Below are 72,089 nucleotides of genomic sequence, written 5' to 3' on the forward strand. Positions count from 1 at the left end.
AGAGAGACACAAATATACGTTGTTCACCTAATTTGGGCTACGTCCACGGGGAAAAATCTGGTCCTTCCTTTTATATTATCTAGCAAAATTAGGAGATACAACCTACAACAGATCCGCTGTAATTCCCTCTTTGCTTTCACACAATATCCTCACTCTTTCTCACTCAGAATACTGATCTAAATAGATGTAATACAATTCCCTCATATATAGGGAGGGGTTTCCTTCTAGGGCAAAAAACCCTAAATTAAACATAACTTATACCGTCAGATTTCTACCTAATGAACGACCCAGATTGATTATGAAATTACAACATTTTACAAGGAAATATTACATCTATTTTTAGCTTCGGGGGTGCTTCCCATGATCCCCCGCCGAGGGGGACTCCTAAAGATTGCAGCCACCCACCCTGGACCACCCTTGCAGTGCAAATATTACAGGTGTCGTTGCTACCACATTACGAACTAGGGTCCAATGCGATGATACCTCTGAATAAAGAAGATAATTAGGCTCCACACCCAACACCCCCCAATATATTTAGTATAGCTATATGGGTATGCAGGCCTCATGACATAATTCTATCTCACTAGCCTAAATATCATTGTACATTATTTACATAGGTGCTATGGCATTGTCATGTAATACTCAGCCCATCGACCTAACCATCCAGATACTTTTATAGACACCCCAACCTCAATATCTGCATATACATATACAATATATGGGTTACAAAGGGGTATTACAAAAGGTATGGTCATTAACCAATTTTTTATTTTGATTGACCCAAGTTTTAATTTTAGTTTTGTTAGTTTGAAGGTTGCAGAAAAATGTGCATTGTATGTTGGCATTGATGCTATGATGCAGTGTTGTTGCTGAGCACTAATGTCAACCTACTTATGGAGGCCCTTATGATCTAGATGGATTGTGATCAGAGTGAATATTTATTAGAGATGGGCTACCATTGACTTGATGCAGAAGTGGTTAGCCAACTAGGATCTCATGTTTCTTGCAGAAGTATGGCCATCTAGGCTTTACTAATCTTGATTGTTGCAAAGATGATTAGTGCCTTATGCTAGTGAGTTATAGGTGTTTGGAATAATGTATCAAGGTTGTCATGTTGTCTACTCGTTACATCTGAAGCTGAGTTGAAAATGGAACTGTGGAACAAGGTGATGAAGTACATGTTATGAGGTGTTACAAATGACTAGTTGAGGAAGGCTTAATGAGTTGAACAGTGGTTGAAAAGTTGTTTCTTAGAATTTTCATGGCTTGGATAAGTCCTACAAATGTTGGATAAGTTGATCAAGCACCTAACATAATTTTCTAGCATAGGATCCCTTGTGTTCTCCTATACTTTTCCCTAGCCATTAGGCAAGTGTGTCATGCATGTGATTGAAAGACTTCAACTGAGATTTTCCAATGTTGTTCATGCTACTGTAAGATTTTCAATCGATAGTTTCTAGTGTCATGGGTGTGGTTGAGGCCTAAGCTATAATTTCTCTGCATTCCTCGTGCACATCAGGCGTTTTAAGTGTTTTTACGACTTGTTTCGTTCAAAACTTTCCATGTAAAGGTCAGAAAAGGTCAGGGAGCTTCTAGAAAGTGAATAATATTGAAAATATCCTTCATGAAATGGATTTAGTGGCTTGATCAAGTCAAGGAGTTAGATTTGGGAGAAATCAATGATGTGAAAAGGATTTTTGAGTGCTCCATCACCTGAGGAAATTATTAAGTTAACCATGATAGGAAATTATAAATAAGAGAAGGCTATGAGTCTATTTTGTTGGTTCTAATGTTGTGTGATAGTGAGAGTGTGAATAGAGTTCTAAGAAGAGAATGATCAATCTTCAATAGTTGTAGTAGATAAAAAAAAAATTCAAATCATCTTTTGTGAGCATATAGTAGATGTTTTTGTGTAGGGATTGAAGGAATTTTGAGGATAATTGTTTTATGTGGTATATTATATGTTGACAATGGATTGATGGCTAGCGATGTGTTATTATAGGGGTTATGTTCAATGATATTTCTACATGCATATTGATAGAGTATAGTGTTGTATTGTGATGACCTTTGCAGAGATTGTTGCTGTGGTGTTCGTGTTGAGCAGTTCAATTGTTCCAGTTTGAAACATTTTGAAATGAGAATCACATAGAGGAGAAGGGTTGGGTGACTCTGAAAAAATAAGTATAGGGAGAATTTTTATCCATAGTCCAGTAGTAGTTATGCAAGGTTTGTTGGTTGTAGAGGCTTCCAGTTGGTGGTTGTCCACAAAGTCGTGAGTTGAGGAAGAGACTTCCTTACTGACAGTAGCTAGCTGAATACTCTATGTAGTGTAATTTCTTGATAGATAATGAAATATTTTGAGCAGTGCAACAACAAAAAGGGTGTTTTTTTTTACCCAGAGTGGGTTTTCCACCAGAAATATTTGTGTGCCTATGTGATGTGATGATTTGTGTCTCATTGTGCATATATGTTATGGATCTTATGTGTTGATTTCTGATGAAGTTTCATGTTCATACTTATGGATTATGTTTTGGGTTTTTAATTGTTCAACATATGGGAAAAAAGTTTTAAACTTGTGTAGTTGATATCACTAATGATTCACCCCCTTGTAAAGACTAGTTTCTAACAATTGGTATCACAACACAATTATTTCTAGTGGAACTTCATCATTGAAAGGTAGATCATAAGTAACTAGGGAAGATTTACAGTATATGGTGTTATAAAAGAAATTAATAACTAATAAATTTAGATATCATAGATATATGTAACAACATAGAAATGGCGAAAAAGGCTTCTGAGCATCAATGTATTGTATTTCTCTCATTCACAAAAAATGATAATCATACAATATAAATACATCAAGAATATGTTTTAATATAGTGCATCTATCTTGGACACAATCACTTTAGTTGAGTGAATATCTAAACCACACAATAATCTAGGAGCCTAACTAGTTGGAGAGAATCTCTCAACCAACTAGACTTAAACAAATTCCCAGGTTTGAGGAACTAACTCATTCTAGAATGGATAGGTAGGAATAAATCCAAGTTTTATAATTTTTATTATTTTAATATTTTGGACTTATTATTGTTTTTTTGAGAGTGTGAGGCTAACATTCCCGCCCTCAATCATAAGTCCAAAGTAAGAACCTAGTATGATCTCCAATTCCTCATGTTGAAACATTAGAGCTGATGCTCAATGAAAAACTACATGAAAAAACGCAAAAAAATGGGTGCTGAAAAAACTCCAATATGAAGAGAACAAACCAAGAAACATGAATCGGCGAAAAGTTTGATACATCGCTTCAAATTGCTTAACAACTCCATAAAATGCCAAGATCCAATGCAAAATGATCCATCTGTCCTTTGCCCAGTCCAATGACCATCAAATTGAACAAAATAATGTCCAAAAATTCTCTCAATCAACATCCCAATTGCTTTTCCACTGAAAAAATGTGGATGACACACATTGGAGAATTTGTTCAAATTCAGATTCCCAATCTCTTTCCCACTAGAAAAATTCCCACTGGCTTTTTTAACGATGCCCACTGGCTACTTTGAAGATGCCCACTGGCTACTTTGACGATGCCCACTAACTAATTTGTTGACGCCCACTGACTTCTTAGTTGATGTTGTCGAAACTTTTAGTTTGACAACCAGTTTCAATTCCATTATCATTTCCCCCATTTGTTCGCTGAAAGGAGAGACAATCATCTACAATTGATTTCTTAACTCCCCCTTAAGGTGTAAGAGAGTTTCTCTTTTTAATTCTTTAGGAAACTTTATATTTACCTCTGTCTTAAGTATAAATTAGGACTTATGTAGTTTCTTCATTTCTAAATTCCATCTCCAAGGGTTTATCCAACCATAATTAACTCTCACTTTAGTCTGCATTCAACTTTTCTATGATAGATGATTTTTCTTTCCACAATGGTGACAAGGATGGAGGTCGAAACATTTACGGTCCATATGATGTTGGATTGATGGGGCCTGACCCAGGTTCAAAGTTAATTAGCCAAAAAAATTCCTGTACTACTGGCCCTTTTGGTAATAGCCCGAGGAGCGCGAACTGAGGTCTCACCTGAAGCAATATGGGGGGATGCTGGAACCATGTTTCCTCACCCTTGATATGTCTGAAGGCTCGGTTTAATCCAACTATAAATACCTTCGTGTAGGTCACTTCACACACTATCCTGACCTACGAGGACTTCATGACCTATTATAATCGCCTACACGCAGCCCTAACCAAGGGCTGAGATGATTTCGTGCTACCCTAGCAACGATTTGTGCTACTTCCCCAAGTTACACCATGTAGCTTAGTTATCTTCTTATAACAGCTAGTTATCTTCACGTAAATATATACTTTATCTCATATTCACTTTATCAACACATTCATATAAGTTCGTGCATCACATAAACAATAGAAATGCAATTTATATCTAATACATTCAATGCACAAAACAGGAAAAAGATACAGATAAATGATGTAAAACTTCTCTTTATTACTTCTCCAAAGGTTACAGACTTGACTCGCCCTGCGCACTCAGCTGTAGGGGTCCACGCACTCCGCTGCGGACTACTAGGCCTCTACGTAGTCAGATGCAAAGCCTTCTCCTACTCTATGACCCAAAGACTCGACTCTAAACTTAGATAAGATTCAATTCTTCATCCTTCGTTCATGACTATTGTTGAATTACAACTTAGAGCCTCACTCTATTTATAAAATACCATGGTTTGCGGACCATGGGTAGATTTCTAAAGCCAACATTACATTACAAAAATGAGGGCAGACAACCCTATGACTCATTTACAATCTTCCCGCTCTGTGCCCAAAAAACAAGGATTCTTGACATCAGATTTGGTCAAAATATGGGCTTTAAGCCCCAAAACTTGCCTTGGGGGATCCTACACCCAACAGGTCCCCAACACAAGCATCGTGACTCACCCTCATGTCACTCTGTCGGTGAGGAGATCTTTGTGCGGAGACCTCCCAACTCTCTCTAAACTGTTCTAAGATTCGCAGCGCATTGAGCAACTTCTTGTTGTATCCCCTGCACATGCTGTTTAGAAACTGCTGTATCTGAACTGCTTCCTTGTATCTGCTCCTACATTCCCTGCATTTGTTTATAGTTCCACACCTCCTTTCAGCTACCTGGAGTGCCAAGACTATGCTTCGATGGGCTAGTCAGATAGTCGGGCCACCCCTGTATGGATTCAATCGGCTGCCATTCACTCTTCTTGGGAAAGGTTCTTCGTTTAACTTTACCAACTGCATTGCGCCTCCATCTGTGACTTCCTTAATAACATACGGTCTCACCCAATGCATTCTGACTTTTCTCAGGAATTTATCAAACTTACTATCATACAGTAAAACCAAATCATTCACCTTGAAGGTGCGCAACTTAAAATGTCGATCATGCTAGCCCTTTTCATGCTCTTTTGTACTTGTTGGTGAAAGCCAACCAAATATCATTCTTCCTCGAGTTCCTCCAACTATGCGAGTCTTTCCTCCAGGACTCTGCGGTCTATCATACCTGTGAGCATTGCTATGCGTAGACTAGGCACGATGTATTCCATTGGCATTACGGCTTCCACTCTATAGACCAGCCGAAAAGGTGTTTGCCCTGTTAGTTTCTTGCATGTCATCCTATAAGCCCATAATACTGCAGGTTCATGTAGGTCTCAATCACTTCACTGCGCATTTCATACTTTGGTCAGCACAGTCTCCAGTACTTTGTTAAATGCTTCTACTATCTCATTGGCTTGTGGGTGATACAGTGTGCTTTTCTAATGATACATCTGAAAGTCTTCTATCAGCGCACTGATCGTCTTGTTTAGAAAATGTGTATTGTGATCACTCATCAAGATCTTTGGACATCCAAATTATGTCAATACGTGTTCAAACAGTGGTGGTCATTCAATCTTTTAGTGGCTGCGCTTTTTCCCAATGAGTCAAGTACTCTATCACAGTGATAATATATCTCACGCCCATTTTTACTTGAGGTTTGATAGGTCCTACAAAGCCGATCGCCCACTTTTCAAAGTGTTGCAGGATCATTTGCAAATTCAAAGGCATCTCATGCCTCCATGATGGTTTACTTGTTCTTTGACATACATTATAGGCCTTGCAATGTGCTTTTGAATCTTAATGAAGGGTTGGCCACCACAACCCTGCGCAGAGAATCTTCTGTGTGGTCGATCTCCCTTCATAATTTCCTCCCACAGCACCCCCATGCGCATCTACAAGGGTATGGCTTATTTCAAATTCAGGTACATGCCTTCACAGTATCTCATCATTGCCCATCTTATATAGGTGCCCCACAATGACAGAGAAATCTGCCACACACACCACTAGTTCCTTCTTCTACTGGATGGAGTACTCTTTCGGCGTAGTTCCAGTCATAAGAAAGTGGATTATATCTTCAAAATGTCCATCCACTACGTTCACAAAAAAGAGTTGTGCATCAGGTAATCCTTCCTCCAGACTAGTAGGTTCCTCTCCTGTCTCAATGCGTGACAGGTGATCCGGTCCTACGTTCAATCGTCCAGGTTTCACAACAACTTCAAAATCATATTCTTGGAAGAATAAAATCCATCTGCATATGCACCCCCCCCAACATAGGCTTATTGACCAAGTATTTCAGCACGGAATGATCTGTATACATTTTGAAGTGTCCCCCTAGCAGGTAGTGTCGATATTTCTAGAGTGCATACACTATAGCCAATCCCTCGCGTTCAGTGGTGGAATAGTTCTTTTCTACATTAGAAAATCTGTGACTCACAAATGCGATAGGGTGGTCCAAGCCCTCGCGACCATCCTGTGTTAGTACCGCTCCCAGTGCTATACACGATGTGTCAACAAGGACATGAAACTCCTTGTCCCAGTTTGGGAAGACCAGGCTTAGCACAGTGACCATCTTTTCTTTCAATACATCTAGGATTCTTTTACAGTCATCGTTCCAGTAGAATGTGACATCCTTTTTCAACAGATTTTCCATAGTCACACTGATCTAGGCATAGCTTTTGATGAACTTCCTATAGTACCCATATGTCCCAGGGTAGCGTGCAGCTGTTTCACACTTCTCGGTGCTTCCAAATTCAGAATAACCGCAATCTTCACGGGATCTACCATTAACCTCTGTCTGCAATCCACATGTCCCAACAGGTTCCTGAGAGGAACGAGGAATGTACACTTCTTGAGGTTAAGCTCGATTTTGTATCTTCGGTAGGTATCCATCATCAAGCATGAGCTCATTACATGGTGCTTAACCAACCCAAATACAGTCTAATCATCAAAATAAATTTCCAAGAACCTGTGAATATATTCCTTAAATGCTGCAACAACCACGCGCGAAAGATGGTCGATGCGTTCTTCAACCCAAAAGGCATGATGGTGTATTGAAAGCAGCCCGACTCTGTCATGAAGGTTGTCTTGGTCATATCTTTTGGCGTGATTTTGATCTGATGGTACCCTGAGAACCTGTCAGTGAAAGAATATGCTTCCTGCCCACCGAAATTTTCCAACACCACATCTGTGAACGGAGTTGTGAATGGATCGTGCACACAAGCATCATTCAATTTTCTGAGATCCATGCATATTCTTATCTTGTCCTTCTACTTCTTTTCCTGCACCACCATTGGAGTTACCCAATCGGATTCTTCCACTGGCTCAATGATTCCTGCTGCGAGCATTTTGTTTAGTTCTACGTGGACCTTCTCCTTGTATTTTGAATTTAAGCGGTAAGGCCTCTGCTTAACTGGCTTCATGTCGAGTTTTAACGTGATCCTTATCATTCCTAAATCTCCAATGATTCCATTTAAATACATAAACTTGGTCAGGAATAAGTCCTGGTACACGCGGAGTAACTCAGTGACCTTATCCACCATCGCATCATCCTAGTAGTTGCCAAGCATTGCAAACTTAGGTTCGGCCTCCGTACTAATGTTGACCTGCTTCGTTTTTACTGACACTGTGATGTCAGGGTTCTCAATTTGTGGCCCTTGAAGCTCGTGATGGCATTTTATTTTTGGAATGTTAATTTTTCGTGGATCTTCGTCTTCTTATTCAACACTGACATTATAACATTCTAGTGCGCAGCTCAGCTGAGTAGCCCATTCAGGCTGAATTGATTCTATGGGCTCCTATGGTATTCTAAAGATAGCTGCCTTTACCTCTTGTAGCGCTTCATTAACGTTGTCCCACCATCTATCCTAAAAACTAAAGGTCATCATGAACCCTGCGCGTAGGATATCCCATTCACTTGTCCCATGGTGAAGCTCCGTCTCTATAAACCAATTCATGGGTATAACATCTAGGGTATGACAGAACAGGTGCACCCACTCAAGTTGTGGCTTTTCTCCATAGACCTTCATCCACTTGGCTAGGTGTGCATGTGGATCATCTTGTCCATAATACTTGTCTACTAGTCATATCTTAGGGTTCCCAAACCATGTGTGCATCATTCTCCAGCATTCGCACCAATCCTCAAATCACCCTTTGTGCATAGCCCACCACCTCACAGGCATAGCTCGCAATTCCCAATTCAAGGCCTGGAAACGTTGCTTTTCCGACACCTCTCTTTCAAACTTATCTAGGAAAGTATCTACCTCAGTTAACCCATCATAAGTAGGTAGATCCCTCACTTCTGTCGATACGTAGCACAATGATCTTGTCATCATATTACAGTTTAGTGTGGTTACCTCATGTCACTGATTCTGCCATCGCTCTATCTCCTCATCTAAATTTGAACTGTAGGAGAGTTCGCTCTCACATGAAATTCGTCCATCTGTGGTGGTATTTAACCAGTCCTGCTCTCACATAGTTATCTTGTAGATACAATCCAAATCGTCGTCGCTTTCATAGTCGCACATTGGCTCCGTGTAGCGTGATCCTTTCGCAGGGTCCAAGGGTATAACTACATGGAGAGACTTATTCTCAAAAATCATCTTGCGTTTCTTTAGATTAATCACCCCGTTCATGTCAGTGGCCCAATCAATTCCTAAGAGTGCAGGGTAGGGATTTCTATCATCAACAATCTCTATCACTTCAAAGTCTTCTAGCATGCTCGCTCCCTCAATATCCACGGTGATTCCCTACAATCTCCCCATATGTATTATCTTCTGTTGGTTTGCCATTCACAACTTAATAAGAGACCATTGCAGCGTAGGCCTTCCCATGTGCTCCCATGTCTGCTTCGGCAACATGTTCACATCTGATCCTAAGTCTAGAATTAATTGGTCCATCTCATATTCTCCAATCTGTGTGGTTAGCCTCATTTCTCTCCTTGTCCTAGTCTTGTGTTTTCCAATCTTCTAGACTACGTGTGATTCTCCGGGCACAGTCCCAACATTTGCTAATGAGTTCCTGCAGTCCCTTTATATCCTTACTGTCATGCAGTAGCTTCATGCATGTTTCTAAGAAGTTCGTAAGCATAGATGGGTTCATTTCCAACTCTGATCTATCTTTGCTTCCTGAAGTGGAGGCATCAATGAAGCACTTATTAGATTCCATAAAGGTTTCCTTAGAACGCTCCAAATCAAACTCTGCTTCTTTTTTCGAAGCCTTGCGAACCCAAGTACCATCTTCAGGCTATTTTCCTTTGTCATCTCCCATCGTGATTCCACTTCAGAGCACAATGTTCACATTTAGATCTTCCTCGTGCAGCTCAGACCTCATTATCTACAAGTTTTGAGTCAGGGGAGGTGGTAGCGCTCCGTTGTCGTGTATCCTAGCTATCAACATAGGACAATCCTCCGTAACATTATCAAACAAGGTGCAATAAATACATGATGGACACGTTGGATTTATACAATCGTGAGCATAATTTCCTGGCCCTCTGCAATTGTAGCATATCAACTGTCTGTGACCTCTTCCGGGTCCTCCTCCACCTCGGCCTCGTTTGTGCCCTTGAAATCCTGTTTGTGCCGCTCCTGTATTCGGGTCTAGGGGCCATGTTTAAGCCTAAACTCTATAGGTGGGAGTTATATCCATCATTAGCTCATAGCTTCTACAAGTGCACTCATTTTGTCCAACTGATCACAAAAATTATAGAAAAATTGTTGCAAATTCTGTGTGTACTTCTGTAGCAAATGGCAGTTGTTTGTAGCATGCTTTCCTCCTATTTGACAAATCGCACACCACAAAATAGGTGTTACGCTAGGCCCTGCTTGCACTTTTGGCCTTAACGTCATCGGTCCTACTCTTGCGAGGTAACTTGTGAACATAGGGTAGTGGTCCTTATCATGACCTTGACCCTTGTATTTTATGAACTACACCTCTTCACGCACTTCTGGTCGGGTTGTCCTGTCCTGTTTCAGACTCTACATCTCAAGGAAAACGTTTTTCAACTGTGCGTGGATCTACTCAACTCCCAAGTTAGGATCCTGAATCGGGGTTTCATGTAGCCTCTTCACGATCTCCAAGGCCTCTGCCTGAGTCTTTAACCTCTGTTGCAACAACACATGCCTCAAATGCGGCATTAGCGATGCTACAAACCATTCGTGATGTTGTCTATCTGTCAAAGGCATATTAGCTTCATTAATCATACACTTCAGTCTCTTATCCAACTCCCAAGGAGTCTCGCCTGGTAGCATTGTGATCTCTTTGAATCCAATGATCGACTATGCTTCTCATTTTGGCTTGCTAAATTCTCTATATAGCGCAATTTGGATTCCGAGATTCTTGCATTCAGATTGTCATTAGAATGCTTAATATACCAAGTTAGTGTGCGATCTTGTAGAGCGCTAACCAGTGTCACTTTCTTTATATTATCATTTGTAACTCCCTGTGCTTCCCATACGACTTTTATCACAAACCAAAACTGGTCTGGATCTTTATTTCCTACTCCCTTGAACACAGGAAACTTTATCGCGCTTGCCATATTGACTCACGGTGGTGGCAGAGGTGGTACTATTGAAGATGGAGGTGAAGGGGGTGAAACTGGTGGCAATGTGGGTGGGGATGATATGCACAGAATCCTTTTCCTTATCAAATGGATCATACTTTGTGGTGAGATCGCAAGCTCTTCCTCATCCCCTCGCGGAGGTGAAATCAAAGGGCTATTCTCTAGTCCCTTACTTCCTTCGTTTCTGTAGGTTTTTCCACTTCGCGTAGCTCCAGACATCAAGATAATTGCATAACCCTGTTTTCACACAATAGCATTTAATCCAAGTACTAAGAGAGTTTATGTACTTACCTCGCGGTCCCTTGAGAGAGCATTACTCCACTTAGCTATAGCTAGCTAAAGTATCTACCACGAACTCAATAATGAATCCTCCTATAATCTGATCGAGCCTGTCATCAACAATGTGTGCGATATTATCCTCTGATGCTTCCAATCTGTACACCAACTCTGGGGTCCACACAACAGGATTGTCGAGTTTCCACCTTCCTTGGCTATCTGCTAGCTTCACGATCCACTCATACATCTTAGTAGGGAAAGATGCAAAAAAGATTTTGTGGATCTCTGTATACAAGTAGCAGTCTAACCACTCTTCTTTTGTCAATCGTGGGTTCCTGTTCTCTTGCACTATGAACTCGTGAATTTGTCTGTCCAACCACCCTTCAATTTCCTTCTTAGTTGGATTCCAATGATATGACATTAGAAATCTCGATGTAGATTCTTGTCCCAACAATGGAACCATTTGTTGGCTTGATGGGTCCTGACACAGGTTCAGAGTTAATTAGCCAAACAAATCCCTATACTATTGGCCCTTTTAGAAATAGGCCGTGGAGCATGGATCGAGGTCTCACTCAAAGCAGTATGGGGGGGATACTGGAACCAAGTTTTCGCACCCTTGAGATTCCTGAGGGGTCAGTTTAGTCCAATTGTAAATACTTTCGCACAGGTCACTTCGTGCACTATCGTGACCCATGAGGCCTTCACGACCTGTCATAATCGCCTTCGCGCAACCCTAACCAGGGGTTGAGGTGATTTTGTGCTGCCCTAGCAGCGATCTATGCTACTTCCCCAAGTTACACTGCATAGCTTACTTATCTTCTTATAACATTTAGTTATCTTTGTGTAAACAAATACTTTATCTTATATTCACTTTATGAACACATTCATATATGTTCGCACATCACAAAAACAATATAAATGTAATTTATATCCAATACATTCAATGCAAAAAATAGGAGAAAGATACACAGAAATGATGTAAAACTTCTCTTTATTACTTTTCCAAAGGTTACAAACTCGACTCGCTCTGCTCACTCAGCTGCAGGCGTTCACACACTCATCTGCAGACTACTAGGCCTCTGTGCACTTAGCTGTAGAGCCTTCTCCTACTCCATGTCCCAAAAAATTGACTCTACACTTAGATAAGGCTCGATTATTCATCCTTCGTTCATGACTATCGTTGATTTACAACTTAGAGCCTCACTCTATTTATACAATCCCATGGTCTGCGGACCATGGGTAGATTTCTAAAGCTGACATTACATTACAGAAATGAGGGCGAACAACCCTATGACTCATTTACAATATTTGTGCTCTGCGCCCACAAAATGCGGAGTCTTTACATCGGATTTGGTCAAAATCTGGGCTTTAAGCCCCAAAACGCGCCTTGGGGGATCTTGCATCCACCATATGACCATTTCTCTTACAATGGGTATGCATAATAGGATTCTCGGTATCTTCTAAAAAAACTGCACTTACAAACTAAACTAGTTTTAAGAAATTTGGAACATAAAAAGTGTTTTCTTTGATGTATCCCAAGCCATGTCAATCTTTGTTGAAAGATATTTCTTCCCAAGGTTTGATCACCTTCCTAGAAAGATCATATTTTTGTTGTTATTCACACTTGCTGCTGCTGCTAACATTCATTAAGTCATCTGTATCATACTATGCATCAATCATCTCTATTAACAATAAATTTGTAGCACCTCCTGCATCAAAATTTTCAATTAGGTCTTTAGTACTACTAGTTGCATTATTTAGTAGCACAACTTGTTGGATGAGATCATCTGTGTCACAACTTTCATCAACATGCTGAATGAGGTCATCTTAGTCACAACTTGCATTTGCTATTTGAATGAGGTCTTCTGTATAACACACATCAATCTTCTCCATACATCGTGCATCAAGTAGATCTTGTTTTTCACTTAATTTAATATGGAGTGCATTAATGAGTTTCTCTTTCATATCTAGCTCAGTTTGAAAATATTTTGTTGCTTCTAATTTTTTGGTAATCTTAAACATTACTTTTAAAAGAAATTACACCCTTTTCACACCTTATTTATCCAAAACATTTAATACACCTTATCTCGCCAAAAAATAACCCAAGTCATATTTTTACTTCAAATATTACAAAAGAGACATTTATCTCTCCAAATGATCACGTTAAAAACTTTTGTAGATACCTTATTTAAAACATTTTAATAAAATATTAAAATCACTTTATAAATGTGATTAAAAAAAAGGTGATTCAATGTTTAAATATTTATGAATGTATAGGCATACCATAAATTTGTTGGAGAGATGGTTAAAAAGTCCCGTTGAAAATTTGAATCGCTTCTTCCATGCTTGTTATGCTAGATGGTATGGATCTTCACAAAGCTTGGTCTAGTGTAGGTCTTCTTTACATGAGGTATTTTACGTAGGCTTCACCATATGTAATGGTCTCACAATTTGAGCTCCCATTGTGCCATTTCATGCGGCAGTCAATGGAGTGGTAGATGCATAAACATACTTCTTCGAATTTATATCAAATATTTAGAGGTTTTGTACCAAAAAATCCCAATCCATCAAAAAATTCTGAAGGCATTGCATCACCTGTTTGTTACCACGACTTTGTTATTCTAGAAATTTTATGGACATCTTTTCTACATGAATATGGAGATAAGGATGAACACTCTGCAACAATTGTTTCTGCTCTGTAGAAGCTTAGTTTGCAACTCTCCTTCTCTTATTAGTGCTTAATGGAGATGGTGTCTTTGAGTATCAAACTATGACCATGAGGGGGAGACTGAGACAGGTTACGTTAGCATTCCATATCGTTGCTAATTCCTTTCTTGCACTCCTTTCTAGTGATGATATATTTTCCGTTCATTCTCAAGAAGATCAATTCTGTGTGGAAAGAAGAACTACTAGAGAATCATAAGTAAAGAAAAAAAGGATCGAGGGAGTGGGGAATGCATGACGTTTGGTGAAACTGGATGCAGCCAGACCTTCTTAAGGCTTTCAATTAAAATTCAATATGCAGTTTCTCCAAACGCAATTTGCTAGGAAGCGATCACCATAATAAAAGGCAACTATTTTCTCCTCTAATGTAACAAATGTCACACATATCATTTTCTTACCCCAAGATTTGTTGTGCAACAATTCCTTGGTAGCGACTTATTCTAATAGAGCCTCCACATGGATTTTCTCTCTTAATTGATGCTACAACTCTAACCTAACAACACTCCAACAATGAGACAATGATTTTTCATATTTTTATGATGTGTTTTTGGTCCACACTTACAACACCCTACCATTGATTCACCATAACAAGGTTTTGCATAGGCTATATAAGGACTTCCATAGCTTATTAGTGTTGGGTTATGTTATATTCTTTCCACGACTAGCCCACCTACTTAACTAGGGGTTTAGAGTGGGGGCATGTTACACAAAATTTTGTCACTGTCCCTATACTCCCCATACCTTGATCTTGGAGGACCTCTACAGTGAACCTCGCATGCTTTTCCTTCATGGAGAAACTCCCATTATGTCCCTCTTCATGAGCACATCATTTCCATTTTTCACCATTTCCCCTGAAACTTCTGTTTTTCCTAGTTTACAAGGCCGACGCTAATGACCTTTGTCTCCCCCGCGCCAATGTGTAGAGATTAACACTATTCCCCGCACCAATCGGTGCGATTGAGTTGTGTTCCAGTCACACCGGTCCTATTATGGAAAGTTTTTTAAATTAGAGCCGAAGCTTCCAGCTCTAGAAGCTTCATAACATAAGTCTAGTAAATGGTTTGGCTGGATGGGGTCGAGGATGATAGTTTGGGCTCCTTTCCCATATAATTATGGAACTACCTCAAGGGATAAGTCCTTCTCCCATGAGAAGAGGATTCATCTCCCATACATATTTCCTATATAAACTTCCCTTCTTCCCAAGCATAAGCTAGTTAGAGTGTTGGTTGAGTGTGAGGATACTATTTTGATTAGACAAGCAAGCTATTACTAGTTGTAGCCATCTAGTTGTGGGAGGGAGAAGTGTGTTTGGTTTGGAGTGAATTCTAAAGGGAAGAGCCTTTAAACTATTGTTGTTTGAGGTCATCATGGAATGTTAGCATAAGTGTATGGGAACCCGGTTTTGTGAGAGGAAGATTGCAACATCAAGACGAATGGTTGTAATCTCTCTTTGATATTAATATATGCAACTATCGATTGATTTCCTACATGTTTTGTAATATTACATATTCATGTATTGATGCTTCTTGAATCATTAAGTAGGTTGAATTGCAATTTGTCTATTATTATGTTTGTGTTCTGTTGTTGTTTACTTGTTTCAGGAGCTTGAAGAAGGAAGCGAGAGATTGTTGGACTGAGCAAGCAAGGATATCATCAAACAGGATAAACGACCAACAGGTAGGCCATCTTGATTGATTCTAACCTAAGGAAATATTCCATAGAATGTATTTGTTGTGGCTAGACCCATTATTGGGCTAGAGGAATTCATTCCTGTCTGCACTTATAATTTTACTTCACCACAAATTGGTGACTCCGCTGGGGAGATCCCATCTTTTGTTTGTTTTGGATTTCATGATTTCATGAGAACTTTGCTAGTTTCACATTTTCGCTTTGGTTCTATTTCTTTTCTCCTACTTACTGGCCTAAGTCTAAAATTCATAGTAGCCTAGTCCTTCTTTTGAATTTTTTATTATTTTTCCTTAGCTCCCTCGGAAAACGCATTTAATTGGCTGACAGTCACGCCGACCAGTGCGAATTGCGGAGGAACAGTAACGCCAACCTACCTTTGGCGCTTGTTTTTAGTTAGGCAGTTGCGCCGATCTCTGTAAGTGAAGATTAGGGATAGACCCCAATCTTGGTTAGTGTGTTCTGCTCTTGTGTTTTTGACCTCATGAACCCTTTTGATTTTTTTCTCCCTGATTAGGAAGCCACTTTTCATTTGGTTTTGTTTGCTTGTTGGCTTGTCATCTTGTTGTTTGATTGATCGAGTCATTGAATGACTAGTGACACTAGGACATCTAGCTAGTCATCCATTCAACAACTCATGGACACATCAAGTCTAGTTGTGGGTGTGTTTTCTACTTGCATTTGTTTTTGGTACCTTTTATGACTTTAACCTCTTTTTTCATGAGTTTGAAAAGGTTTTGTTTACTAGTTTGAACGTCTTTTCCCAGCATAGATTACATTGTTGGTCGTGTGTTTAGTAAAGTCAGTGTTTCATTGATCTGAATGAACTTCTCTTTTCATTTTTTCATCTTCTTGAAGATATCATAGTCTCAAAAATTCTTTCATTGAAAGATTGTATGCGAAAAGTTTTTTTCATTGCTTCATGAGAAAATATGAAATTCTAGATTGTTGCATCATTATGATTTGCATCTCTTAAAAAACTAGAATTGCATAAGCATTTGAAAAAGGAAGAGAATTTTTTTCATTTTGAAAGGATTTATAGATAAGTGCTTGTGAGGAAATTAGGAATTGGAATGCATTTTTCATTAGTTTATTTTTTGAAAAATTGAAGTAGTGAAAGATCATTTTCTTTTCAGTTGCTTGATTGTTTTCATTTGATTGAGTAGTTTCTACCCTCTCTAGTGTAGTCATTTCATTGAATTGAAAGGGTCTTGTACCATTTAGTTGCATTTTAGGTTTTTCGAGTAGCATCGCGAAGACCTGAAAACTAAAACTTAACTCAAGATCAACTCTAAAATGAATTCAATTAACCTAAGGCACATTTGACATTAACAATCATATCTACAAGGTCTAGGCTAGAGGTGTGTTCCGGCGTCTGTAAACCTAGCAGCTGCCATTAGCTTCGGCATTAGACAACACTAACATAGATTTGTGCTCCCTGTACCATCGAGTATATAATGGGAGACCCCGCTAGGCTGCAATCCTTTCATCCCTAGGAAGCCGAGTTGACTGCCTTGCAAGCATGATACGCCGAATAAAAAATTTGGGGAGATTTCCATCTCGTACTTCTTGGTTTGCTAGGAGGTATTCTGCAGTTCATAGTTGCTGGTAATCATATTTTCCTAGATCATCCAGAGTAGTCATTTGATCTTTTTGAGTCATTAAACTTAAAATATCATCTGAGCACTTGTCCTTTTGAGCTCATTTCCAGTCGAAAGTGATAGAGTCATCTTTGTTTCTTTCTTGACTCTTTATAAATGAAAGAACATCAGTCTTTTATGCATCTTAATAATTGATTGCCCACAATAGAAAACATCCTGTTAGTATTTTTTACCAAATCGTGAGTGTCATGCGGAAAGAGTCAATTTTGCGGACAAAACCGACCTCCCTAGAAGCTAAGGCTTTCTAGTGAAAAACAAGACAAATAAACACTACCTTTCTCTAAACATGCATTTAGAATACAAGTAATCAGGTGATTATAACATACCTTTAGTCCAATGCTTTGTAGTAGTCCAGCCTCGCCGATCCGGATGAGCTCCTCCTTCTCTTCGAAACCTGCATTCACTAACAAGACAAAAGATTAAATAGCACCTGATAAACTTATAAAATAACACATATCCATCATACAGACCAAGGAGTATATGAAACAAATCATGAATAACAATCTATTGAGAAAAATGAGTCCATTTGCATTAAGTGGAAACAAAAGAAACCATTACAACCTGAGCCTTGGTGTTGTGTAGGTCCCTCCTAGGGTCCAGCAAGAGTTTTCCTTTACTTTGATCAGTTCACCCACTTCCAAATAAGGCTATGAAAGGATGGGAATCTCTCCTCTCAAGCTTTACAAGGGAGTCCTAATTCCAGCAGCATCTACCCTTAGGAATGTTCAGCTTTCAATCTCCCCTCCCTCTGGCCCAATGCCTGTATTTATAGTGCTCTAGAGTAAGTTAATCAAGTCCACCATCAATGGGATAAGCCCCTCTTTGGATGGGATAGCTCCCCTCTTGATGGGATAAGTTCCTCTTTCATAGGGATACATGAACCATCTGGAGGCGCTCCATACATGTCAAACAAGCTTCTAGAATGCTCTAGAAATGACTACAAGTAACTTTTTTAGAGTGAAACTTGCGCCTTTTGACCTTTACAGGAGTACACACCCAACCCTTTACAGACAGAGCGTACAAGTATGCAGGTATTGTAAACTTGGGGTGCATACACGCAGGTAAGGCTAAGAGAAACTGCGTACCCAGAGATATATAGATTTTTAAATACTTTCTCTCTTTCTTGGAGTTTGACATGGAGAGCAGAGGTATGAGACTTTCCAAGGAGGATAGTATGACAGTTGATGGAGCCATACTAACTGCAAATAGTCATGGTGACAAATTTTAGTGTAACAGATTGCCCCCTAAAGTGCGAAGCCTGTAGTAGATTAGGGTTTCATATCATCTAGGAAGGGTGAAGTACTTTATCATTTCAAGGATTATCTTGTGGAGAGCCCAATCGGAACCTGCAAGTATTCAACACAAAATACATATATAAGATCATATCATCGCTGAGGTAGTCATTCCCATACTCAGATTGAAAACTTTATCTAACAAACTAACTACTGCTCTGATACAGGAATGATTTTGCAGTACATCATAATCATAGACTTTGTGTAAACATAGTATGGACGCAGCCATATGTTTATAGTTGGTCTACTATACAATGAATACAAAACTCCTCGCAGCCTGGATGGTGGAAACTAGATCCAGGGTCTTCATTTCTACGTCCCGAACAGGTACGATTCTATCCATGCGAATAAATGAGTTGATGTCGAACATGGTAGAAACCACTTGATTACCAGTCAATGATGTAAACTGTTAACAAGTGTGAGAGAGACCACCAGTGATGTCAATGGTTCTCAAAGTACCCAGTACAATCCATGAGATGTGAATGAATGAGTTGATGTCGAACATTTCATGGAATCCTTCGATCGAAAGTCAATGATGTAAACCGTCGTCAAAGGCAAGAAACCTGCCATTGATGCATGCAGATTTCAAGGTACTGACGATTTCTAGGTCATCTTTCTAGATAATGTGCTGATGTCGATAGAAAGCGACCCATTGCAGGCAAGCCCACAGCACGAAATCATAGATCAAGTTGAAGAAATGTAGCTGTAAGGACTGACTCAGGGATGGTCGAGATGGATGACGGGTATTTTGCAGATGAATGGTTTATTTGCAGTGACCTCTTGAACACATAACGACACAACAGATGGCTTGGTGACATTTGACCCAAAGTTAATACCCGGCTGAAGACTTTCAATGTGGTTTGATCAACTGTGAGGCAAAGGATTTCCCAACCCAGGTGAATGAAAAGTGTCGTGTTCAAGAGTGGTGATAAAGCTTCTTCTGAGACAAAGGATAACAAATAGGCTCATTTTTCTCTCTTTTCCCCCACCATTTCTGGCAAGTACCTCTTTATTTTTTACAAGCTTGAGGAGGATAACATATGCTTGATTATAAGCTCATCCTTCGGATGAGTCCAACTTAGTTTTGATTCGAACCCTAAGAAGGAGTGGTTCGTTCCTGTTTGTAATCGAACAGGTCCTTTACTGTGAAATTTTAACGAGTCTAGTATAGGAGAAACTCAGCGTTTTTCAATTTTAGAGAGTCTGAAAAAACTTAAGAAGGCTCCAGGTTGAACTTTTTCGTAAAGTTGTGTCTCCCAAGCCCGAAAAAGTATAAAATAATACTTGAGAGAACCGCTTGATCTTGTGACCAAGGAGTACTTTCATGATTAGTGTCTTTGACCTGAAAAGTAAAAAGCGATCAAGGACACGTCATTTTATTTCCAGCATCGAATTTGAAACGACAAAAATCCAGCAATCTTTTCTTGTTTTTATGGTCAGAAAAGGGCTATAAGGGGACCGTCTTTTAATTCCGTTTTAACGAGTGTAAAAGAAACACTCGGCAATCTTTTCATATTTTAGGAGTCAGAAAAGGGCTTAAAAGATGACTCTGATATTTTTGTTTGTGAAAAAATGACATTTTCCCTGAAAATCCTTTTATCCTGCGCAAAAACCAACACATTACTCATACCTGTTTAAAGATAGATAAAAATACTTGAAAAATACCTTTTCATGGTGGAAAATAAACAAATTTGACATTCATTTACTCAAAAAACCTATAAAAAGGGCTTTTACCATTTCATTTTTACCATTTTACTGTTGAGGAGAGAAAAAGGGCTTTTGGCAAGAAACTTCCTGTGGACATTGCGAAGAATCCAACCGTCGAAATCGAATGCCGTCTCATCAGGTATTCTACAACATCCTCCCTTGCATTTCCATCCATTTAGAATTTGTTTTTAGGCTTTAGTTTTATTTTTTGGAGGCCTTGGGGGTTTCAAGGTCCGCTTTTCGGGGTACGCAGGTGCCCCATGGGTGACCTGCATACCCCGACATTTTCTTAGTTGGGAAAATGTCGGGCGTACGCAGATTGCCTTAAGAGAACCTGCGTACATACGCCCTGTCTCTAAAGGCGGGCTGCATACACCGCGGAGTGGATTTTTAAACTCCAATTTCTCCAAAATAAACCAAAAACATTCAATTTTATGGACTCTAACAGATGTTTTATGGTGTGTAGATTGCCCACCATGCTTGATTGGCGGGAGAGAGAACACGAAGATATTGATTTGGCCGCGATTAATCATCAACCTTCCATTGATGCTTTGAAGGCATGCGGTCTTTACAAATACTGGGCCATACCTGGCATGAGGGCCCAGGTGCGCTTTCTAGAGTGGCTGGTTGAAAGGTGGAATGTTCAGGATCAGTGTTTCTACATTGGAGGGCACCAGCTCGAGATAGAGCCCTCAGATATTTACTTTCACCCTGGTTTGCCCAAGAGGGGCGAACAATTGACTCTGTCCGGGACTAGGCCGGGTGGCCAGTCCATTGCTAGCCTCCGGCTAGAGTGGTGTAATAACCAAAACCAGGATAAGGGGATAGAAATCAAAAAGATATCCCGACCTGAACTTATGGTAATTGCCTTTACAGATTCTTCCTCAGAAATGCTTGGTTGTTGAACACTTGTAGAAGGTTGATCTAAGATTCTACCTGATCTGAGTTGTACTTCATTGAGAGGAACAACCATATAGGTAGGGAATGGTTGACCTTCCATCATGTAAGCATTTTGAGGGTTCCTATTATTTGGATTTGGTAATGGCTGAGAGGGAAGTTGATTTGATTTCTGCTGGGATTGAAGCGCTAGTTGAGAATTTTGATTTTGTGGAGGAGGTTGTTGTTGTTGAGGATATGGCAATGATAGTTGTTGACCTTGATTTGGAAGTTGTGGAGCTTGCTGATTCTAAAATGATGGAGGATATTGATAGAATTGAGCAAATCTCCCATAAGGATTCTGCATGCTTTGCATCCATGCTTGAAAAGCATTTTGAGGTTGAGGCCAAGGTTGTTGCCAAGGATTCCAATTTGGTTGGGATTGAGAATTCATAGAGTTGTTAAACCCTTGATTCTGTTTTCCTTGCCAAGGTCTCCTTGCAATAAAACAGAGAGATTCAAGTGTATCTGGATCCTCTTGAAAGACTGCTTTGAGGCCAGGAATTGTAGGACAATCCTTGGTCTCATGAGTTTCTGAGCAAATTACACATGTTTCTACAACGTGTGCATCTAAGGGACATTCCCTTAAAGCATGTTTCTTTCTACATTTCGGGCAAAAGATAGCCAAAGCCTCAGCTTCTGCTTTTTGTTTATTGTGAATCTTAAGGGTATCTAGTTGTTCACTAAGACTCCCTAAGATGTCAGTTTTAAATTCATCAAGCATATTGCCGATTTCAGCCCTACTTACTGATCCTGTTGCAGATTTATTTGCTCTTAGGAGAGAAGGATCTCTAGGCCCTTTTTGAGTTTTTGATTTGCCCCTTGAGAGATGGATACAGAGTTCTGCTATATCATTGAGTGAAAGTTGAGAAATATCCCCTTTCCCCATCATGTTTAAGATATCTATCCATTCATCCCTAATGGCTTTTAATAAGAGTGCTTTTAAGGTCTCTTCATCCAAGGTACTCATTTTTGCTCTTTTCAAGTTATATTGAAATCTTTCAAGTAAATCTTCTAAGCTCTCATCTTCTCTTTGTATCATTTTAAAAACCTCGTCCTTATGATTAGTAGGCATACAATAGTCCAAATACCTATCCAAAAATGTCTGTTTCATTTCATCCCAAGTCCTAATGGATTGAGTGAGTAACCCCATGAACCATTTCAAGGCTTGATCCTTCAGTGTTGAAGGGAACAATTTGAGTTTCTGAGAGTCATCCAGGTAGTCATAAGTTCGACACACCACTTCAAACTCGAATAAAAATGTTTCAGGGTCCTCAGTCCGTAACCCATGGAAATTAGGAAGGACAGATGGTGATATGTTTTTCATAGTGGCTCGGGAATCCTCATTAACAATGGGAAACCCAAATGAATTATCCCCATCTCTATTTCCTCCTCCAAGGGACCTCTACCTCCATTATTGTTATTGTTGTTTCCTCCTCCTCCTCTACCTCTACCTCTACCCCTACCACCTCCTTCTTCTTCTGCCATGATGATTCTCCTAGGGATTTCAAAATCTTCTGGTTCCTCTACAAAAGGTGAATGAGAAGAGATTTCTCCTTCCTCTTCAGGTGATTCTACTTCCTCAATTACAATTGGTCTTTCTGTAGGAGAGAGAGAAGAGTCTCTTCCTGGTTCAAACTCAATAGAAGGTGTAGGAGAGTCAACTCTTGGCTCTTGAATTCCAGGAATTCTAGGACTAGGAGTGTCGGTTGGAGATAAGGGAGGTGTCTCTTGTCTATCCCTTGAAGCAGATGGACTTGTAAAAATTGAACTTCGAGCTCTAGCTAAAAACCTTCCTCTAGAATCTCTAGCTCTATGCATGTCATTTTTTTTTTTTTTTTTTCTTCAAGTGAAGTTAATAGTTCTTTTTCTGATCTTCCAGTTCACTCTAGGTGCAAGAAGAGAGCATACTCAAGAAACTACCAAATCAATAACTTTCTCTTTTCTGATCCTCCAGATCACCTTGAAGTGCAAAAGGAGAGCATACTTTGATAGGTTATCAACTTCTTTCCTTGAAAATTTTTATGTGTTTTTTTTTTTCTAAGAATATGGCTACTTAATTTCACTTCCCCGGCAACGGCACCAAAATGTTTAGTCAATTTAGTGTTTCTAAATTGATGTCATTAATTGTAAACCCGGGGCTCGTAAGCTGATGAAGTGAAGGTGTACTATATGTACTTAAGCAACCTCTTAGAGCTTTTTGTCGTTTGGGGTGTTGTTTGTGGTTAACTTATCTTCCTAAGATGGAGTGATGATTTTATAAACAGACAAGTGATAGTGTGTGTAAGGTGAATTCTAGATGAGTGAGGGTGTGTGATTGGTGATTTCTAACTACTTGCTGAAAAGGAAAAGCTTGAAAGAAATAAATAACTTGAAATGAACTGAAAGAAAAGAACCACTTTCTAATGGCACTAGACACCATTCATGCTGCTGCAAATAAAAGGTAAGAAAATCACTTTAAAAACCAATGATAATGTTTATCTCTTCCTAACTCTCTGCTTCCAACACATAGCACTGTGTAAAACACGATTAGGAAGTAGCTAAAGATGAGTTTAAAAAGTGATCAAAAATGAGAAAAATCTACTTTAAAGACTAGTTATAATGTTCAGCTCTTCCTAACTCTCTGCTTCTAACATATGGTACTATGTAAAGCACGATTAGAAAGTAGTTAAAGATTAGTCTAAAAGGTACTCAAAGCCAGCTGAAATTTATTAGTATTCTGATCTCTAAAAGATGAACAATTTGTGATAAAGAGACCATCAATACGTTAACACACAACTTTGAGAAACTAAACTAGAAATCAGCTATGAAAATAAAGTAAAGGCAGCAACTTTGAATCTGTCAACTGAAAATGCCATCAGATATAAAGCAAATACACAAAGACAAAAAACAATCCCGGGTTAAAAACCTGCAAAAGAGCAATACTGATCAGTTTAAAATAAAGGCTGGAAATGAAATGACATGAAATCAAATGGTATGCTATTATACATGATAAAAGAAATAAAGATTGCTGAAAGCATGAAAATGAAACCAAACACTATGTACACGGGCTGTCACAGATGGGGGCCCTCCATCCACGCAGCCAACTTGAAAGATCAGCTACGAAAAGGTGAACAGAACAGTCTTCTTTTATAAAAACAGCATGTCAAAAATACAGTGAAAAGTGCTGTAGGAACAGCCTTCTTAAAACAGAGTTTTTATACAAAATCAGCGCAGCAATTACAATAATCGAAAAGCTAATCTACAAGCATTGGCACACGCTTATTTATAAGCACAGAGGCAACTACTCTCTGCGTGAAGTAAGCAACTACAGCTTAACCTATTAACTACGCAGCAACACGCAGTCATAGCTAATTAACTTGTGCAGCAAACACGTAGGTAACCCCGTGCACTTTTGAGGGAAACGGTCATCATGGGAGACAAATCTATGCTTGGATTCTGTCTTTAGCTGTCCTCGTGGCATGGAAGAGGTGCCAGCTACAGTTCCATGTCCCAACTGCTCACGGCTCCTGGGCCACCCTTCAGAACTTGACCGTTTGACCGAGGGAATACCTGCGTTGACCAAGGGCATACATGACTGGTTTGGCTCAACCAATAGCATACGATCCATGTGTACATCCAACCCAACATGCCCATGTGGCTCGTTCCTTGAGAAGACACGTGGAGCATACCAAACAACAAAAAGGCTGCGGAATCACCAGATGGCTGCGGAATCGCTGAATGGCTGCAGAATTGCCAGACAGCTGCGGAATCTCTGTAAATATGTCAAAATCTAAACAAAATAGTCACACATTAGCAAAGTTCACTTGATCATGCTTAAAGACATCTAATGTAATGATCTGGGTAGGTTTACAAGGAAAATGAGGCAAAAGAGAGAGATAAGTGAGGAAAAACTGTAGGTAATGATGGATAATCAAGTGTAAGTTAGAGGCTCTACATACCCCCACTACGAGGGTGTTGCATGTCCTCATGCAACGAAAACATTTTTCAATCCACCTGCTGAGATGCCTCTGCTAAGACATCTAATCTTCTCTTCTTCCTCTGTGTGGCCACATTGACTCTTGGTCTTTTCATCAAACATCTGAATTTTAGATTGATCAAAGCTCTGTTTAACTTCCTGCATCTCTTCTTGAGCTTTTTGTTTTCCTTTTGCCAAAGGTCCATATGAAGCATGGTATTATCTTGGACCATCTTGTCCACATTGCTCTGTTCCTTCAGTCTTTCATTTTCTTGTTTGATGTGGCGATTTAGTACCTCTAGCTCAAATACTTCTTGCTTCAGTGATTGAACTTGCTGCTCCAAAGGTTGAACAGTGCTTGGACTAGCAGCTGCTTGTTCTAACGTCTCCAGGTAATTATAAACTTTCTGCTGATCTGGGTCAACCTCTGGTGACTTCTTTGGACTAAGCTCATACTCAAATTCGGATCCATGTTCATATTCAGGTTCATGCTCAAAATGACTTTCCTCACGTGGAGGACTGGTCTCAACATACTTAGCGTGTGGAGGGCTTTTCTCCAAGTCAGGTCTTGTAGCAACCTTTTCAGGTGTGCTCAAGTCAATGATGAGTGACTTTTTACCCTTTGTGGCCCCCACTTTGTCTTGTATCCTTCTGCTCCTTCTCACGGTGGTGATGTTCTGCTTTTCTTTTTGTGCTTTTTGCTTTTGTTTTTCCACCTTCTTGGAAAGGGCAGTTTCATGGAGTTGGGCCAACCTTTGTGCTAAGGGCTGAGTATCTTCTTCACTGGAATTTTCAGGAGTAAGGTAAGTTTCTTGGGCTGCAGCTTTGCCTTTATCTTTCTTTTGTTTCTTCCTACTCTCTTTTCTCTTTTGAGCAACTTCTTGGGCAAGTTCTGAAAGGGTTTCTGTGATGATTCTTTGGGTTGTTTGATCAATGTCCACAGCAGGCTCAGGGTCGATTTCATGTTCAGAATGATGTACATCAGTTTCTTCTTCAATCTGTTCTTGGACAGTTTCCTCTTGGACAACAGTTTCAGGGGTAGCCTCTTCTCTTTTTCTTCTACTCTTTCTAGGCACAGAGGTTTCTCCTGCTTCTTCAAAATGGTTTCTCACAAGAAATCTCTCCCAGGTATCTCTTTTTGCTTTCAACTGTTCCTCAACTAGCATTTTAACAAGACCATGATGATACAGATGTGGTTCAATGTTTCTTGGGTTCCTTTGGACAATTGAACACATTTTTCTAAGACTTGAGAGTAGAAAATATGGAAGGTTAATATCATCTCCTAAGAAATGCATCATGACTTTGGCATGGTAAACATATAAAACTCCAAACCTTCCCTCACAAGTAAAGAATTTTTGCACTAATAAAAGTAAAGTTGTCCATTCTTCCTTGACATAAGTAACAGGAATCCCTTTTGTAAAAATGCTGGTATCCATACTTGGATTCTTTAAGATTTGCTTCCACTGTTGGTCTTGTACTGATCTGTTTTTAAACCATCTTTCTCCAGTTTGTGGGAGTGAAGTGGCCTGTGCTATACTGCTCTCAGTGACTGTAAACTTTAGGTCCCCTATCTCCACTTGATTGTCTTTGTCTCTAAAGGAACGTGCAAAGGCCTTCGTAACCTCTTTGTGGTAACCTCTGAATTTCTGGATGCATTGGAGCCAGTTTGCTTTCTGCAAAGCCTCTTTAACTTGAGGATATCCCTCTAGAAATTTTGAACCCTCTGGTTCTGCTCTTAAGAGTTTACCCATTGGCTCTACGGCTCTATTCTAAAACTTTTGGAAAAAAGGTTACACGGCTTCAACAGTGGCCTTAACACAGTAAATTTACGGCTCTAATGTAACAGCCGTAACATACTTTCAATGATAATCAGAATTAGCAGAGAGGAAGAAGTAAAACAGAGTATGGCTAAGGTAGCAGCGTAGTGAGCACAGCGGAATAAGGGAACTGTGGAAATGAAACAGCGTGAATGGAATGATACGAGAGTAGGAGGGTTATGAACTGATGGGTAGAAACGGTTAGGTCCTTAGGCTTCGGTCATAGATTTACACTTGGCTGCAGAATTATGACGTAGAGAGACGTAGTACAGTAGTCTACGTCACTTAGGTACGAAAACCTTAATGGAGGAGCAGCCGCAATTGAATTTCAAAATCGTGATGAACATGACCGATAAGTGTGGGGGATACGTGGATCTTTGGTCGCATAATGGGAAAGACTGGTAATCATTACATTAAATGGCAAGAAACATAACCCGGAAACTTTGCAAAATGAGATAACCGTAAGTTTAGGATTTAGATCATACCTCATATCCGCGCTTGGATTGCCTTTGATCATTTGCCACTAACCCTTCATTGTTTTATTGATGTTGCATGACTCTTTTCCACTTATTGTTGATGACTTCTGAACTGTAAATTTCTTTTCAAATAGACTGTGTTTCTTTTATGCAGGTGCAGAGAGCTGCGGAATTGCTGAATGGCTGCAGAATTGCCAGACAGCTGCGGAAACTGCAGTGGTACCCTCCGGCTGCACAAAACAACTTTAGTTATCTAAAAAATAACTTTATTGATGGAATGAAATGTAATGAATGGATGGATGGATGGAAAGAAATGAGGTGGAGTGAGAGTGATTAAATGAATGAGATGGTGAATGAAATGGTTGTAATGATGAAATGAGATGGAAGCGAGAGAGATATTTTTTTTGGAAAACATGAGGTGTCAGGTGACCCTGATTTTCACCTCAGGTTTTCTGCATAAGACTGCCAATCAAAGATTGGTTTTCAGGCTTATACATTTATTTATTTTTCTCTTTTTTTTTCTTCTTCTTCTTTTTTTTTTTTTTTTCAAAAACCAAAGATTAGGCTGATGGAGGAGAAGAATCCTTCTCCACCAACCTGATTGCAGAATCTTCTTTAAACAACTTTACAAACTCTTCTTTTGAGAATGGCTTTTGGTAGATTTTCAAGCGATGGCCATTCACAATAAGAGGAGTATGAAATTCATCAATAGTTTTCACTCGAACTGCTCCATTGCTAAAGACTTCATCAATCTCATATGGCCCAAGCCAATGAGTTTGAAACTTTCCTTTGAAGTCTTTGAACTTTGAATCAAACAATAGAGCCCAATCTCCTTTCTGAAACTTTCTTTCTTTGATATGACGATCATGCCATTTAGATCTTTGGTGCTGAACTAGATCGGTCCTTAGAATTGCATCTTGCCTTATTTCATCTAGCTCATTTAGCTGGTCCATTCTGTGTCTTTGGGCTTCTGTAAGGCTCATTCCCAATTGGACTGCCATCTTGAAGGTCTTGATTTGGAACTCAATGGGGAGTAGGACTTCCTTCCCATAAACAAGTTCATAGGGAGAATGTCCTGTTGTGTTCTTCCATGTAGTTCTATAGGCCCATAAGGCTTCAGGGAGCCTTTCCGCCCAATCTCTTCTATGAAGATGAACAGTCTTGGTGATAATGCCTTCAAGAACTTTATTGGTAGATTCCACTTGGCCATTGGATTGCGGATGGTATGGAGTAGATGTTCTGTGCTTGATCTTATATTCCTCCATCAGCTTCTCCATCAATTTAGATGTAAACTGGCTGCCCTGATCTGTTACAATTTCCCTTGGGACACCAAAACGAGTGAAAATATCCTCAAAAAGAAATTGAACAACTGAATTTTCAGTGGCAGAAGGCAATGCCTTGGTTTCTACCCACTTAGTAACATAATCAGTACAAACCAGTATATACTTCTTTTGCTTTGATGGTGGATTAATTGGTCCAACGAAATCTAGAGCCCATTTCTCAAAGGGTTCAATGCATACCTGAGGCTGTAGAGGCATTTCATTTGAAGGAGTTGGTTTCCCAACTCTTTGGCAGCTGTCACACCTTTTAACATACTGCTTTGCATCTTTAAAGAGAGAAGGCCAATAATATCCTAGAGAAAGGATTTTATAAGCTGTCCTCTTGTCAGCAAAGTGCCCGCCGCATGGTTCATCATGACATGCCTTAAGGATGTCAGACATTTCATCTTCCCGAACACACCTTCTGATTATACAATCTGGCCCTGTTTTGAACAATTCATTAGAAATCCAAGAATAATGTGAACTCTCCTGAATGATTTTCCTTTTCTCATTAGGAAATAAGTGTAGAGGTAGCTTCCCTGTAACTAGATAATTAGCCATATCTGCATACCAAGGAGTCTTGGTAGTCACTGCAAACAAGTATTCATCTGGAAACTTATCTTCTACTGGAGAATCTTCATTAGTGTTTTGGATTCTAGACAAGAAGTCAGCTACTGTGTTTTGTTTTCCAGGTCTATCTAACACAGTAATGTTGAATTCTTGTAAAAGTAAAAGCCATCTTGTAACTCTACCATTAGTGACAGGTTTGTTCATCAAATATCTTATGGCAGAGTGATCAGTATGGACAAAGGTTTCATAGCCGGTTATGTAGTGTCTAAACTTATTGATCGCATGTACCACAGCTAAGAACTCTTTTTCTGTAACAGTATAATTTAACTCAGTGGGAGTCAAATTCTTACTTGTGTAATAAATGGCATAAGGGATCAAATCCTTTTGTCCCAAAACAGCTCCTAGAGCTGTATCTGAAGCATCAGTGGAAATATGGAAAGGGAGTTTCGAATTTGGCCCCCTTAAGATGGGTGCTTCAGATATTCTAGTCTTTAAAGCTTCAAAGGCAGATTGACACTCAGGATCCCATTTGAACTCACAGTCTTTGGTAAGCAATTTAAAAAGAGGAGATGCTATCTTAGTGAAGTTTTCAATAAATCTTCTGTAATACCCAGTAAACCCAAGAAAACTTCTAACATCCTTCTGGCAATTTGGAATAGGTAACTTAGAGATGACTTCAACTTTGGATCTATCAACCTTAATCCCATCTCCTGAAATATGATGTCCTAAAACAATCCCTTCAGTAAACATCATAAAACACTTTTCATGACTTAAAGAAAGATTTGTTTCCTTACATCTTACCAGTACATTTTCCAAATTTTCCAAAGCTTCTTCAAATGTATTACCATAAACTGTGAAATCGTCCATGTATACCTCTACACAATCATGAATCAGATCTGAAAAGATTCCTAGTACAGCCCTTTGAAATGTAGCGGGTGCATTGCACAATCCAAAAGGGAGTACTCGGTAGGCAAAAGTTCCCCAAGGACAAGTGAATGTGGTTTTGTCTTGATCTTCAGGTGCTACCTGAATTTGATTATACCCACTAAAACCATCCAAGAATGAGAAATACTTTTTACCTGCTAAAGTGTATAGTATCTGATCAATAAAAGGTGGAGGGAAATGATCCTTTAAAGTTGCCTTGTTCAATTCTCGATAATCAATGCAAACTCTCCATTTACCATTCTTTTTGGGCACTATAACCAAGGGAGAAACCCATTGGCTATCTGAAATGGGGTAAATGAAGTTTACCTTGAGCAATTTCTGGAGTTCTTCTTTCACGATTTCCCTAAGGTTTGGATTCATCCTTCTTTGTGGTTGCCTAATAGGTCTGTTATTTTCTTCAATATAGATGTGATGAATACAAGTCTTAGGATCGATTCATTTCATGTCAGTGTATTCCCATGCAAAGGCAGTGGAATGTTTTTGCAACAGTTTAGTTAATTCTTCTTGTTGTGGTCTTTCCAAGTTTTTGTTAATGTTCAATGTTTTTCCTGGAAGGATTTCAACTGTAGAACTACCAAACTCTTCCATTGAGAAGAGAGACATCTGTCTAGAGGAGAGATATTCAATGTCTGCATCTAACTAAAATTGTGTAGAGTCATATTCTAAAGGTATTTCAAAATTTTCTAATGTATTTAGAATTTGACTATTCTCACTGATTTCAGAGATGGTTAGAACAGGTTGAATGGTATCCTCATCATCGACCCACTCATCTTCTCCTATTTCTGTTATTGCCTTTGCTGGAGGATACAAGTTGAATTTCTTGGTGGAATTACCATCTGATATATACATGTCCCCAGACCTACAACTTATGAAAGCATCAGCTGTGGCCAGCCAAGGTCTTCCTAAAATAAGAGGATGTCCTCCTAGATTGTTCTTGGGAGTTAAAATCATAAAATCAACTGGATATTCCCAAGAATCTAGGGAGACTGGAATATCTTCCAATACACCATCAGGTTTAATGATTGATCTATCTGCAAGTTGCAGTAAAATAGGTGTAAAGAGAAGGTTAGGAAGCTTTAACTGATCCATGGTCTGTCTACTCATGATGTTGATAGCGGCTCCTAAGTCAATCAAAGTATTTGGGATTTCAACCCCATTAATATGAGTTTTGACAATAGGGCTACCGGGATCCACATATTTTTGCATGGTAATCTTACCCATCATTATGTCTGCAATTTTTCCAACTAGATGTATCCTTTTGGTATCTCTGGTTCTCTTTCCTGTTTTCTTCAAACTCAACTCCTTTATTGTCTTCGCTAGAATGGGAATTTCCTTAATGGCTTGTAACAAGGGAATCTTGATACAGACATTCTTCAATTCATCTAGGAAACTATAGTCAGGCACCCATATTTGCTTTTCCACTCCTTTGTCAATTTGTAATCTTTCAGGAAAAGGAGGTGTAGCTAAAGGTGTAGGTTGCTCAACTATGGGAGTTGTAGAGGTTGATTCTTTTTCTTTTTCTTTTTGGATATTTTGGTTTTGAAGTGATACGTCAGAACCTTTATTGACTTTGAGAGATTCTTCCTCAGAAATGCTTGGTTGTTGAACACTTGTAGAAGGTTGATCTAAGATTCTACCTGATCTGAGTTGTACTTCATTGAGAGGAACAACCATATAGGTAGGGAATGGTTGACCTTCCATCATGTAAGCATTTTGAGGGTTCCTGTTATTTGGATTTGGTAATGGCTGAGAGGGAAGTTGATTTGATTTCTGCTGGGATTGAAGCGCTAGTTGAGAATTTTGATTTTGTGGAGGAGGTTGTTGTTGTTGAGGATATGGCAATGATAGTTGTTGACCTTGATTTGGAAGTTGTGGAGCCTGCTGATTCTGAAATGATGGAGGATATTGATAGAATTGAGCAAATCTCCCATAAGGATTCTGCATGCTTTGCATCCATGCTTGAAAAGCATTTTGAGGTTGAGGCCAAGGTTGTTGCCAAGGATTCCAATTTGGTTGGGATTGAGAATTCATAGAGTTGTTAAACCCTTGATTCTGTTGTCCTTGCCAAGGTCTCCTTGCAATAAAACAGAGAGATTCAAGTGTATCTGGATCCTCTTGAAAGACTGCTTTGAGGCCAGGAATTGAAGGACAATCCTTGGTCTCATGAGTTTCTGAGCAAATTACACATGTTTCTACAACGTGTGCATCTAAGGGACATTCCCTTAAAGCATGTTTCTTTCTACATTTCGGGCAAAAGATAGCCAAAGCCTCAGCTTCTGCTTTTTGTTTATTGTGAATCTTAAGGGTATCTAGTTGTTCACTAAGTATCCCTAAGATGTCAGTTTTAAATTCATCAAGCATATTGCCGATTTCAGCCCTACTTACTGATCCTGTTGCAGATTTATTTGCACTTAGGAGAGAAGGATCTCTAGGCCCTTTTTGAGTTTTTGATTTGCCCCTTGAGAGATGGATACAGAGTTCTGCTATATCATTGAGTGAAAGTTGAGAAATATCCCCTTTCCCCATCATGTTTAAGATATCTATCCATTCATCCCTAATGGCTTTTAATAAGAGTGCTTTTAAGGTCTCTTCATCCAAGGTACTCATTTTTGCTCTTTTCAAGTTATATTGAAATCTTTCAAGTAAATCTTCTAAGCTCTCATCTTCTCTTTGTATCATTTTAAAAACCTCGTCCTTGTGATTAGTAGGCATACAATAGTCCAAATACCTATCCAAAAATGTCTGTTTCATTTCATCCCAAGTCCTAATGGATTGAGTGAGTAACCCCATGAACCATTTCAAGGCTTGATCCTTCAGTGTTGAAGGGAACAATTTGAGTTTCTGAGAGTCATCCAGGTAGTCATAAGTTCGACACACCACTTCAAACTCGAATAAAAATGTTTCAGGGTCCTCAGTCCGTAACCCATGGAAATTAGGAAGGACAGATGGTGATATGTTTTTCATAGTGGCTCGGGAATCCTCATTAACAATGGGAAACCCAAATGAATTATCCCCATCTCTATTTCCTCCTCCAAGGGACCTCTACCTCCATTATTGTTATTGTTGTTTCCTCCTCCTCCTCTACCTCTACCTCTACCCCTACCACCTCCTTCTTCTTCTGCCATGACGATTCTCCTAGGGATTTCAAAATCTTCTGGTTCCTCTACAAAAGGTGAATGAGAAGAGATTTCTCCTTCCTCTTCAGGTGATTCTACTTCCTCAATTACAATTGGTCTTTCTGTAGGAGAGAGAGAAGAGTCTCTTTCTGGTTCAAACTCAATAGAAGGTGTAGGAGAGTGAACTCTTGGCTCTTGAATTCCAGGAATTCTAGGACTAGGAGTGTCGGTTGGAGATAAGGGAGGTGTCTCTTGTCTATCCCTTGAAGCAGATGGACTTGTAAAAATTGAACTTCGAGCTCTAGCTAAAAACCTTCCTCTAGAATCTCTAGCTCTATGCATGTCATTTTTTTTATTATTATTTTTCTTCAAGTCAAGTTAATAGTTCTTTTTCTGATCTTCCAGTTCACTCTAGGTGCAAGAAGAGAGCATACTCAAGAAACTACCAAATCAATAACTTTCTCTTTTCTGATCCTCCAGATCACCTTGAAGTGCAAGAGGAGAGCATACTTTGATAGGTTATCAACTTCTTTCCTTGAAAATTTTTATGTGTTTTTTTTTTTCTAAGAATATGGCTACTTAATTTCACTTCCCCGGCAACGGCGCCAAAATGTTTAGTCAATTTAGTGTTTCTAAATTGATGTCACTAATTGTCAACCCGGGGCTCGTAAGCTGATGAAGTGAAGGTGTACTATATGTACTTAAGCAACCTCTTAGAGCTTTTTGTCGTTTGGGGTATTGTTTGTGGTTAACTTATCTTCCTAAGATGGAGTGATGATTTTATAAACAGATGAGTGATAGTGTGTGTAAGGTGAATTCTAGATGAGTGAGGGTGTGTGATTGGTGATTTCTAACTACTTGCTGAAAAGGAAAAGCTTGAAAGAAATAAATAACTTGAAATGAACTGAAAGCAAAGAACCACTTTCTAATGGCACTAGACACAATTCATGCTGCTGCAAATAAAAGGTAAGAAAATCACTTTAAAAACCAATGATAATGTTTATCTCTTCCTAACTCTCTGCTTCCAACACATAGTACTGTGTAAAACACGATTAGGAAGTAGCTAAAGATGAGTTTAAAAAGTGATCAAAAATGAGAAAAATCTACTTTAAAGACTAGTTATAATGTTCAGCTCTTCCTAACTCTCTGCTTCTAACATATGGTACTATGTAAAGCACGATTAGAAAGTAGTTAAAGATTAGTCTAAAAAGTACTCAAAGCCAGCTGAAATTTATTAGTATTCTGATATCTAAAAGATGAACAATTTGTGATAAAGAGACCATCAATATGTTAGCAGACAACTTTGAGAAACTAAACTAGAAATCAGCTATGAAAATAAATTAAAGGCAGCAACTTTGAATCTGTCAACTGAAAATGCCATCAGATATAAAGCAAATACACAAAGACAAAAAACAATCTCGGGTTAAAAACCTGCAAAAGAGAAATACTGATCAGTTTAAAATAAAGGCTGGAAATGAAATGACATGAAATCAAATGGTATGCTATTATACATGATAAAAGAAATAAAGATTGCTGAAAGCATGAAAATGAAACCAAACACTATGTACACGGGCTGTCACAGATGGGGGCCCTCCATCCACGCAGCCAACTTGAAAGATCGGCTACGAAAAGGTGAACAGAACAGTCTTCTTTTATAAAAACAACATCTCAAAAATACAGTGAAAAGTGTTGTAGGAACAGCCTTCTTAAAACAGAGTTTTTATACAAAATCAGCGCAACAATTACAATAATCCAAAAGCTAATCTACAAGCGTTGGCACACGCTTATTTATAAGCACAGAGGCAACTACTCTCTGCGTGAACTAAGCAACTACAGCTTAACCTATTAACTACGCAGCAACACGCAGTCATAGCTAATTAACTTGTGCAGCAAACACGTAGGTAACCCCGTGCACTTTTGAGGGAAACGGTCATCATGGGAGACAAATCTATGCTTGGATTCTGTCTTTAGCTATCCTCGTGGCATGGAAGAGGTGCCAGCTACAGTTCCGTGTCCCAACTGCTCACGGCTCCTGGGCCACCGTTCAGAACTTGACCGTTTGACCGAGGGAATACCTGCGTTGACCAAGGGCATACATGACTGGTTTGGCTCAACCAATAGCATACGATCCATGTGTACATCCAACCCAACATGCCCATGTGGCTCGTTCCTTGAGAAGACACGTGGAGCATACCAAACAACAAAAAGGCTGCGGAGTCACCAGATGGCTGCGGAATCGCTGAATGGCTGCGGAATTGCCAAACAGCTGTGGAATCTCTGTAAATATGTCAAAATCTAAACAAAACAGTCACACATTAGAAAAGTTCACTTGATCATGCTTAAAGACATCTAATGTAATGATCTGGGTAGGTTTACAAGGAAAATGAGGCAAAAGAGAGAGATAAGTGAGGAAAAACTGTAGGTAATGATGGATAATCAAGTGTAAGTTAGAGGCTCTACACATGTGTGAAGAAATGTTTTTAAATTTACATGTATGATTATCGCAAATGTCTGTCTAACATTCGAGAAGCAATTGCATCTGCTAATGTATTTAAAGACCTTGGAATATGCTGATACTCAATGTAATCAAATTCACGTTCCAAGAGGCACACTCTCAAAAATAACCTTAATAACACTGGATTTCTAATGGCATATACTCTATTAAGCTGTAATACAATGAGTTCAGAATCTAACCTCACTATCAAACTCCGAATCCCAAACGAAATAGATTCAGACAATAATTCAATCACTGCACTGTATTCTGCAATGTTGTTTGTTGTTTGACCGAGGCTCACCCCATGCATAGAAACTAACTCGTCAGAGGGCGAATAGATAACCCAAGCTGCGGAAGAGATATTCCGTGTACTACGACAAGCACCATCAGCGAATCCAATGTACATTTGGAGAGGCGTCGACATCTGCAATATCAAGAGTAAAACCAAGATAAGCCAGAATAACGACGAAAAACACACTCTCTAAGCTAAGAACACTGTCTATACTAACAAACACACCAGCTAGAAATAAAAATCTAACCTAACTAAATCTCCATACCCATCATTTAAGCATAATACCTCTTTAGGTAAAGTCCATTTCTGGGTTTACCCAAAGAGTCCCCATCAAAATCTACCAGCTCATAGGCCCCTTTTGCTAGCTTTCGCTTGACAATGTAGGGCCCATGCCACATAGGAACGAATTTTCCAGCACCTAATTTATCGTTAGATTGATCATATAATAGCACAAGGTCTCCTTCCGAAAAATTTCGAGGGGTCACGTTGCGATCATACTGAGCTTTCATCCGTTTTGTGTGAGTCTCGATTGCCAATGCAGCGTCACGTCGAGTCTCATCTAATTGAGCTAAGTATAATAGACGCTTCTCCTCTTCGGAAGTAGCTGGAAGTAATTCGACAGCCATTTGAAGTGACGGGATTTCGCATTCAATGGGCAGCACTGCTTCCAAACCATAAACTAGTTGGAAAGGAGTGAACCCTGTTGATGTTTTCACTGAGGTTCGGTACGCCCAAAGCGCGGAAAATAACATGTTGTGCCAATTCGACCGATGAATACCAATGATTCTTCGGATCATGATAACTAAAACTTTGTTGATAGACTCAACCAGGCCATTGGCTTGTGGATAATAAGGAGTTGAGCTATCGTGACGCAAACCAAGCTGGCCTGTAAGTTCTGTCATCATAACGTTTCGAAAATGGCGCCCATGGTCAGTGATTATCGCTTGTGGGACACCAAACCTAGCAATAATGTGATTGAATACGAAAATTGCAGCTGTCTTGCCGTCTGCCTCGAATGTAGGCATCGCCTCGGCCCACTTAGTAAAATAATCAACCGCAAGGATGATATACGCATGCCCCCCGGCCGAGTGAGGGTTACATGTAATAAAATCGATACCCCATTTGGCAAAAGGACCAACAGAAATTATAGGGTGGAGAGGAGCAGGTGGTGCGTGCATCTTGCGATCAAACACTTGATAGTTGTGGCATTTCCGGACCGCAATAATAGTCTTTAAACAAGGACGGCCAGAAGTAGCCAGCGCACAATATCTTTTGGGCTGTGGCATACCCAGACATATAACCGCCACACGCTCCAGAGTGACAGTCATTCAAAACCCTTTGAGCTTCCTCATGAGTTAAGCAATGACGAAAATCCAAGTCCGCACTACGGCGATAAAGAGTATCTCCAATAATTTTGTACTGTTGGGACTGGAATCGAATTTTCCGACGTTCCGACTTTGAAACTTCGGGTCGAAAGGATTGGGTCTGGAGATAGACAATTATATCTCCATACCACGGATCTAAAGTGTTGATGAGAAACAAAGATTCGTCCGCAATGGGTTCCTCTGCCACAGTTTCTGTGTCAGCACGCAGGAAATCACACATCAACTCTGCAAAAAATAAAGATTTCTTAGACTTAGACTTTTCAAATTCCAAGTCGAACTCCTGCAGGATAACGATCCATTTAGAGTACTTGCTCCCTAGCAATTGTTTAGTAAAAATGTAGATCATAGGGTTGCAATCCGAAATAACTGTAGTTTTACGGAGAAGAATGTAGTGACGAAAACGTTGGACAGCTTGAATGGCTTCCAAGGCCAATTTCTCCACATGTGAATATTTGAGCTCAGTGGGATTTAACGTCTGACTAAGATAATATATCACATGTTCCGTTCCAAATTCGTCTTCCTATACTAAGACCATTCCAATGGTGGAATGAGCGGCGGCGAGGTACAAAAAGTAATCCTAGTTGTAGTTGGGAGGATGCAGCAACGGTGCATGGGTCAACGCGTGCTTGAGTGCATCAAAAGATTTCTGAGCTATCTCATCCCAAGAAAATTGAGCGTTTTGTTTCAACAACCTGGTAAAACCCTTGGTAATCTCGGCGTAGTTAGGAATGAATCGGCGTAAAAAGTTTGCTTTCCCTTGCAAACTTTGGAGTTGGCGAAGACTCGAAGGAGGAGGCAATTTGATGATAGCTTCTACCTTCGAGGGATCGACGCGAATGCCGGCTTTTGAAACTACAAATCCCAGCAATCATCCCACTTCTATACAGAAGACACATTTATGTGGGTTCAACCGTATACGATAATGCCTACACCTCATGAAGATTGCTCGTAAATGGACAAGGTGATCAGCTCGATGTAAGGAGTGAGCGGGCAAATCATCGAGATAAGGTTGCACAATGTGCTTGATGTCATGAAATGCATAAGACATCGCCCTTTGAAAAGTGGCTCCGGCATTCTTAAGCCCAAAAGGTAATTTGCAATAAGAAAATGTCCCCCATGGACAAATGAAAGCCGTTTTTGGTTTTTCGGAAGGTAGAATATTGATTTGGTTGTAACCGGAAAAACCGTCCATAAAGGAAAATATTTCACTGCCGGCACAATCATCAATTATTTGATCGATATAGGGTGTTGGATAGTTGTCCTTGGGACAAGCACGATTGATATCCCTATAGTCGATACATATTCTTATTGTTCCTTATGTTTTGTTAACCGAAACAATATTCGATACCCAATCCGTTAACGGGATCGGATAAATGAAACCTGCTTTCAACAGCTTCTCAACTTCTGCTTTAATCACAACCGCTTTTCGTGGGTGAATCTGACGCAAACGTTGCCGGACGGGTTTAGTGTCCGGGTAAGTCTTGATCTCATGGACAACAATGGCGGGATCAATTCCTGGCATTTCCTCATAGGACCAGGCAAACACATCGCGGAATTCTTGAAATAGGGCCTTGTATGTCTGAATTTCGTCATCTGAACACGAGGCACCTATATGAATGTGCTCAACAATTCCGGGCTTGACTGAAATGTCAATGGGAATAGTACGAGAAATGTTTCCCAAATTCAACTCTGAATCAGGATGTTTCATTGGACTCTGAGCTTCTTTGACATATTCAGCTGTAAATATTGATGAGAAATCGTTTTCAAAACGATCATCCTCAGGTAAAAACGAAGATCTATGATGGAGATCTTCCCATGGTAAATCATCTACGCACAGGACTTCACAAAGTTGTTCGTCAGATGACACAACTTCGGGAAACGCTATTAACTCCGAGGTTGACGCGAAAAGTGATTCCTCACGGACCACATTCATTTGGTCGATTTTGGTTGACCTCGGGTCGGTAAAAGACTGCACGGCTTCATAGGAAATTTCATATGGACTCAAAGGCATTGCATCACCAAATGAGTCTATTTCAGATTCAGAAGGAACGATCCAAGGATCGTCATAAACAATGGTGTCTGAAGTAATCATATGAATAGATGCAAATGAAGACACGGCGTTGATTGGAGGAAAAGGAAAAGTTCCTAGTAAACCAGCATCTTTAACTAATCCTACGCCAACATCCTTATAAGGGATAGTCGTTTTACCGACATGCTGGATACTCTCTGAAGAGGCTGGGTCGGATGAAAAGTAAGCCCGCTGATCTATGGTTACAATCTTGCCATTGTGTGGAAACTTTATTACTCTGAAGACCGATGAAACCACCGCTGTCATAGCGTAAGACCAACTTCGACCCAAAAGAAGGTTGTAGTCTAGAGGGGCATCAACCACCTCCACATCTAGACTAACGGTTTTTCCTTCAACCCCTATAGGCAAATCCTGTAGAATGCCAAACGGATGGAACCCACGGCCATCAAAGGCCTTAAGAATTGTCGGGGATTGATTTAGTGAAGGAGAACAAAGCGATCTCCAACACTGTATCGACATAATACACGTGGAAGCTCCCTCATCAATTACAGTCCGATGAATAGGCCTGTTTTTTACTATCACTGGGATCTGGAAAGCCATCTGATGAGGCAAATGCGGTGTACTATTTTCTAGATCAAAGATTATTAGGTTCGGGTCCTGAACATCAACAGCTCCTATAGCCGACAAAAGTAATTTTCGCTGTGTTGGGCATGATTGCAGCACTTCTAAAGCCGACATTGCTGAGGGTGAAACAGCTAAATCCTCAACAATGTTGTAATTCTGGGCCGCTCTCGCATGTGGATTGAAAGCAGACCTTCGAAGTACACCCTTGGCGGGCGGTTTGATTACTAAGTTAGGGTTAAGTTTCTCGATCTATAGTGGATCGGAACTGGGAGTTGAGGTTGATGGATTTGAATGAGAAGATTCTGCTTCTTTCGATCCATCAACAGGACTCTAACTACCATAATCTTGCGATCGAGTCGCAATCCTTACATGAGACATCATCAATATGGGTTCTTCACTGGCACTCGAGGAAGAACCTATCATCTTACTCTCCTGCTTTGGAAATGGATCTTTCAAAATGACAGGAGTTGGGGAACCCTTGACGATTTTCACAACCTCGGCCTAATGTGGGCAATCTCTTGTAAAATGATCCTCTTCACAAATAAGACAAGGATATCGAGGTTTGCGCTTTTCGTCATTGGTTTCTGACTTTTCTGTTTTCTCCTTTGGAGTCTTGTCTGCTTTACTCTTCTTCTTACCTTTCTTCTTCCCACCGTTTTTTGATTTATCCGTAGATGACTCTACAGCGTGAATATTAGCAGAAATTTCAGGAGAAGATTCTCCTGTCGGGGAATCTGGTAAGGTTATAATGGGCGAAGAATTCTTTGAAGACTTCTTCTTGCTTTTAGTATTTACCGTACCAATCATGCCATCAGCAGTGTGAGATCCCGAAGGAGCAGCAGCGATTTGATTTGACTTTGGAAGATCTGGGATCTTTTCGTGTAACGTACCTGACTGAGTGTAAACTAAGTCAAGGTACTGCGCTTGAGCAATCACTTGCTCCTCAGTAACTACTCCGGCTTAGCTACGTCTTCAGTAATCTTCGGTAATAATGATTTAACAAACCATTCAGCTAAGATTTGGTCCGGGATAAAAACTTTCACTAATCGCCTTCGACGTCTCCATTCATGCATATGATCGGAAATATAAGTGGACGTTGACTGTTTTAGTGAAGTTAGTAGCTCCGTGCCATTATCATATCTGACCGGCAACTGAAAATGAGTTAGGAACGAGGTAGCTAACTGACTAAAATTGTAAAAAGAGGACTGTGGTAACTCAATGTACCACTTGGCCGCGAGACCAATGAGCGTACGCTGGAAAAGACGTAATCGGATCGAATCATCCGAGATGGAATTTGAAGCACACCAGAGGTGGTAAGTCATCACATGATTTGACGGATCCTCTCCAGACTTACCCTCAAACTTGGGAATATCACTGGGTAACTTATTTGGCATTGGCGGCCAAAACAGAAGATAATTTATTGGATCGTTCGTTAGGCGCGACAAGTTCGGTAAATCCAAAATTGCGATAAACGGTAATTGCCGATTAGGATCCCTAAAACTCTGGGTCACAAGACCAGTCCCAGGAGGAGGATATCCAGGATAACTTGGAATAGGAATCGCATTCGGGATATTGTATCCTCCTAGAAAACTAGGATTAACCGGACCGTACTGGGGTTGCTAAGGTTGTTGATAAGTGTACCCAGGATACGGTTGATACTGGTAAACTGGCTGTTGGACAGCTGGCCCGTATTGGTACTGTCCCTGGTACGGTTGATAAGTGAATTGTGGTTGACTAGTAACAACCGTACTTAAACCAGGCTGTCCTACAGGCATCTGAACCGTAGTTTGAATCATGGATCCAGACAATGGTAAAGATGTCTGAGGAGTAGTTGTAGAGACAGTAGAAACCGGAGCTGTCGATACTCCAGAAGTAAGTGTGGTGGAAGGAACAGATGTTGCGGTAGCTGCAGCAGTCGTTTGAGATGGAGTACTAGGTGCAATGGGCGACTAAGTAACTACCGAAGGTACAGAAATTTGAACATTAGACTGGACTGGTTGCTGGGGTGAACCAGCAACTAAGGGTTGTCCAGCTTGAGATAACAACTATATGCTTGGCTGCAATACCTGTTGAACTTGCGATGGATCCCACACTATGTTCATTCCGGGGTATTGACCCATGATAGGTTGAGGATATTGAGATCCATAACTGGATTGAGGGTAGGATTGATAATTGAAAGGTACATTTCCTGTGCCTTGAACATAAGATTGACCTTGGGGTGGTTGATAACCTTGACTCGAGTACTGACCTTGAGGTAGATACCCTTGAGGTAAACACTGATACTGGGGTTGACCTTGAGCTATGAATTGATACTGAGGTTGACCTTGGGGTACATATTGAGGCTGGGGTTGACCTTGAGGAATGTATTGTACTATGGGTACATACTGTCCTTGAGGTTGCCCCCCAGACGCAATTTATGTACCTTGAGGTTGCCCCCCAAGCGTTAATTGAGGCTGCCCCCCAGGCGGTAACTGGCCACCTTGAGGTTGAGAACCGGGAACTGAACCTGACATCATGTAAATGTCTCCTACACCCAACGGTTTAATACCATTGTTTCTAGCTAATAACCCATGTTCAATGGGTTGAGGAGATGCTCCCGCAAAAGTACCAGAAAGTGACTGATACCCAGAGGGAGCAGAAGGACCGACGTACAAGAAAGATTCAGGAGATTGAGTGAACACGGACGACTGACCAGACATATTTGCAGGAGTATAAATACCTCCAGATGGAAAAGGAGTACGAGGTGGAGAAAAACTTGACCTTGAGTTGTCTAAATAATTGGTTAAGGAAAGATACCAAGTAGTGCTTCTAGGAGGACTGTAAAAGATGGATTCACGCTCCCTTAGATCAATAGTAGGTTGATCTTCAAGGATAGAAACACCAAATTCTTCTTCTGGAGCAAGTTCTTCAATAGCTATCAAACCAGCAGGAAGATTTTCAGTGATGACTCTTTCTACCCTAGGTGAATCAGGAGCACTAGAAGTTGGAGTAACAGGTTCAGATATTTCAGGTTCTTCGCTTATATCACTAGTAGATGAAAAACTACCAGCAAGCTCGGAAACTGCAACAACTTCGGGATTATAACCTGTTTCTAGACCTTGGTAATCTGGATGGCCTACCAACGACGACTCTCCTTCTTCAGGTGAACCTACTTTACTGCCACTAGGAGTTACAAGGACTTTCAAACCTTCGTAATGACCTGGGACGTCTTCAGGAGGTTCGCCCCGAAGTCTACGGGACTTCCTCAACAAATCGGCCACGGTAACAATCTCAGGAGAGTTGCCCCGAAGTCTACGGGACTGTCTCGGTAATTCAGCCACAGTTAAAAACTTTTAACTACTTCACACGCAAACAAAGTAAAATCTCAAAGCAAACCACCTGAAGTCTCTAAAGAACCAAACAAATTCGAATCACACACCTAAAGAATCTAGGGCGTCAAACCATACACAAACAGTAGCCTTCTGGACTGAAAACACTAGTTGGAGATGAAACCCAACATCGCCGAATTCAGTGCAGAAGTGGTGGGTGGAACAGTTACCCCGGCAACCTGCTTAATGAATAGACCAGCACAAGTTCCTCCACTTTAACCGTCTCGAGTGAAGTGAACCCCCCGGAAAATCCAAGTGAGTCTAGCTGACGTCTGCTCCAGGTACAGTGGGATCTTCCCTCCACTGTCACCTTGGTAGATTCCTAAAGATAATGGTCACTAAGGTTACCAACAGCAACAAATATACCTGGGGGAACAGTCTACGACCCGATAGCACGCAAGGGTAGAGTAACAAGCTCAATCCCCTTGCCTGCTCCTTGACAATAATCCAAGGTTTACCAACAAGTGACCCCAGGCTCCTCGACAATAATCCGAGGTTTACCGTTTGTAGTACGTGCGTATCTGGCATCCTTCCCAATGAAGGAGGATTGATCCCCTCACTGGTTCGGACACGGTCTCGTGCTTCTCCTTTAAGAGGAGCTTTCCCAGAGTACAAATGAAACAGTTGGATTTATCCTACCACAAGATGAGCTACTTGTTTGGTTTTACTGTCTTGGAGAGTTAATTTCTCTCCTACTCCAAGACACTAGCCTGATCTATATTGGTGTTTCAGAGCCCTAGTAAATAAAAAGTTACTAAGTTGATTTTACTTTAAGCGTTAATTTTATGGCTTTTCTTTAAGACAAAAGGTAGTGGAGATGAAACTGATGGTGTGTAGACTCGACTCAAACCACTAAAAAGATGCACTTAGGATGATTTATACTAATTTTCTTTTTCAATGAATTCCCTAGCTAAGAGAGTTGGAGAATGCAAAATTGATATAAAGACAACTTTCTTGGCAATGAAAATCAAAGAAAGAAACTCTTTATCTTTTCCAAAACATACAACACATGACCACTAATTATTTCACGAAAATTCCTTTTCCTTTCAAAGACTCAAATGCTACCAAAGCAAACTTTTCTACAAAAGATGTTTTTGTATTTTTTCCTAACTAATAAGGCATGTAAAACTTACTTTAACAGAAATCAAAGTTAAAAAATCTATGGCAGTCAAATCAACTCAATTTCACTCAAAAGCAAATCTAAGAGTAATTCTCCTAAAAGTAAATCTAATGAGGCAAAAGCCTACCAAGTATGATTCCAGGATGTTTTACTCAGTCAAAATTTAACTAAGGACTAGTTAATGCAGAATCAAAAACCAGTCAAAAACAAAAATCAAAATCTTTTGTTCTTTTTCTTAAGAATAAAATTCAAAGTTCAATCAACAAACTTTTTCGAGATTCGGCAAAGAGACAACACAAAAGTAGGTTTCTCACAAGGGTGGATTCTATGACAGGTCTGACTCCTAAGAAGACTGAAAAAACCAGAGATATCCAAGGTTTTCCAACTTCTAAAGCCAAAGTCACTACAAGACCAGTGCAAAAATCAAACCCTAGGGCAAAATCTCTATGAATTTCACTAAAACTCTTGACAGTGATGAAACAAGCTTAGGTGAAGATTTATGGCAGATAACCAGTGGATCTGGGCAGAAAAAACAAATTAAAAACAAAATCTAAGAGGAAAAAAAGAAGAAAATTGAAATTTTCTCAATTTTGACAGGGTACGCAGGCAACCTGTTTGCACAGGTGCGTGTACGCTCTGTGCACAAAGCTACAGTGCGTACAGGTACGCACTGTGCTCAACTCAGAGGCTGCGTACTTCTAGCAAAACTAAGAAAAAGTAAAATCTAATTTAACCCTAAGCTAGCCCACCCAAATCCACAGTTAGACAACCAAAAACCAGAAAAAAAACGACTTTTCTCAGATCAAAGTTTCACACAAAGGAAAAATCATTCACATCAATGGATTCCCTAGTATGGTCACCATTTTGTCATGCGGAAAGAGTCAATTTTGCGGACAAAACCGACCTCCCTAGAAGCTAAGGTTTTCTGGTGACAAACAAGACAAATAAACACTACCTTTCTCTAAACATGCATTTAGAATACAAGTAATCGGGTGATTATAACATACCTTCAGTCCAACGCTTTGTAGTAGTCCAGCCTCACCGATCCAGATGAGCTCCTCCTTCTCTTCGAAACCTGCATTCACTAACAAGCCAAAAGATTAAATAGCACCTGATAAACTTATAAAATAACACATATCCATCATACAGACCAAGGAGTATATGAAACAAATCATGAATAACAATTTGTTGAGAAAAATGAGTCCATTTGTATTAAGTGGAAACAAAAGAAACCATTACAACCTAAGCCTTGGTGTTGTGCAGGTCCCTCCTAGGGTCCAGCAAGAGTTTTCCTTTACTTTGATCAGCTCACCCACTTCCAAATAAGGCTATGAAAGGATGGGAATCTATCCTCTCAAACTTTACAAGGGAGTCCTAATTCCAGCAACATCTACCCTTAGGAATGTTCAGCTTTCAACCTCCCCTCCCTCTGGCCCAATGCCTGTATTTATAGTGCTCTAGAGGAAGTTAATCAAGTCCACCATCAATGGGATAAGCCCCTCTTTGGATGGGATAGCTCCCCTATTGATGGGATAAGTTCCTCTTTCATAGGGATACATGAACCATCTAGAGGCGCTCCATACACGTCAAACAAGCTTCTAGAATGCTCTAGAAATGACTACAAGTAACATTTTTAGAGTGAAACTTGCGCCTTTTGACCTTTACAGGAGTACGCACCCAACCCTTTACAGACAGAGCGTACAAGTACGCAGGTATTGTAAACTTGGGGTGCGTACACGCAGGTATGGCTAAGAGAAACTGCGTACCCAGAGATATATAGATTTTTAAAGACTTTCTCTCTTTCTTGGAGTTTGACATGGAGAGCAGAGGTATGAGACTTGCCAAGGAGGATAGTATGACAGTTGATGGAGCCATACTAACTGCAAATAGTCATGGTGACAAATTTTAGTGTAATAGTGAGTTCCCTTAAGAGGATAATTTTTTTAAAGCCTTGAAGTTACTTGTTCTGTCGACGAAGACAAGGTCATCGTGGCCAAACCATATGGTTCACCCATTTCCTCTTCCTCTCCTTCATCTGAAAGATTGTGTAAGGAGCTATTTCCTGAGTTACTAGAGTCACTTGAGGACAAAAATGTTGAACTCGCAATTGTTTTGAGTGTTCAACCATTGTCATCTCATCCTCCTACTACTTTCATTTTAGGGTCATCTGCTGATTTTGGCCCAGAATCTCTAGATTATCCCGCTTGAACTCCAGAGAACTCACTGAAAACTCATGGTCAGCTTGGAATGGTTATCTATCCTCCGAACCCTGTATTTGAAATTGCTACGATACCACTGCAACATCCTTACAGTCCGTACAACCAATCGGGTGTTCCTTTGGAACTATACCCCAGTACACGTTCGACCATTCGTCGTTGTTTGTTTTCAGACATGGAACCCGAAGGCAATGCCCCAATCACTTCTCTAGATGAGTCCAAAGTGTCTACTCTACACACTATTGAGGGGGAGAATTGTAGTTGTAGTTCCCTCTTGAGGGTTTCCCTTATTCAAAAGGTATTCCCACCAGTTTGCCACCTGGCTATTTGTCTTTTGGACACTTAGTTTCAGGCATACCTAGTGCCTCATCACTCTACCATAATTCTGTTTGGGCATTAGGCATCAGGCCTACGTCAGATCCATTCGTCATGAACAGGACATCCCAACCGGTTGCTACTTTAGTCCCGGTGCAACTCACTATCCCAAACACTCTTGTATCATCAATCCCAGTTACGCGTTAGTCTTAATCGAAAGCTTCAAAGATTTTCTCCATCAGTTCTTTTGTCCCGTTAGTCAATGGCCAGATTGTGCCACCATTTAGGGGGCAGAACCTGAATGTCTCTATGGTTTCAGGTGCCACTAATGTGAGTGAATCACAAGCTCACATGCTTGGTATAAACCATACCTCTCTGGTATTATTTACAACCTTGCTGACCCTACTGGATCAAGCAATGTCCAGTACCAACAGGTTCAGAATCTTGGTGGTCCATCTAGATCGAGCAATGTTCAATATCAGCAGCCCTATGGGGATCAAGTCCAATACCAAAATCCTTACGTTCCATATGGTTCTCAAGGGTTGGTTAATCAACCATATACCCTCCAACCAGGGCATTACATCCAGCTTGGATACGGCCAGATTCAGTTCGGTAATTTCCCGGGCACCGGTCAAGTACTCTTGCAACAACAAGGACAACTTTTGCACCAACCAAGGAAGCCTTTATTACCACAAGGGAAACCTTTGTTGCAGCAAGTGCTTTCCACGCAATAGTAAAGGCACATTATAGCGTAGCAAGGTCACCTGCAACAACCGCAAGGTTAGTCCTTTCAACAGTTGCAGCAGACCGCATAGTAGTAGACGTAATATGCTCTTCATATCTCTCAACCCATACCCTCGCAGGGCCAACCTCTATAGCCCCAGGGAAAATTTTTACAACCACAAGGTCAGCCCTTGCAACAAAAAAACTAACCCAGGTAGCAGAAACCCTTGTATACATATCAGCAAGGTCAACCCTTATAGGGATAGGGTCAAGGTCAAATCCTGCAGCAACAGGTGCAAAATCCTCTTGTCCAAAGTCAATAGATTCAGAATCCTGCCAGCTAAGGGCACCAGGTACAAAACCCATACGTCCAAGGGAAACAAGTGTATCAACATTATGCGCAAGGACTACAGGTCCAGAACCCTCTTGTTAAGGGAAAATAGGCCCAACAGCACTATGTTCCAGGACAACATGTCCCATACCCACATTTCCAAGGTCAACAGGCTCAACAGCTTTTTAACCCATACGTTGCCTATTAGCAACTTGTGCATGGGCAATTTCAAGGTATTCAAGGCCCAAATCCTCCCTTTGGTCAAGGTAATCCACAATGGGGGAAGCATCAGATGCCATATGGCCAAATCCCCCATTGTGGGGTCAAAATCCTTACCAGCAGGGATGAGCTCCTCCTTATTAGCCTGCCTATCGACCTCCTATGCCTTTTAACATTCAATTACCTTTCTTGGCTACAATTGAGTTGCCATATGTATCACGTCTTACGAATGATTCGATCCTTCATTCACTATACTAGCCTCCGATGCCATCCAAGATACCAAGTGATTGCCCAAAGTTTGATGGAAAGGCTAAAGAAGATCCTCAGGCCCATGTGATGAGATATCACCTCTGGTGCTCGTCGAACTCATACATGGATGATTCCATTCATATTCATGTTTTCCAACATGGGTGCTGCATATAAATGGTACATCAATCTACCTCGAAGTACTTTCCATGGCTTTCCTCGCGCATTTTCAGCTGTCGGTTCGTTTTGAAACTGGCACCTATTTGCTCACATCGCTTAACCAAGGCACTACGATGCACATCTCTGATAATATCCATGAATGGAGACGTAGATGTCACCTAATCAAGTTCGAGATAGTTGATCAGTTGCTCACTTAATGGTTTACCAAATCATCCGTAGCCCCAATTGCTCGCAATATAGCTATGGGTGGATGCGTCACTAAAGAGCAGGCCATTGCATGTGCCCAGTACTTGGATCTAGTTTACTCTCAGTCTGGCACCTTATACAAATTGTTACCCAATGCTCCACAACCATCATCTGATCCTGCAACATCAAAGTCACCAGTTGTTCCTCCCGTTGATGGAGTTATTGGTTCAGTATCCCAGACCCCTGCTAAAACTTATTCAGAATAGAAGTTATTCTTGAATGTTGCTCATAATAATTCATCTCAAAATCCACCAGGCCTTGGTAAAACCTCCGAGGTCCACATTGTCTAGTCTACCACAATGCACAAATCCTCGAAAGGAAAAAATAAAGACAAAGGCAAAGCTAAAGCCGATGCCCCGAAACGGGGTCCTCCCAAATCATTGACTAACGAATCTTCACAACAGAAACCTAGGTATCCTTGCCTCATTTGCAAGGAGGATCACTATACTAATGTTTTTCCATGACAATCCAAAGTTAGTCACCTACTCAAAGGGACCCCTACTGTCCTTAAAGATCCATTTCCATTTCATCAGACTCAAATGGTATACCAACCCTGATCTACTTCCTCTGGATCTCAAGTGGTCATGATGAGCACGCCCATTCATGTGGCTACCTGATCAAAATATTATCAAACTCCAGCTTCGACAGATGGGAAAGAAAAAGAAGCTACTCCTTCTTCCACCCTGAATTTTGGCCCTCTGCAAATCGAGCACCCTAACTCTAATTCTGCTACTTGGTCGCCCTCTCGAGGTGTGTTGTGGAAATCCTCATATAATCCCAATACCCGAGCTGCTTAGCACTATAATATTGTTGAGGATTTGGCTTAGGCCTTGTCAGCCATGTCGGCTCTCGAGGTACTCCAATGCTGCCCATTACAATGGAAATATTTGTTGTCGGCTATCGGTGGCATCGATCCCACCGATTCTAATTTGATATGTTTTGATCTAGAGAACCATGTTCCGTGACTCCCTCATCAGATTTCCTTTCTTATTTAGGTAATCATTAATGAGAAGGCCATCCACCACATTGTCATAGATGAAGGTGCTTCCACCTGCATCATGTCAACTGCATGTTGGAAGGTTATTGGTTCCACTACACTGAACTACTCTTTGAACACTTTGGAAGCTTTTGATTGGTGCAATTCATGACCCTTCAACATCTTACCTAACCTTGCCATGATCTTGGATGACAGTCCAAGTCGAAGTAGAGATTTTTTACGCCAATCTCAATTATAATCTTCTACTCAGCCAAAGTTGGACTCATGCCATGCATGCCGTGGGTTCCTCTTTGTTTCACGTGATATGTTTTCCCTATCAAGGGAAGATTGTCATTGTCGATCAGCTGTATTTCTTTTCTTCTTCCTCCTCAGATGGAAATGTTCCATAAATCAAGTACTCTAGTGCTCCCTATGAGAGCATTGGGGCAGGACTCTTCAAAGATTCTGCCTTAATGGGAATTTTCCACTCACACCTCCTCATGTTTCCTCTGTCAACATGGTATCAGTTAAATTAGATCCCTAGGTCATACCTGCACTAGATCTTGTTGATGCTTGGGGCGGGTTATGCCACTTAGTCCCGCTGAAGTCAATTATGTGGAAATTGTTTCAGCTTCAAACTCTGCATCCTATAATTCTCATATGTTGAATACCTCTCTTGATATGTATTCTCAATCCCCCTCGCTTGGCAATTTGGAATCATCTAATCCCTTAGTCGAGACCTTCCTTGCTAATGAAGGTATCATGGAAGTCATGTCTCTCAAGGAACCTCCATGGATCAATACCCATCATCCCTCCTCATTCCTGCCTCTCTTGATGATCATGTCTACCGCTTTTGAAGAGTCCTCTTCTCCATTTCCGCCACCGATTGTTACTCATGAAGTATGGTCAGAAGGAAATTTGGGTAATATTACCTAAACGATATTGATTGAAATTTCTATGAAACCTGGTGTCATTGAACATGTTCATATTGAGGTATCTTGTTCTCTAGATGAGATCAAGACATATACTCATCTAATTCCTGGCATCGATCCTAGCATTATGGTGCATGAAATACCAATGTATATATCCGCACGCAAAGCCCGTTCCCCAACGATTTCGCCTAGTGCACCCTAGGAAGGTCGCTGCTATTAAGGGTGAAGTTTGAAAGCTTCTCAAAGCTAGGTTCATCTATCCCACCCCCCTTATAGACTGGGTGTCCAATATTATCATGGTGACTAAAAAACAAGGCATGATCTGCATTTGCGTGGATTATCAAGATCTTAATTATGCCTGTGCTAAAGAACACTATCCTACTCCCTTCATTGATCAAATCATTGATGAATGTGCTAGGAGAAAGATATTTTCCTTTATGGATGGTTTTTTTTGTTATAACTAGATCAATATCACATCAGCTGACCAAGAGAAGATAACCTTTATCTGACCATGGGGTACGTTCGCGTACAAGAAGCTCCCTTTCGGCCTCAAAAATGTTGGAGCCACATTTCAACGAGCAATGTCCTATGCGTTTCATGATATTCACAACATTGTCCAGACTTACTTGGATGACCTTCCTACCCATTCTTGTAAGTGCCAAGACCACCCAGACCATCTTTGGAAGATTTTTCTATGCCGTAGACACTATAACATTTGGTTAAATCCACACAAATGTGTTTTCTCCATGGAATCGGGATGACTCCTTGGCTTTATCGTCTCCAAAGATGAAATTTTCTTGGATCCGTTAAAAGTTGAGGCCATTGTAAATTTATCCCCTCCATCTTCACTGCACCAACTCCAGAGCCTGCAAGGAAAGGCCAACTTTCTCCATCGTTTTATACCCAACTACACTGGGCTAGCTACAGGATTTACTGGTTGCTCAAACAAGGAACGCCCTTTGCATGGGACTAGGTGGCCCAAAAATATTTTGATGAAATTAAGGCCATCCTCATAAATGCTCCTTTTTTACATCCACTAGACTATTATCAAGATTACTTCCTTTACCTAACCACAATCCCTAGCACCATCACTATGGTGTTGGTTCAAGATGATGACGAAAGAGGTGAACATGTGATTTACTACCTTAGTCAGAATCTCCTCGACACTGAAACACGTTATGCACATGTCGAGAAGTTGGCTTTGGCTGCCGTTTAGGCTGTTCAACATTTTCGACACAATATTATTTTATGTACGACTACACTGATTTCTGAATGCAACCCTATGACCTATATTCTGACCCGTTAGTTGCTAGGGGGAAACTATTATAAATTGATTGTTATCCTGCAATAATTTGATTTGGTCTTCACTACGGAAAAATCTAAGAAGTCACTTGTTTTCACTGAATTGATTTGTTCCCTTCCCTCCAAGGCTCCCCCTGCTGGTGTAGATGAAAAACTCCCAGATGAGACCCTTTTCTTGATTAGCACCCTTGATCCATGGTACAGTGATATCATCGTGTATATCTAAACCTCCATGTTCTAGTCCACATTAACCAAGGATGATTCTCGAAGGATTTAGCTTCATTCCCAACCCTACCATATTACTGGCTATACTTTATACCGTGTCGGTGTCAATTTTTTCTTCACCGATGCCTCATGATCGAGGAGGCTGAAAGAGCTCTAAATGATTGCCACTCAGGGGCATGTGGTGGTCATATGTCTAGTTACGCTACAACTCAGAAAATCCTTCACACTGGTTATTTCTGGCTATCTATCTTCAAAGACTACATTCTTGTTGTCTGCAAGTGTCACGAATGCCAAATTTACCAACGCAAGATGCATGCCCCACCCTCTCACCTACACGCCGTCATTACCGTTGGTCTCTTTGCCAAATGGGGCACCGATTATATGACATGTAACCCTCGTTCGGTCGGTGGGCATGACTATATTATCGTCGTTGTGGATTACTTCACCAAATGGGCTGAAATGATGCCTACATATTTTCCAGATGGTAAGACGAAGAATCAATTTATTTTTAACCATGTTATTTCAGGGTTCGGTGTGCCCCAAGCCATTGTCACGGACCATGGCTCCCATTTCAGAGATTACATGATGGCAAAACTAACATCTGCATTTGGCTTGTGCCACGATGGCTCGACCCCATATTATCCTCAAGAAAACAGCCAAGTTGAAGCCGTGAACAATGTTTTGGTCACCATGCTTCAACGTACTATTGGGATGCACAATTAAAATTGGCATCTCATGCTTTTTCCAGATCTATGCACCTACCGAACTTCAACCAAAGATGCAACTGGGTTCACAACATTCTAGCTAGTCTATGGTCTAGAAGCAACATTTCCGATCGAATGTGAGATTCCTTCACTCAAGTTAGTTGTTGAACTCCTCCCCAAAACATCACCTCAAGAAGAACACCTCTTATATTTAGAAAGACTGGATGAGACCTTCTGTCTTGCTACCTTGGTCATCGAAGCACAAAAGAAATGGGTCAAATCCTATTTCGATCAATCGATCTCCCCTCGCGCTTTCTCTGAGGGTGATTTGGTCTTGCTATATGACCAAGCTAATGATAAGCTGGGGGTAGGCAAGTTCGAACTTATGTGGCATGGGCCCTATATTGTAAAATGTGTTTTGCAGAAAGGAGCCTATGAGCTTATTGATTATGAAGGAAATCCTCTCGATAAGCCTCGAAACATGCTTTACCTCAAAATGTACTATGCTTAGGACATCTTGCGTGGTTACTTATGTACATTAGTGTGTGATTCATTTTTGTACAGTGTGGTCTCATGTGATAGTTTTCAAACAAATTTCCTATTTACTATGTTTTTCTTGCTTTGTAGATGTCTACGACTCCTCACGTTGGTTTCTCCGATGGTGCTTGTCGAAGTACCTAAAACTTATCATTCGTGACATGGGCCATCTACAACCCTAATGGCGAGTTGATTGACCTTCAAGGTATCTTCCTAGGTCGTACAACCAACAACATTGTTGAATATAGTGTGGTCATTGAACTGTTATCAAAAGCCATCACTCTGGGCATCGAAGAATTATTTTTCAACATGTATGCACAACTTATCGTCCTTCAACTCAACGGGCAATATTCCGTCAGGAACCCTCAAATATTACGAAGGTATCTCTGTATTCTTCTATTGGAAAGACATTTTTATTATATTACATATCATCATATTCCTAGACGCATGAATACATTAACAGATGCATTAGCTAATTACGTGTTGGATAGACATTTGAGAAACATGTGAAAGATAAGACAAACCATTTGTACCATAATAGGTAGGAAAATAGAACATATATATATATATATATATATATATATATATGTGTGTGTGTGTGTGATAATTTTTGATACATCAGAACCCAAAAAATAATATGTATGTCTATAATAACATTAGTGGCTGGCAGGCCTCATACATCTGTGGCATGCAGGCCTCAAAAAATATGTAAGTACTGGAATAGGAACTACTCAGCATGGTGTTCATGATAGCACGAGATGGATCGTGAAACACGACTCGGTAATCGGTGAATCCGATCTGAGACTCCCACTATGTGCCTCTGGTACTACTGAGGCATGTCTCCTACCCGAGCATACTCTGGGATACCATGAGTCAACTTCTTGAGGTTCCTCGTGTTCTCCTCCTCGTTATCGCTCCCTTCCTGATAAGGGGTGACAACATCAATGGGGTGAGGTACACGCTTGGCTATTGGGGACATCCCGGCTAGCCGCTCTAGTCTAACATTTGCATAGACAAGAGAAATGTTACAAACATGCATATACCAAAAATAATTAAAAACCATCAAAACAAAAAAATTGATTTTTTACCTTCATCATCAAAGTCCTCTCCATCTGGTAAGGGCATATCTGGGTATCCACAAAAATCAGTGCCACTGTACGGCTAGTCCTCCACGATGATCTTCTATCATCGTATCCATGAGAAGAATGTCGGTTGGTATGATATATGCTGACCCTTAGTGATCTTGGGCATCAAACGACTCCAGTGGGCCATCCATGGATCGCATGACATAGGAGGATCAACCTCAGTCAACTGATACTGGAACAGTGGCACTCGTTCCAGGAAGAAAGTCACAAGTATTGATCCGATGCCAAATTTCTTTAGATTCCCTGCCTTGGCCTTGGAAAACTAGCGCTTGATGTTCATTTTCATGGCCTCTGCCCTGTTGAAGACCGTAGGAGCTGTGCATTCAATAGCATAAGGAATATAGATTTTTTAGTCTCATGTTCCACTTGGGACCCCGCCTCTCTGTTGATAGTCAACACAATCACCCTTAGTGTCAGTTCCTGCACACTAGAAAACTCTATCTTCTCGCTCTTGGATTTCAAGGCCTCAGGACAATGTTCGGCAACCAAGGAAGATATGCTTGCCCCGACCGGATGTGACCCATACAAGTTCACTAGCTCACCTTTGCGAGATAGTCCAGTGATGAAATATATATCTGAAGTTGTCAACTCTAGCTCCTGGTCCCCAATGACAAAAATCTCGTGATTGATGTCCTAAAGGCTTATCAAGTATCGAAGCAACTCGGGCTGGGCCCACATCCCTGTTGTAAGGAAAACTTTGAGGAGCCTACAAGACCTCAAAGCCTCTAGGAAATTTGGATCATTCAATGCTTGTGTGTCAACATCTCTGTGTTCTCTTTCCTTCCAATCCACCATTTTCGGCAGTTTCTCTCTTGCAAAAGCCATTTAATTGAGTCAATCATCAATTTTGGCACATAAAATTCATGTTCTAACTGTTAGTTTTTGAAGAAATATGAGTTTTCCCTATCCACAACATTGGCGCTCCTGTTTTAGAAATAGTTGCATCGGTCATCATGAATGGTTATGAAAATAACCCTCAGTTGGCGCAATCCCGCGCTCAAAAACTGTGCCACCAGAGGGTGAATTTTTTTCTCAAAAACCTCCCTAAAAATCATAAAAAGTGGCTAAAAATAGAAATGAATGGCATGAAAATGGATCTCAGGGTTTCGGCTATTACCTGGAACTGACGGCTCATCGATTCACCTCTTGGATCTTCCATAATTTACTCAAGAAAAACTAGGTCAAAAGTGGGTAAAAAGTCTTCACTGCAAAGGTAAAATGGTAAATGGTAAAAATATATTTACTTTTCCCATTTTTATTCATTTTTTCATGAAAATATCAGGTTTTGTAAATATTTTTGACCTATTTTTCCTCAAGGACTCAATAATACACTTTGCCTTGCTTGTGCAGTGACACGTGATGGATGTTCAACAATGGCGATGAGTCACATTTCAGCTCTTTTCTCGACTCATTAAACTCATATGAAAACATTGCCAAGTATTTTTCCCTTTTTTGACTCATTAAAGAGAATAAAAATGGGGGGTCCACTTTCAGCTCTTTTCTGACCCTTTAAAAGTGAAAATATGGCTAAGCCCTTGTCATTTTAAAATCGTTAACAGATGCGAAACGTCATGCGCCCAGTATAAGTTTACCCCTTTTTCAGGTTGGGAGAAGCTATTTATGAAAAAGGTACTCGTCTGTAATGGTCAAGTGGTTCTCTCAGGTATTGTTTTCTACCTTTTCGGGCTCGAGAGACACAAATGTATGAAAAGGTACCATGTGGAGTTTTCTTTTATGTGTCTTTTTCAAACTCTCTAAACATGAAAAAGACACCGAGTTACACCTTTATCAGAACCGCTAAACTATTAAGCGACATCAGATTTGTCACCATGACGAACACGAGCTTCTCCTTCCTAGGGCTTGTTAAAATTACTAGGTCAAATTCGTCTGAAGGATGAAATTACAGTGCAATTATATTCTATCCCCTTCAAGCTTACGATTAAAAAATATTTGGGGTACTCACCAGAAATGGTGGGGGGAAATTTGGAAATCTATCGAGCCGTGTCAGCAGCTTACTCTTGAACATGACACTCTTTACTTCGTGTTGGGTTGGGACATCCTCCTTTGCATCGTTGACCTTCTTGGGTTTGGGTTGTTCATTTTTTCCTTCCATTTGATCTTTGCCATGTCATTATGACCACCGATCCCATGTATCCAAAAGCTACCAAACTTTCAGTTGTGTCGCTGATATGTTCAAGAGTTGTCCTTCTGCAGTTACACTCACCTCTCATTCTTTGTATCATCAAAATCATTTTGCATCCTCTCGTCTTGTGTCGATGATGTGGGATTTATTATGGCCCTCCAACATGGTCACTTTCCGTCGATGTCAACTCATTATCCTGGAAGTTGATCGAGAGACTCCCTTCTAGTACCTTAGAGCTTGCATGCCCTAATGGCAAGTTCTTCGCACTCGATGGCAAGTTCACATCATTGGCTTTTGATCGAGTGGTTTCACGAGTGTTCGACTTCAGTTCCTATATCCACATTCCTTGAATTATGCTGATAGTACCTTGAGGGCCATCATCATCATTAGTGGTTTCTCTCCTGCTTGTTAACATTTTATATCATTGACTGGTAATCAAGCAATTTTCTAGCATGTTTGACGTCAACACATCTATTTGCATGCTAGAATCTGTACTTTGATCGGGTCGTGTTGGAGCGCAAGACCCTGGACTCAGATCACAAAAGTCTAGGTTGTGAAGCAATGTGACATGGTTATGATGATATGAATGTCTCTTTTAGATGGCTAGCTATGACCAGACCATGAGTTATCATATGTGATCCTTCTCATTATTGGATGGTTGCAACCATACCTTGGTTCCATTATGATCCTCTTTGATGGATGGCTACGCCCATACCTGGATCCATTTACGTGATCATTCTTTGAATGGTTACGTCCATGACACAAATCATGTATCATTTGATAGAGATCTTGGTTTATGTATATGTATCTCTACTTTCTTGTAGGTTTTCCGATGGCAGACTGGTTCCCCGCACTGATTTATAAAGCATTGTACCCCACTCTGTTTTGGCCTTCACACTTTATGGGGCATCTGTTACACAACATTTTCTCACTGTCCCTATACTCCCCGTTCCTTGATCTTGGAGGACCTCTACAATGAACCCCGCATGCTTTTCCTTCATGGAAAAATTTCCATTATGTCCCTCTTCATGAGTAGGTCATTTTCCTTTTGAACCATTTTGCCTGAAACCTCTATTTTGCCCAGTTTACAAGGCTAGCGCTAATGACCTTTGTCTCCCCCACACTGATGTGCAGATATTAGCACTATTCCCTGCACCAATAGGTGTGACTAAGCTATGTTCTAGTCAGGCCGGTCCTGTTATGGAAAGTTTTCTAAATTAGAGCCGAAGCTTCCAGCTCTAGAAGCTTCGTAACAAAAGTCTACTAAATGGTTTGGCCAGATGAGGTCGAGGATGACAGTTTGGGCTCCTTTCCCATATACTGATGGAACTGCCTCAAGGGATAAGTCCTTCTCCCATGAGAAGACGATCCATATCCCATCCAAATTTCCTATATAAACTTCCCTTCTTCCCAAGCACAAGCTAGTTAGAGTGTTGGTTGAGTGTGAGTATACTATTTTGATTAGACAATCAAGTTATTACTAGTTTTAGCCATCTAATTGTGTGAGGGAGAAGTGTGTTTGGCTTGGAGTGAATTATAAAGGGAAGAGCCTTTAAACTATTTTTGTTTGAGGCCATCATGGAATGCTAACAGAAGTGTATGGGAACTCGGTTTTGCTAGAGGAAGACTGCGACGTCAAGACGAATGGTTGTAATCTCTCTTTGATATTAATATATGCAACTAACGATTGATTTCCTACATGTTTTGTAATATTACATATTCGTGTCTTGATGCTTCTTGACTCATTAAGTAGGTTGAATTGCAATTTGTCTATTATTATGTTTGTGTGTTGTTGTTGTTTACTTGTTTTAGGAGCTTGAAGAAGGAAGTGACAGATTGCTGGAGTGAGCAAGAGAGGACATCATCAAACAGGATAAGTGACCAATAGGTAGACCCTCTTGATTGATTATAACCTAAGGAAATCTTCCATAGAATGTATCTATTATGGCTAGACACATTATCGGGTTAGAGAAATTCATTTGTGTCCGCACTTATAATTTTACTTCACCATAAGGCAAAGCCCCCCCTTCGCTGCACCGACTGCACAACACGGGGCGGGGGGGGCATCCCCCCCAGTAAGAGGGTTTGAGGGGGGCGATTAGCCCCCCTCTAGGGGGCCCACTGGATTTTGTTTTGTACCTTGCATTAGGTTGGGCAGACCTACCTATGGTTTTGTGCATGGTTTTTGCACATGTTTTTGGATGCGATGGTTTTCGGTCCATGGTATTGAATGCTTCGGCATGTATAAATATGTATTGTAAAATTGAAAGAAACATAATGAAAAATCAATCTGGTAGTCCCGGTTTTGGGATCCAGGGGAAAATCTCTATGTATATGTGTTATGATCTTGCATTGTTTATTTTATGTCGTTAGAATTCATATGCAGGTAATTTCTGTACGAGGTTAAAACCTACATGTGGTATCATAGTTGTTTTGGCTTTAAGGGGATGCCTTCGTTGCTGAGGGCTTTCACTTAGGCCTGTGGTAGACCTTGTTCAGTGGGAGATTTGCGGGATCAATTCTGGTGGTGAAAGAAGATGGCAAGCAATGGAAAGATGGAGATCGAGAAATTTAATGGTCAGGGTTTTGAGTTGTGGAAACTCAAGATGGAGGATCTGTTGGTGGATAAAGATCAGTGGACCATGGTAGATCCGAGTACTAAACCAACGGGTGTGTCTGATGAAGAATGGAAGAAGTTGGATTGAAAAGCAAAGAGCACAATACGATTGTGTCCCTCAGATTTAGTATTATTGAATGTATCAGGGGAAGCTACGGCTACGGCTTTGTGTGACAATTTAGGGACTTTGTACCAATCTAAGTCTCTGGTGAAAAACTTTTCCTATGGAAAAAGTTATATAACCCGAGGATGAAATATGGAGACTTGGTGACAGAGCATCTAAACACATTTAATACTGTGTTAAGTCAATATTATTTGTTGATATTAAAATTTCAATTGCAGATAAGTGCATCAGTTTGTTGTGTTCCCTACTAGATTCGTGGGATAGTCTGGTTATTACAATACGTAGCAATGAAACTACCTTGCAGTTTGATGAAATAGTCTCATCCTTGCTGACAGAGGAGTTGAGATAGAAAAATATGGAGAGCCAAAATGGTGATGCCTTGTATGTACGAGGAGGGTCCCAGAACAGAAACAAAAATAAGTCATTGAGTGGGAGATCTAAGTCTCTAGGAAAACCTATAAAGGTGGTTTGTTGGAAATGCGGAAAGGAAGGGCACTACAAAAGGGACTGTAAATCTAAAGCTCTTGAAAAAGGAAATGGATTTGATGATGCTCCTTCTGTAGAGGCAAAAACCACCTCAAATGAAGGTGGGGATGTGTACTTGGCTTCTTCAATTACACATGTAGATCATGAGGCATGGTTGGTTGACTCAGGTGCATCCTTTCACTTCACTCCCCATAGAGAGTGGTTCTACGAGTATGAGAAATACGAAGGTGGTGATGTCTTCTTAGGGGATGATAGGAAGGCTAGAATCGTTGGTCATGGAAAAGTAAAGTTGAAGTTGCAAGGTGGAAGGGTTAGAACATTTCTAGGTGTTCTGCATATTCCTGCATTGGCCAGAAATTTGATTTCTATAAGAAAGCTAGATGATGTAGGTGTAAAAATAGTGTTTGAGAAGGATACCTATAAGATGGTCTAGGGAGCACTGGTATTGATGTGGGGAGTTCGGATTGGAACTCTGTACAAGCTACAAGGTAGCATTGTTGATGATGGGTGTAACAATTCTATGGTTCCTAACAGTGGAGCAGAAAATCTATTGGTCTCTGGAGAGAAGACCATCCTATGGCATCAAAGGCTTGGACATATTAGAGAGAAGGGCCTTTGAATACTTCATGGTAAAGGTATGAGTAATATCTCTCTGGATTTTGATTTCTATGAAAATTGTGTATATGGGAAGCAGAATTGAGTCAGTTTCCCCTCTAGTGGTAAGAGTGTTACACAGTAATTTGCCACTGCCTTCACTCCAGTCCTTCTCTTGTGTCATGTATCTAGTAAAACATGCTCATACTAGACAAGTGCTCTCTTATATTGCCAATTAACCCACTTTTCCTAAGTTTTCTGTCTCATCGTGACTATTAGCTAAGTACATGCAATGAACAATGGTCATAACCAGTACAGTCGCGGTTCCATCACAGCAGTCCATCTGATTCCCGTGACGATCGGGTTTCATGCTCCACCGCGAGTCTATTTGGTATCTTTAACGACGTTTTGACTGCTTACATTGACTATTAGCGATGTCAGTGCTAAATCTTAGTTATAAACTCATGACGATCCAGATTGGGCGAATTCGTTTCAACAATCAGCCTTCTGGATGTTTCTGGACCTGGTTGTTGGGTTAGATTGGGTCGCCCTCCTCCCTCTGGCATGGTAGTTCCACCTTTCATGTTGCTTGTCTTGAGGATAAGCTCCCTCTCCCTCATTTCATGGAGACTCCTTCCCCTATAAAATCACTCACCATTGCTATCATTTGATAGTTCTTTTGGTTGCATAGTGCTGCTGCTATTTTTGAGTTTGATAGATAGTTGGTGTTAGTGTGACAAGTGTGGGATTGATTTATAGTTTGCAAGAAGGTGTGGAGTGCTCTTAATCTTCTGTGAAACTTGTGAATGAGAGAGAGAGAGAGATATTGCTATTTGGGATACCCATCTTTGAGAGTGAATGCTTGGAGAAACACACTAGTTGGACCCTTTAAGAAGGCTTGCGACGTCAAGACCTGGTTGTAAGCTTACTCTTGTTTCATTATTAATACAATCAATGATGATTTCCTATGTATTGAATTTTATTTACCTGATAGCTCATGACTTCTTGAATTTGTGAGTAAATAGATCATTGTTGTTTCCTGGTTATGTGCTTTGTCATTGTCTTGTGTTGTTTCAGGTCAATTGCTCTCTAAGGAGAAGGAAACAGAAGCTGGAGCAACGCAACAGAACTTCATCAACCACTTGTTTGAGGTAGGCCTCCAACGATGACTATTTAAGGGAATCAATTGTTGTTTTGTCCTTGCTGTGACTAGACCCACTCTAGGGCTAGAGGGGCTGCCTCTGTCCGCAGAGGAAACACTTTCCTGCATCACAAGTTGGTGATTCCGCTGGGGAGTCCTTTGTATGTTGCCTCTCTTGTTTGCTCTTGATTTGATTTTGGTTTGGTGTCTTTTGAATTTTGGGGATACACTATAAGTCTTCTGGGTTACCTGGGTTGATCTGGGAGTGTTAGGTAAACTTGAATAAGGATAGAGTCAAAGTTGACTAGGTTAAACAGTGATGGTTTTGGGGCACATGGTATTTTTCCCGTGGTATTATATGTAATGGAGCTTATAAAAGGCTGGAAGGACTTCATTGTAATGCAAGACCTGGAGGTGAGCGGTGAAGGCTCACTTGGTTAGATTGGCCAAGGTTTTGGCCAATGCTAATGAGATCTTATTAGGTTGGGTTCTTCCCTAGATTTGGGGTTTTCCCGGATAAACATTTGTGTTTATGTGTTTATGGTTGTTGCTGGTTATTTTTATATTTATTCCTCTCGGTAATTATTTATGTTATGCAGTAAATTTCTTAACAATTGGTATCAGAGCCAGATATTGGCTTTAAAGGGATTCTTTGATGCCAGGGGTTTATAGTGCCTGATGAGATCAATGCAGCCTTTTTACAGATATGGGTCTAGAAAATAATGGTGGAACAAACGTACGTGGAAGAACCTCAAGGAAGAATGTGCGGAAGATAATGCCGTAACTTCCAGGGATCACATTGCATTTGTGATATTTATCGGTTTGGAACATGCTGAAGAATTGTTCGGGATTCATGCGACTATTTAAAGAAGGTCATAAGAAGAAAATTGTTCATGCGGCTTCGAAAATTGTTTGCTTTTTGCTATGTGAGGCCACTAGTGCTGGAATCTACGAGGTTCTCTTCAGGCTCGCAGTTCGAGCGGTTTGATAGAATTTTTTTGAGCAAATAAAATTGAGAGAGGATGGATTAGAATCGTAGTAGCAATAAAAATAAAATAAAATTAATGAAGTCAAAATTATTGCATGTAAATGGGCATACTACTGTAAGACCTGGTAAGGCATGTGTACCCCTCGGTGAACACCAGTAAAGTCTGGGTTAGACCTAGGTGATAGGGGGGATGTCAGGTTAACAATACCCTGGGTAAAAACTCTGAGGGGGGTAAGAGCTAGAGGGAGTGGGATTGTCTCACTTAGCAGGTTTGGCTGGAGTTAGTCAAGTAACCCCAAGTCAAGTTTAAGGGGGGAATATTGTTAGGTAAACTTGAATAAGGATAGAGTCAAAGTTGACCATGTTAAACAGTGATGGTTTTGGGGCACATGGTATTGTGCACCCATGGTATTTTTCCCGTGGTATTATATGTAATGGAGCTTATAAAAGGCTGGAAGGACTTCATTGTAATGCAAGACTTGGAGGTGAGCAGTGAAGGCTCACTTGGTCGGATTGGCCAAGGTTTTGGCCAATGCTAATGAGATCTTATTAGGTTGGGTTTTTCCCGGATAAACATTTGTGTTTATGTGTTTATGGTTGTTGCTGGTTATTTTTATATTTATTCCTCTCGGTAATTATTTATGTTATGCAGTAAATTTCTTAGCAGGGAGATCCCTGCATTGATAGAAGGATTGACTAGTTTTCGTTTGGGAGTTCTTATTCGTTTATCATTGTTTATCATGGAAAATAGCTTAACAGTTGCACTAACATCACCTTTACTCTTTTTTAAAGTCCCGTGCATCATTGAATCCCGTCGCACAGCTGCGACGACTCTGAAATCGGTTTGTTGTGGAAGAGACATGTACTCTCACAACGACGTCACTCTGTTGCTACAAACACTAGCTTATTGCCGCTAGTTGCTTGTGTAGTACCCGCGATGATTCCTGTAGAATTGTTTTTTCAATTCTACCTCCTCAATTTACTAGTCTTGTTGGCCCCTTGCCTTCTTTCTCTTGATCAGTAGCTTGTTTTTTACTATTTATGGTTAAGGCACTCTTTCTTTGGCTTTATTGAATGGAACTTGCATTTTTTCCCGTGTGACCTAGTTCGTTCTTTCAAGTTCATTCTTGAATCAATTGGCTTGGTTTGCTAGTTTTCCCAAGGTTCGTTTGCAACTTTCTTGTTGGTTTGTTTGAGCCTTATCCATTGCTTGTTTCTGGTTGATTTTTTAGTGATAAGTATTGAACCAATCTCTAGCATTGACTCAGTTTCTTTTCACTACATATATCACAACTGTTTGGATCAACCGGTTTTTTCACACTTGCTTGTTTTTTTTCCTCTTAAAATTAAAGCGATCAAAATCAAAAGACTGCATTCGTTTAGTATACGAATGTGAAAGTAAATTTGCATTTCGAGTTTGCATATTGGAAACAAAATGACGAAATCTATCATTAGTAGTATTTGTGCACTGTAGGGTTGACGTGTTTTTGCATTGTGTCTCTTGGTTTATCTTGGTTTTCTTGGTTTGGGGAATGATATCTCTACCCTCTTGTAAGTAGGTGTTCATTGAAGAAAAAGGATATTTCACTCATTCTAGATACATCCTAGGTTTTGTTGTATACATATGGTAAGGCCTGAAAAACATAATTCAATATCAACTCTAAAATGAACTGAATGAACTTAACAATGCATTGGAACATAACAAACACTATTTAGAGGTCTAGGCTAGAGATGTGCTCTGGCATCATTAAACCTAGTCGCTATTGCTTTCACTCAAGGTTGGGTGATTCCTCCTTCTATGACTCAACAGTGGTCTAGCACGGAATCGTGCTCCCAGTACTGTCAGGTATATGTTGGGAGAGCCCACTAGGTTATCATCCTATATCCCTAGGAAGCCAAGTATGCTGCCTTGCAAACTGTAACGCACTGAACACAGGATTCGGGAAGATTGACTGTTGTACAGAAAGTACTTGGTTTTCATATGATCGCCAAGGTGTATATGCAGTTTTATAGGATGTTTGGTAAACCTTTTGCCTAGTTTCTCCAGAGCAGTCACTTTCGTTCCTTTTCGGACTCCTTAAAAGGAAAGGTCCATCTGAGCACTTGTCACTTCAGGCTCATTAAATACTCGAAGGTGACTAGAGTCATCTTTTCATCCTTTTCTTGACTCTTTAAAGATGAAAAGGTCAAGTTCTATTCCGGTGTCTTTAAATTTATTCGGCCACGTTCACACATACCCGATTAGATCTTGTTGTGTTTTAGTTTGCGTAGGGTTATTTCTCCTTACTTGCTTAGTTATCCCTAGGGCTTTTGAGTTAAATCATCTTGGCGTAATCACCGATCCCGTCTCCCATTCCAAGTGACCAAGGATCCCCATCTTCAGTCGCTTCTACGGTACCGGTTATTAGTGATACTCTCCCTGTTATTCCGAGTATACAACCGCTTAACTCTTGTGCTCCAGAAGACTAGTCTTATGATATTCATTGGAACCCCATTTGGGAGCCTCCCACAGAAGATTTTCCCGTTACTCCTCCCAGTGTTTCGATCTTGATCTCTTCTTCTGACATGGATGACACATCCACCGTCACGAGTGAAGAGTCCTTTGTGATGAGTGGTGAAATTCCTATCCTGACGGAAACTTCACCCTTCTGTGTCACCTCCCTTGGTATCACGCTACCATTATGTTATAATGCTCTGGCTGATATCATGGGTTCGAGGTCTCCCCTTACAAGTTCCATGTCGTCTCGTACTGTCACTCCGACTTTGGGATCCTTTACTCCCTAGATTCACAATGTGACGTCTATCCTGACTATACCAACTATTTGTGTGGCTTCCACAGCCCCCGATGTTAGTGTCGCCATTGCATCTTCAGTGGTGACCACTATTGCGAGACCTTCGACAGGTTCTTCACACAGTGGCCTTGTGGCACCCATATCCGGGGTTGTTGACCCTAGCCTAAGTGCCCCACCTTCTTTTGGTTCTATTCCAGCGGAGGGGGCATATGATCAATCTCTTCAAATTCCTCAGAATCTGGATCCTCAAAATCCGTTTAATTATTATGATTCTCGAGGAGCTCATATTTATCATCCTGGACCCATAGCATCTCAACCTTTTGTTGAGGTCTCCGTTTCGTTGTATGTCGCTTGGTGTACCACAGCTTACCATGGTGGCCAAGAACAATTTTCAAATGTTCAAGGACCACCCTATCAAGGTCAACCATCTTACGAGCAGCAATATTACTGTTATTAGGAAATCTAGTGTCTATGCAGAGCTGCTAGTCCCACTAAGGCTGGTAGCTACCTTAGAAACAAACAAACTAAAACTAATTTCGTTTTCCTTTATGAGAAATAGATAAGAGGGGAATAAAGGAGACCAACCTCTATCTTGCGCTTGGTTCCTTGCTTGATTCTTATCCCTTCTGATAGATCTTTGCCACTCGCTTCCTCATCTACCCAGCTTCAAAGAGCGCCTGTAGAATCAAAGTAGCATAACACTATCCAAGAACATGGATCTATTATCATAAGCAATATAGGACCAGATATAGATTGACCACACAAATGCATATATCATCAATCATACAAGAATGTGGAGGAAAACTTGAATAGATTTATTAATAATCAAGAATAGCAAAGAGGATTACAACCAATTGTTTTGACCCAGCATCATCCTCTCAGCAAGAAAGCCCTTCTTCACCTCATGAAAATCTTAGATCACCCAACACTATGATGTTCCACATAGAAACCAACTGCACTTCCTTACAAGATACAAAATTCCAGCCTCTGGATCTCTAGGATGACGGATCCATATATAGATGTTTGCAAGGGGAGTGAGTCAGCTTTTGAGATTTGATTAGTGTCCTCTCTCTAATAGTTCTTGAATCCACTTGGAGATTCATGATCTCTTACTCATTCTTGGGTGAATGCAGAGAGGCAAGTGTCATAGGAGAAGTTTCTAGAAGATTCCATGATCCTCCACCTTGCAAATTGATCCCGCCATTTGTCCACTCTCGCCCATCGCACCCCATAGAAGGGCTTTTCAAGATGCATCGCACCTCCCGTGTGTATTAAGGTGGGATGCAGTGCACTTTGACCATGGAGCAGGTGAGATGGTCCAGTTTTGACTAGTTCTGAGCAGTTTTTCATGGAGAACTTCTGGGACAAAATGTAATCAGTTGACCTTGTTCTTTTAGAGGTTGGAACAACACTTTTAGGGACTTAAGAGCCCTTGGTTTATGAACATTTATGATTGGGGTTGCAGTGCCAAAAAATTTCTATAACAGTTGCCCCCTAAAGCATGAGGTCGTTAATCTATTGATGTCAGGTGAAATGCTTTATCATGAGGATCTGAAGTTTTTTCAAGCTGGAAGGCGACCTGTAATAAGATACAATACATAACATTATCTTCATAATATTTTCATGATCTAGCTGAGGCGGGCATTCCCATGCTCAGCTTTATAAATTCATTTTCATGTACATAATATAGACAATCGTCTGAGTGTAAACTGAAGATTCTGGTAGAGCCATCGTCCCTTAGGTTGGATGATTATCTGTGCGGTAATGATGTACATTTGATGTCTTTATTTTCCTAAATATATATCGCAACCTGGATGGATGAAACTAGATCTGGGGTCTTCAATCTCGTTCGATCTTCACTCAAAGTACAAGTCGATCCATGTGAGAGATGTTCTGGAGTCGAACATGGAAAGACATCGCCTGATTACCAGCCAATAATGTAAGTTGTTAACAAGCGCGAGAGGAATCACCGATAATGATGATGACCCTCAAGGTACTGTAGTACAATTCACGTGGTGTGAATAAGGGACTTGGCATCGAACACCATGCAAAATCTTTCGGTCGAAGGCCATTGATGTAAACCTGTCGCCGGAAGTTAGAAACCTGCCATTCAGGCATGCAAGCTTCAAAGTACTGAAAGGGTTGTTCCTAGATCGACTTCTTGGATAATGAGCTGATGTCGACAAGAAGTGATCCATCATAGGAGGGCCTTAGTGAATCCCACATCAATGACACGGAATGGAGCAAATGATTTTAGTGGAGGTGAAAATGATCCGGTGATATAAGGTTCAAGGTGGCGGTCATGAAAGAATGGAGAATGAATGTATTGCAGCGGGTGAGACACAGGTGAATTCTCTGAGCGACTTCTCTTGAACATATCGGCGACACTGACATGATGGATTGGTAGCGTTAACCCAAAATATGGATGGTGTGATGGACCCATGGTGCTATGACCAGTGAATGGAACAACCCAACTCGGCTTGGATGCAGAGTGAAAGTGTCATGTTCAAGAGCAACTTGCTACCAATAAAGTTTTTTCAAGTTTTCTTCCAAATTTTTACCCAGTCATTGCTGACCAGTACCTCTTTATTTTTTTCAAGCTTGAGGAGGATAACATATGCTTGTTCTATAATTTTCCCTTCGGGCAAACCCATCGCTATGTTTTAACGAGCCTAGCGATAGTGAAACTCATTCTTGTCTGTATGGACAAGTTTGTCGCTATTCGGTTTTAACGAGTTTAACGACAAGGATAACTCGGTCCTTTTCAATTTTAGAGAGTCTGAAAAAGGGATGTAAAGAAAACTCCAATAATCATTTTTTGTCATATAATCCCTTGAGTCCGAAAAAGTATAAAACAATACAAAAGGGATGAATTTTCGATACTTTTAACGAGCTGAACAAAACAAGTGCTCGATCATTTTGTGTAATGATCCCTCAAGTCCAAAAAGATTAAAATCTAAAGGAGGGATAACACTTCTGGTCCCTTTAACGAGCTGGAGAGGCCAATGGCTCGACAATCTTTTCATATTTTACGAGTCAGTTGAAAAGAGCTTAAAGGAGACTCATTTTTTGAGGAACGAGTGATAAATTCGGGTAGCATCTGATTCCAGGTAAGGTTTGGAATTTTCCAATCACAGCAGTGTGACAAGGATGGCTAACAGGATCACTCTTCGCAGCTATTCCTCAAAAAGGGTAAACAATCAAATGGGGGTGAATGATCGGCCAATACAGAGTGGAGGTGATGATGAGAACACGACCAAGGCTTCAAAGGCTGATGATAATACATTCACGAAGGTTATTTATTGGAAAATGGTTCATTTTTTTAATGAGCTTAAACTCTCTGGGAACATTTGCTCATTGCTTATGTTTATTTTTTAACGAGCTTGAATTCCGCGTTAAAACTACTCGATATAATCCAGTCGTATAATAAGGATGTCTCATATAAAAACGACATTTTTTCAAAGCTTTGCCCCACATCCTTTCTTTATGCAAGTTAGGAAACGACCAATCCTATGAGTTTAAAGGGTTAGAGGACCTACAAATTTAAAAAATAAATGGTCGCTCTTCGCTTGCACGCCAAAAGGTTTTCATGCCCCCAGGTATAGCAAAGTAGAGTTTCCTAGGTTACCCCTCAATTTGCAGACAAAACATTTTTTTATCGGGAAAGGCATACCTTTTACAGGTTACCCCTCAATTTGCAGACAAAGCATTTGCTCTATCGGGAAAGGCCTACCTTCTGACAGAGGTATCTTATTCTAGTCTAATCTCATAAACTAGTCATATATCCTTTGCGGAAACCTACACTATACCCAAGGTTTTCCTGTCGAAGGAGGCCAGGGTGCATGCCCCTTGGGTTTCAGTCATATCCTCCGAATCACTCGCGCTCATCAGGAGGACATACTAGGGATTGATGAGACATTCCTTGCGTGAAAAGACCATTCAGGGATGGTATATGACTATTTGCTATGTGTGAACCAGGGAATGAAAGCTGGTCTACGAGCTTGACCACTCTTCCTTCATGAGGAAAACACATTACTCTAAAGAGTTAGGAGACAATGGCTCCCATGCAATAAAGATAGTCACGTCCAAGGAGTAGATTATAATCCAGGGGTCCTTGGACTACCATTACGTTCATGTGAACAGTTTTCCTTCTCAATGTTATCGGCACATTGGGAAGGATCCCTAACGGTCAACTGGTTCCTTTGTCAAAGCCTGTTAGATTTCTCATCTCAGGCAAAAGCGATGGCGAACCAAGCGCTTTCCAAGCATTTGAGGAAAGGATACTCACAGAAGCCCCTTCATCTATGATGGTACCGGCCATGACCATTCTATATATTTGAGCAATGATTCGAAATAGTACACTAGCCGGTAAACGGGGTCTGCCTAGTAGATTCCAATCGAAGGAAACAACCAGGTTTCTAGGAGGTGGGACTGAATAGACGGCCAGATATGACTCTGACGAACTTCCTTCCTGTGGTAAAGGAATAGGTAGACTGCCCCCATGTTCATCGGAGTCTGTGCTTACAAAGAGAATTTGAACGGTGTCGTTCCTGTTCTCTTCGGTGACTGTATCATCTAAAGATGGATCCTCTGAAGGCAAGATTGGGTCAACTGCCACCTCGACCTTTTGACTTTCGTCTGGTGTGGATTCAGATGGTTTATCTTCAATGATAGATGCTTTGGCCAACCACAAGGGCGTGTTAGCTGGATTTTCAACTAGTGATGGACTCAGCAAGAGCTTCTTATATCCAAGAGGAAGTCGTAATGGCGAAACTAGACAGTCGTCCAAAACTCTTTTAGCCTCATCTAAGAAGGGACAACGGTGGATGGTGTGATCACCTTCACACAGTTTACAAGGAAATTTACATCTTCCTTTTTGTCCATGGGCTTCACTTTCACTAGTTGACGGTGTACTTTCAACATGATCATCAGAGGTTGATGACACCTGATTGTGCAAACGAGGAGACCAGTCCCTTAAGATCCGAGGGATGCAAGGAAAATCTTGATGATAGTGGTCTCCTTTGCAAATGAGACATGGCGATTTAGGCCTGGATGGTGCAGTGTGTGGATTTTCTCTAGACGATGCCTGGTCGCCCCTTTTCGCCTTTGGCTCCTTCTGCTTCTTCTCTTTCTTCTTCTTCTCCTTCTTCTTCTCAGTTACTTGATTTTTGGCTTCACCAGCTTCATCAGGCAAAGAGGAAGGAGGAGAGGAAGAATTGGACGAAGTAGAGGGTTGGGGGGTAACTCTAGTATCGTTTAGTTGCTGACTTGATTGTTCAGGAATCACAGTGTTATGAACAACATAGGTTGAGAAGAGCCATACGGGCAAGCCGATTGTCAATCCTGGAAGCGACAATGTGGCCATATGGGGTGCACCAACATCTCCCCAAGACGATAAAGGACTAGGATTTCCCCCAAGGGGAACTCCTTGGTTGGTGGACTCCATTTTTCTCAACCTAAGACCAACGTAGGAAAGGTGATATTTATTCCGATTAAAATAAATTTTAGACATCTTGACACAACTTGCTTTTTCAATTTTTAAGAGTCGAGATAAAACAAAAGATGATTCTAGTCGCCTTCAATTTTTAATGAGCTTGAAGTGACAAGTGCTCAGATGGACCTTTTCCTTTAAGGAGTCTAAAAAGGAATGAAAGAGACTGCTCTGGAAATCTAGACAGATGGATTACCAAACCAATCGCAAAACTGTAGAATACTTTTTACGGTACGTCAATCAATCTTCCCTAATGCTGTGTTCAGTGCATTGCGATCGATAAGGCAGCAGACATGGCTTCCTATGGATAAAGGATAATGCCTATTGTAGTCTCCCAATATATACTCGACGGTACGTGGGAGCACAAGTCCGTACTGGCACTTATCGTCTCAAAGTGGAGGAATCACCCAACCATCAATGAAAACAACAGTTACCAGGCTTTACGACACTGTAATACATCTCTAGCCTAGACTTCTAAATGTTGTGCGTTAGGTTCCAAAGAATTTTTAGATTCATTAAATTTATTTTATAGTTGATCTTTCTTAAGAAATTTTCCTTTCATGTTCACCGCGTGATGTACATGTACAATTCCTAAAATGCAATCTAAGATGATAAACAATCGTTTAATCTTCTTTTTGCAATGAAAATCCTAGCTACTAAGGAAAGAGAGATGATATTCTTTCAACATAGAGCAGAGAGCACACACTATATGCACTGT

Source organism: Pinus tabuliformis, chromosome 3_2, assembly GCF_031772625.1.
Source record: "Pinus tabuliformis cultivar Carrire ecotype Pingquan chromosome 3_2, CPIR1, whole genome shotgun sequence".
Classification (NCBI taxonomy): Eukaryota; Viridiplantae; Streptophyta; class Pinopsida; order Pinales; family Pinaceae; genus Pinus; species Pinus tabuliformis.